Below are 61,679 nucleotides of genomic sequence, written 5' to 3'. Positions count from 1 at the left end.
GTTGCCCAGGCTGGTCTCCAACTCCTGAGCTCAGGCAATCTGCCCGCCTCGGCCTCCCAAAGTGTTGGGATTACAGGAGTGAGCCACTGCGCCCGGCCACGCCCCCTGCTCTTAGTTCTCACTTCCAACCTTTTCACCTATCAAAGGTTACACTGGGACCCGGCGTCTGTGAGGTGGGGAGATATCTGAAGCTGGACTGGGGATCCCCTCCCAAACGGGATCCTGGGGACTGGCAGACAGCTCAGCTGCCCCCCACTCTCCATCATCCCCAGGGCTCCACCGCAGCCCTGCTCCTCTGTCCTGTGTCCAGCCACCCTCAAAGAGATGGGGGTGGAGTGCAAGGGACTTCAGTGCAGGGAGGGACTGCAGGGAGGAGGAGGCGAGGTGGGTTTGAGGCCAGAAGATGGAGGGAGATGGGGAAGAAGAGGGGCACCCAGAGCAGCCGACAGCAAACCTAGTGAGCAGTGACAATCAAAACAGGGGCGGTTCACTGAAACTTCTGTGTGTCTGCTGGCTTCACACACTTTATCTGGCTTAATCTTCACTAGTATTATTCTTAAATTTTAGTTTTGTAAATGTTTGTATTTTATTTTGTTTATTAGCTGGAATTGCTGATGCATTTACACATTTGAATATTTAAGAGGTGTGTGCAATACTGAGTCTCCATCTTCCCCGGCTCATTCCCCAGGGACCAGGCTCCCTCCCTGGAGGCAGCCAGCTTCGCCAGCGACTTCCCTCCTCTTCCAGGCTGTCTGCGCAGACAAGCAAACATATGCATAGAAAAGCAAATATATACACATACATTTCCCACTTTTTAACCCATTAAAGGCTGGCATTCCATCACCCGAGTCTTCTGACTTCTTTTTCCACTTGCCTACTTACTAAGGCTCGGAGAGGTTAAGACAATTGTCTAGAGTCACACAGCGGGGGTGGAAAGATGGGCGGCGACCTCAGTCAACCGGTGGAGTGGGATGCAGGGGACAGGATCAGTTTCCGGTAAGAGAAGCGGGAGGAGGCGAGGAGAGCGCGGGGAGCGGGGAGGAGGACGGAGGTGCGGGGCCGGCCGTGGGGGATGGGTGGCCAGCCTGGCGCAGAGACAGGAGTCCGGCGGGAGAGGAGAGCCGACGAGGTGCGGAGGCGGGCAGGTTCCTGCTCCTGCTGCCACCGCCCTGGCGGTTGCCGGTGGGACCTGCGACCACCGGAGCCCATGGCCCTTCTTTACGCCCCCTATCGTATACTACCCTATCCAAGGCTGGGGTGGGGGCTTCTTCCTGGATGCCCCGCTCCGCCCACGCCCAAGTTCTCCGGCAGAGCCTACAGGTCCTCACTCCCTGCCCATCCTCGTTTCCAGCTTCTCAATCAGGCCTGCCAACGGGCGATGGCGATGCGGTTCTGGGCCTGCCCTAACCCTCTGAGCTAGGACCTGCCATCTGTGAAATGGGTGCATAGTGTGTGGGGGTGGGGCGGGGGTGACTCGGCCTTGGCCGTTCGAGGTTTGGGGATAGCTCGGTGACACCGGCCCCCTCCACTCCGATTTGATGCTCCCCCCCATACCTGGGTGCACTCGCCCCCCTTCCCCCCTACTCCTTGGCTTGGGGGAGGGGGTGGGTGACAGTCCCTGAGCATAGGCGGTCCTACCGATCCCCGCCCGCGCCCCCTTTCCAGATGTTCCTGGGCCGACGCCGCAGGTCCGGGCCAGCCCGGAGCGCCCAGGCGGGGCCGCCGCGGGCAGCCGCCGCGGGCAGCCTCCGCGTCGCTGAGCTTTAATGAAGGCCCCCGCGGCGCCCGGCTAATGAGCTCTGGGCCCGGGGTGCGCGCCGTTCCGCCGGGTCTTCGGTGCACCGCCGGGTCCTAAAACGCGGCCGCTACTGACTGACCGTGGGTTCGATTCCCAGCCGAGACGTTTGTGCTCCATTCCGGCGGGAGCTACCTTCCCGAGCCGCGCTTTGCTCACCTGTAGGAGAGCTAGAGGGAAATAAGACAGCCCTTCTTAGGATGGTGGAGTGGCTAGAAAGAAGCAATCCACGCCAAAGGCTTAGCTCAGTTCCTAGACTTAGTAAATGCTCAATAAATGTCTGCCATTGTTATTATTATTTATTATGCTTCCAGCTGGCCTGGAAGGAGGGTTCTGGAGCCAGAAGGGACCTTGGAGAGACCTCGGTTAAATCTCTAGCGCCATCTTTATTTTTAGGATGGAGTAACTTGCTCAGGACCTACATCTAATTGTGGAGGGGATGCGGTTTTTAAGTAGGAATTCTTCACTAGACCTCTCAGCAACCCTTCCTCTCCGTGACAGTGGGCGCTACACCCCTGTTCCCCTTCACTCTGTGTGTTTGTTCACCTGCTTTTCTGAAATGTCCAAACTGGAAGGGTTGTTAGCTATCTTCTGGCTAACATCTCTCACTTGCTGTGTGATTCTGGGCTAGAGGCTCACCCTTTCTGAGCCCATATTCACACCTGTCAACAGAGAAGGCTGCACTAGCCTGGCAGTTCCCAAACCCCAGCTACATATTGGAATCATTTGGAGAGGCTTTTTATCATTTTACTTTTTATTTACTTATTTATTTTTATTTTTTAAGAGACAGAATCTCACTATGCTGCTCAGGCTGGTCTTCAACTCCTGGTCTCGGGGGATCGTCCCCCCTTAGCCTTCTGAGTAGCTGGGATTACAGGCATGAGCCACTATGCCCAGCTTGGAAAGCCTTTCAAAAATGCCAGTTTGGCTAGGCACAGCTCACGACGGCAATCCCAGCACTTTGGTAGGCCGAGGAGGGCAGATTGCTTGAGGTCAGGAGTTTGAGACCAGCCTGGCCAACATGGTGAAACCCTGTTTCTACTAAAAATACAAAAATTAGCTGGGCGTGGTGGCAGGTGCCTGTAATCTCAGCTACTCAGGAAGCTGAGGCAGGAGAATTGCTTGAACCCGGGAGGTGAAGGTTACAGTGAGCCAAGGTCGGCCACTGCACTCCAGCCTGGGCCACAGAGCAAGACTCCGTCAAAAAAAAAAAAAAAAAAAAAAAAAAAGTCAATTTCTGGTCCCTCCTCAGAACCCCCAGGAGAATCTGCAGCCAGCCGGATCCTGGCCCTGGGCCTGTGCCTGGGAAGCACATACCTTCCAGCTACGACTGTGAGCCCCTCCCCAGCCCCTTTCTGGGACAGATGGGGACACTGAGAGCCAGAGAGGGGAGATGTGTAGCAGAGTTGGAACTAAGGGCCAGGTGTCCATCCCGCCAGTCTCTGCTCCCACTGGGATTCCTGCCCAGCCTCTGTCCACTCCGAAGGCTGGGATGAGCATCTAATGACCGTGTACAGGGAGAGGGTCGGGGGCAGGTGAGGAGCAGGCAGCCTGGACCCTGCCTCTAGTGGACAGTCCCCATCTCCTTGTCTGACCCCAGGGTTGGGGGGGCCTGCCTCACTTTTCTGAGCTGACAATTGTAGGGTCTCTTGGATGCTCCCACACACTTCAAGTGCCCACAGCTCCCCCACGGGGTACCTGGGCAGGAGAGAAGCGGTGGTTGCGGGGGAGAGGGACGGCAGGAGTACAGGAGAGAGGCTTAGCTGTCTATGGCCTTGGGGGGCTTATGTTCTTGTCCTGGCTCCTGAGAAGGAACGGTTTGGGAGAGGAACTGATTGAAATGTACTTTGCATGGAAATGGAAATACTCAATTTGAGAGCATAGCGGCAATTAGTGTTTAATCACGGGAGGATAGAGCATGGGTGGCTGTGCCTGAGCTGGGGAGGACGGGTGGGCTGATTACCCGTCCTGCTTCCTGCTGTGGGGGCTGAGTCCCATTCCTCCCCTTCCCTAGGACAGATTAAAGGTGTAATTTGATGAATCAATTTGTTTTCTGGAGGAGAGAAGGGGGAAGCAGAAATCTGATAATAGCTGGAAGCAAGTTGCTCCATCCTGTCCTACAGGAGTCTTCATCGAGGAGCCAGGGGTGGTAGGGAGGCAGACCCAGTAGAGGAGGCCTCAGTGGTGTCTTCCTTTGAAGTCATGCACACCTGAGTTCAAATCCTGGTTCTGCCATGTACCAGCTGCTCGACCTTGAGAAATCCACTTAACCCTCCATTTCCTCATTTCTAAGAGGGACAGCCCAGCAGGGTAGCTGGGCTAATATTTAATATTAGTCAATGTGCCTTCTGCAGTGTCTGGCACTTAATGGGTGATCTATAAAGGAGAGAGGATACTGGGGGTAGGGAGGGGTGGGGCTGAGACAATTGACCCCTGCTGGGCTGGACTTGAGGTACACGCCACATGGTTCCCTGTGCAGCGCCCCGTGGGTACCAGCAGACACAGCACCATAATGGGAGACTTCTAGGCCGAGAGGGCAAAAGCTTCAAACAGCAGGCGGCAGCACCAGCTGTGTGGTGGCCGGGAGCTCGTCTGGCCTCCGCCTTCCTTCCAGAAGTCTCCCCAGCATCCTCAACCAGGTCAGATCCCCCAGCATGACTCAACATCCCTTCGACTTCCCTTCTGCAGCCCTGTGAGTGCTGGGGGTGCTGTATGTGGTGGTGGGCACCTGGCATGCCAAGTTCATAGCAGGTACCCTGTCAGTGCAGAGCTGGGCACTAGTGGCCCAGGGTGACAGGCTTTGTCTGGCTGGAGCAGGGCTGGGTCAGGGTCAGGAGAGGCTGGGCTGCAGCAGAGACAGCTGAGGTCTGAGTCAGACAGACCTGGGTTCAAATCCTACCCATCCCTCCCAGTGTCGGGGTAGGGGGGCAAGTTGCTGCCCTTCTCTAAATCTCATTTGTAATTTGCTTTCCTGGGCTGGTTATTAAGAATAGTAGAATTTGTCTTCTACCTTCTCCTGGCAGGTGGATGCCTTAGCTCAGCTCCAAGGGACAGTTTTGGGTACTGAGAGGGAACAGAGATGGGGAAGGTGGCCTCCCTTTTACTGAGTCCACACCAGGCCCTGTGTTAAGCTCTTTATACACTCTGAGTCCTCATCACTCCCTTGTAAGGCAGGAGTAATTCTTTCCATTTTCCAAACAGAGAAACTGAGGCTCAGAGAGGTTTCCTGGCTTGCTTAGGCTCAGCAGTGAGGAGCCAATTGTTGAACGTGGGGTTGTGTGACTCAGAGCCTGGGCTCTGTCCAATCCCAGCTGGCAGTGGGGGAAGGAGGGGCCTGGGCGGGAGGCTGCAGCTGGGCGTGGGTGGGCAGGTGGGTGCAGAGGCCCATAGATGCTGGCTAATGGGCCCTGGTGGGCCCGGCGCTAATGGGCCCTGGAAGTGCCAGGCGTAGATTTAGTGGGAAGGCAGGTGCTGGCTGCAGTGGGCCAGGAACTCTTCTGCCCCTCCTTTCCCTGCCCCATTCCTCAGGCCAGGGAGGAGGGGGAAGGAGATGGGGGCTCAGGGAGGGGGCATGCACCTAGCTTTGCCACTGACCCTACAGCTAGGTCTCAGCTTTCCCTTCTGCCCAATGGGTGAATCATTCCCTCCCCTCAGGTTTTGTTCTGAGTACCAAGGGCCATACTCTATAGGAATGAATGCTGTAAAAATCAGGGGGCCACTGAAGTAGTGACCCCCACCCCAAGAAAATGCTCTCTCTTTGGAGACTCTCAGGGCTTTAGGGATACAAGCAGGTGTGCCCCAATTATGCCAGTTTCCCTTTTCTCCTCCCCGCCCCCAACCCCTGGCAGTCCTAGGTGAGGGACGGCACAGCCAGGCCTGAGTGGGTGAGTAGGTGGCGCTGGCACAGCCAAGAAGTGCCTGCTTCTGATTGGAAGGCTGGTTTCCATGGCGACCGATTGATTGCCCGAGCTGCAGACTCAAGGGGAATGAGCAATGGGGCCTTTCTCCCAAGCTTCGCTGCTCAGGCTTGGGCCTGGAGGCCAAGGCAGGGGTGACATCTATGTGTCCTTTCAGGGACAAGGGGCCCACTAGGGAACAGAAGGGCACCTCAGCCCAGAAGCCACCATTGGGCACCTGCTGTGTGCACATTCTGAGCTAGCAATGGAACAGGAGGAGGGGACCTAGCATTTATGAAGCAACTACTATGTGAAAACGAAGCTGCTGGGACTAGAACCCAGCCCAGTGGAGTCCCAAGCCTGTGAGCTTAACCACCAGGCTGTGATGCTCGTCCATGCTGCTTGTGAGGACTAAGCACATTTATGGGACACCAGCAAGCATCCTTGGACCACCAGACTGTAACCCCGCTCACACCAAGCTCTGAGGGTGAGGGTGAGACAGTCATTGCTGAGGGAGATCAGGGCTGGGGTGAAGGTTGGAGGAATTAGGGAGGAGGATTAAATGTTTGGGGTGAGGGTAGGGAAATAAAGGCACCCCAGGCAGGGCACTGGCTTGGGCAAAGGCAGTGAGGTGGGATGAGCTGACGTGTGGCAAGAGTCGGTCCCTCCACCTGTGATGTGGACTTGAAAAGGAGGGGCGGCCGTCTCTCTGACTGTTAGCTATGCAGGCCTGTGCCAACCACACCCTACCTCCCCTTTTACCCCTTTCCCATGCCCGTCTTCCCACCTATTCTGTCCATTCTGCCTCCCCCTCACTGGGGCCTCGGTGAGTCCCTGGCCGTCTGGCCACAGGGGTCCCGCCAGCCAAAGGAGAAGGCTGGCACCAGTGGGGCTGCCTCCAGGACTCCAGCAGGGGATGGTTTCTCCCCGTCCCCTCCACGGTCTCTTCTCAGATTCCTTCTTTCTTCTTTCTCTCCCTCTTCCTTCCTCCCTGCACGCACCACCCCCTCCAACAATATTCTCACTGTCTCTTTTCCTGCCCCGGGGGTGATTTCGTCCGATTGATTGCCCAAGCAATCTGAATTGCTCTGAATCAGAAATCTGACTGGTCCCTGTTCCAGCCCCATCTCCATCGTGAACCCCATCCCCTGGTCCCACCCTGCCCCTGCCCTGCTCCCTGGCTCCTGCCCTGCCTGGCTCTGTCCCTCTTCATCCCAAACTCTCACTTGGCCCTTGGTACTCAGGACAAGACCTGAGAGGAGGGAATGATTCACCCATTGGGCAGAAGGGAAAGCTGAGACCCAGCTGTACAGTCAGTGGCAGATCACTGCCCTGCTCCTATCCCTGCTCTGCCCTGCCTGCCTGCCCCGTCCCTGCCCACCCCCTCCCAAGCCCTGGCTTCATCTGAGCCTCTGCCACAGTCTTAGGTTCCCAGATGGGCTCGCTTAGGTCCTGGCCTCATTGTCATTCTGTCCACGCCAGCATCAGTCGGTGGCTGCAGGCACTGTCGGGGGTGAGGGGGAGAGAGAGAGAGGGAGAGACAGAGAGAGAGAGGGAGAGAGAGAGAAAGAGGGAGAGAGAGAGAGGGAGAGAGAGAGAGAGGGAGAGAGAGAGAAAGGGGGAGAGAGAGAGGGAGAGAGAGAGAGAGAGAGGGAGAGAGAGAGAGAGAGGGAGAGAGAGAGAAAGAGGGGGAGAGAGAGAGGGAGAGAGAGAGAAAGAGGGGGAGAGAGAGAGAGAGGGAGAGAGAGAGAAAGAGAGGGAGAGAGAGAAAGGGGGAGAGAGAGAGGGAGAGAGAGAGAAAGAGGGAGAGAGAGAGAGAGGTTGGGGCTGCAGGTTGTGGGGAGCTGTAGGTCTGCTCTCTGAGCCTCCTCTCAGAAGGGCAGAAGGGTTGTGTACAGGCTGGAAATAGCTGTCCATTGAGTACCTACCGTGCACTAGAGAGGTTACAGTATCTCTAACCCCACAGCAGCCCCAGGAGACAAGTAAAGTGGACTCTTCCTCTTTACTCCAAGAGCCGAATTGACATCTCCATAGTAAACACTGGCGGGATTCATTTGGGACCCAGGTCCCCCTGGTCAAAGCCCCGGCTCGCTGCCTTCTGCTGTGGGATTTGGGAAATGTGGGGGTAGCTGGTCCCTACTGCAGGTGCCCCTGGATTGCTGAAGCCCTGTAAGATCTCCAAGGATGGCCAGGGCCCCCACAGGCACAAATGTGGGTAGGCTAAGGAGGATAAACAGGGAGGGGGAACTGCATGAATGGAGGCTTGGAGGCCAGGACTGCTTTGGGAAGACTGTATGGGAGATGCAGCTGGAGACAAGGTTGGCGGGTGAACCAGAGCCACTTCATCTAGGGCTTCGAGACTTGAAGACCAGGCTGGGCCTTGACAGAGAGAACCTGGGAAGCGTCTGAAAGTTGTTGAGCCAGGGAGGGAGATGATCCCAGCTATATTAATTCCTTCCTTCCTCCATTGACTCATTTATTAAAAATTTATTGTCTTCTCCGTGGCATGCCTTTGCTGGGACTGATGATTCAGAAATACTAGTCATAGGCCGGATGCGGTGGCTCACACCTGTAATCCTAGAACTTTGGGAGGCCGAGGTGAGTAGATCACTTGAGGTCAGGATTCAAGACCAGCCCGGCCAGTATGGTGAAACCCCATCTCTACTAAAAATACAAAAATTGGCCAGGTGTGGTGGCGGGCGCCTGTAATCCCAGCTACTTGGGAGGCTGAGGCAGAAGAATCGCTTGAGGTGGAGGTTGCAGTGAGCCATGATTGTGCCACTGCACTCCAGCATGGGCAACAGAGTGAGACTCTGTCTCAAAAAAAAAAAAAAAAAAAAAAGAAAAAAGAAAAAAGAAAAGAAATACTAGTCACAGTTCTGGCCCTCAAGAGGCTCACAGGCTCATCAGGAGAAACTCATGCATATTCATAAAGGTACCAAAGTCCCACTGGTACCGAGATAGCTTTGTATACTGGGGCAGTGGGAGAAGGGGGAGAGACCTGGAATGGCTCCACAGACTTTGGTCCTGAACTAAGTCTTGGGGGTCAAGTAGAGGATGCAAAGCCCATTGGACTGGGAATAAAGAAGGTTCCAGGCAGAGGAAACTGAATGGGCAAACATCTGGAGGCTTGATACAACCTGCTGGGCTCAGGGAAGTGCTAGCAGTTTGGGTGTTTGGTGGAGGGGGGTGGCTCAGCACCTGTGCTGCACTGGGGAGCCAGGGAGGAGGCAGGTGACCCTGGCTACAGAGTCGGGGATGAAATGAAGAGGGAGAGCAGGGAGACCTGGAAGGAGATGATGGAGGCTAGAGTTGAAGGAATGGAGAAAGACTGCAAAATATCCACCCATCCATCCATCCATCTAGAAAGTGTTTGCTGAGGCCGGGTGCGGTGGCTCACACCTGTAATCCCAGCACTTTGGGAGGCCGAGGTGGGCAGATCACCTGAGGTTAGGAGTTCGAGACCAGCCTGACCAACATGGTGAAAACCTATCTTTACTAAAAATACAAAATTAGCCAGGCATGGTGGCGCATGCCTGTAATCCCAGCTACTTGGGAGGCTGAGGTAGGAGAATTGCTTGAATCCAGGAGGCAGAGGTTGCAGTAAGCTGAGATTGCGCCATTGCACCCCAGCCTGGGCAACAAGAGTGAAACTCCGTCTCAAAAAAAGAGAAAGAAAATGTTTGCTAAGAACCAGTGTGGGGCAGGGATTGTGCTGGGTGCTGGAGGTGGAACCGGTCAGGCTGGGTCACTGACGGGGGAGGGTGGCTGGAGGCCAGGTTGATAAGCTTGGAGTGACGACAAGCAGGATGAATGGGGGCAGGGGATGAATATCTTGAGTTCAAAGTGCATCCACCCAGGTAGCTGTGATTCGGGATGGGGAGGCAGCAAGCAGCAGGGGCTTGGCAAAAGTCAAAGGCATTTCTTTTTCTTTTTTTTTCTTTCTTTTTTTTTTAGACGGAGTCTCGCTCTGTCACCCAGGCTGGAGTGCAGTGGCACAATCTCAGCTCACTGCAACTTCCGCCTCCTGGGTTAAAGCGATTCTCCTGCCTCAGCCTCCCGAATAGCTGGGATTACAGGCATGCGCCACCACTCCTGGCTAATTTTGTATTTTTAGTAGAGATGGGGTTTCTCCATGTTGCTCAGGCTGGTTTTGGACTCCTGATCTCAGGGGATCCATCTGCCTCGGCCTCCCAGAGTGCTGGGATTACAGGCGTGAGCCACTGCACCGGGCCGGTCAAAGGCATTTCTAAGATGGGTGCTGCCAACTGTGCTCAGGGCTTTCCCAGCCTTCACTTCATCCTCACTTAATAGCATTCCCATCTGTCCAGGTGAGAAAACCGAGGCGTAGAGGCTCCATCGTTGCCCCATTATTGCAGGGATGGGCAAAGCTTTTCTGGAAAAGGCTATGTAGTAAATATTTTTGACTTTATGAGCCATGCTTCTTGGTCAAAATTATTCAGTGGTGCCACCGTAGAGGGAAAGCAGCCACAGACAGTACCAGAAATAAGTGGGTGTGGCTGCATTTTAATTAAAAAAGTGGATGAACATGGAAATTCAAATTTCATATAATTTTCACATGTCAGGAATATTTTTTTATCTTCAGAAATAGAAAAAACCTAGCTGGGTGCAGTGGCTCATGTCTGTAATCCCAGCACTTTGGGAGGCCGAGGAGGGTGGATCACCTGAGGTCAGGAGGTTGAGACCAGCCTGGCCAATATGGTGAAACCCCATCTGTACTGAAAATACAAAAAAATTAGCCGGGTGTGGTGGCAGGTGCCTGTAGTCCCAGCTGCTTGGGAGGCTGAGACAGGAAACTTGTTTGAACCCAGGAGGGAGGGGCTGCAGTGAGCCGAGATCGCACCACTGCACTCCAGCCTGGGCAATAAGAGCGAAAACTCCATCTCAAAAAAAAAAAAAAAAAAAAAAAGAAAGAAAGAAAAAGAAAAAGAGAAAGAGAAAAAAAAGAAAAAAAAGAAAACATGCTTGGTTTCTGGTTGTACCAAAACAGTTTGACAGGATTTGGCCTAGGGGCTGTAGTTTGCCCACCCCTTGGGGGATGTTTGGGAGGTGGCAGAGCTGGGGTTCAAACTAGGTTGTGCGAGCCCACGGGCTTCTGGACCAGATCAGCTCCAAGTATGTGCCGGACCTCAGCCCCCTGGTCTTTCCCTTTCGGGTTGGTTCTCCCATCTTGGGATGCACAGAGCATCCTGCTTCTACGCTGCCCATTTTGGGCAGGAGGCAGTGTGCCGGGCAGGCCACGGGATCTGAATCCCCCAACTCGGAAAAGGGTCCCCGCCCAGCCACTTGCCAGCTTGGAAGACTGGAAACCTCTCTAGGCCTCAGTTTCCCCACCTGTAAAGTGGGGCATAGCAGATAACTCACCCGCAGGGTCGCCGTGAGGCTGCAGTGAGAATATACCTTGAAACGTCTCCCCACCCCGCGGTTGCCTCAGTTTCCCTCCTCCCCTCCTTGTCTCTGAGCCTGGTCTACACCTGCGACGCGGCCTCTCCCACCTCCCCCACAGCCGTCCGCCTCCTTAATGCGGAGAACGACATCCTGGGTGTCTCCCAGCTGCCTCCTGCGCACGGACGGTTTCTCGAAAGCTTTTAAAAACGAGGCTCCCTCCCGGCGGCGGCAGGGAGGGTGGGAAGGGGGGCGCCCACCCTCGGGAGCTTCCCCGGTGGGCGGCGGCGGCCGCTCCCAGCCTTTTCGGGAGATCTCTGGCTGATTATTATGGAAATCAGGCCCCAGCAGCGCGCCCGGGTGGCGCGGGAGCGGGAGGCGCTTGGTGCGGCTGAGACGCGCTGAGGACCCGCTCTGCCAGCCAAAGGAGCGGTGCGGGGGAGGGGGCATGGGAGCCTCCCGCGCTCCTGGGACACGCGTGGCCTGTTCTGGCCCGGGTGCCCGGGTGACACTGTTCCCGCGCAGGGCCGATGGGCTGAGCTGCAGCCGGAGGGGCTGGGGTCGCTCACGGAAACCTGGGCGCCCAAGTCTGGGAGTTCATTTCCGCCGGGACCTGGGCCCTTGATATCAGCGGTGCTGGATATTTTCAGTGCAATTAAAGGCAAAGGCAGTGGGGTTCACGCCACCACCCCAGGAGCAGAACTGGGGCGTGTAATGAGCTCAAGCCCTGTGTACTGGGCGCGTGTACTCGGCGTCCAGCACCGACCTCAGGGCGCTGATCTATTTAAATCCTTCCGTTGACTTGGGCATGGTCAGGCCCATTTTATGGATGAGACAACAGAGACCCAGTGAGGCAAAGCTCACACGGCCAAAGCAGTCGAGGAGAGACCTGAGCTGGGAGTTGTCCAACTCCTCTGGCCAGTTCTTACACCTTCGGTCATCCTGTCTCCAACCTGAGGATGATGCCTTTGACCTTGCAGCCGCGCATCCAGCTCTGGCCTGCCCTGTGCCTCTCTGCGGGGGGACTCTGCAGATGGGGAGAGAGACAGCGTGGCTAATGCCGAAGAGAGCTGAGGGTGGTGGGTTGTCCTGGTGCTGAGGGGCACTTGGTTTCCGACTATGCCTTCTATCACCACCACAGGGTTTGAGGTGAGCCAGGATCCCCCACCCCCACCACCCCTCAAGGTGCAGGAAATCTCATCATTCAAAATCCATTTCCTTTATATTGTCACATTCTGGAGAAGGGCTCCAATCTAAGCTTCAAAGTGACAGAGAAAATAAAAATGGGAAAGTCAGATGGATTCGGCCACTTTGTAAGCCAGAAAAATGGCCCCAGCAGACAGGTGAGCAACAGCTTTGGAAAAATCTCTAGCAATCAAGAACGGCCATGGGGGTTTATCTTTGCTCTGTAATGAGCCCAGGCAGACGGAGAGGAAAGGCAGAGAAACCTGCAGGTGAATGGGCAAAGGGCAGGAGTGATGATTCACACTAGAAAGGAAACACAAATGCTTAACCCTCACAGGGAGAAAGTCCATTCCCACTCAGATATGAAAGGAATACAAATGTTAATCAATGCAGTTCCATTCAAACTCACAAATATTTTAAAACATAAAGTTATTTAATCTACTGCTGAATACCTGTAACTATCTTTAACTGAACTCTTGGTTACTCTGACAGTCCATCCTCCCAGCGGCTTCAATTCACAGATAGGAACCTAGGCTAAGAGAGGCTAATTGCATAATTTGCTCCAGGTTAGACCTCTGGTGAGTAGCTGAGCAGGGTCACCTGTTTGGTGGCAAAGTGGTGGCATCTGGCCGGGCGCCGTGGCTCACGGCATCTGGTTGGGCGTGGTGGCTCATGCCTGTAATCCCAGCACTTTGGGAGGCTGAGGCAGGTGGATCACCTGAGGTCAGGAGTTCGAGACCAGCCTGACCTACATGGAGAAACCCGGTCTCTACTAAAAACACAAAATTAGCCAGGCGTGGTGGCACACGCCTGTAATCCCAGCTATGCAGGAGGCTGAGGCAGGAGAATGGCATGAACCTGGGAGGCGGAGCTTGCAGTGAGCCGAGATTGCACCACTGCACTCCAGCCTGGGCAACAGAGCGAGACTCCATCAAAACAAACAAACAAACAAACAAACAACCAACCAAAAAACCCACAAACAAACCACACACACAAAAACGCAAAGGTTAGGCTTCATCCCAGCCCCGGTGGATCAGAAACTCTGGCTCTAGGGACCAGCAATCTGTTTTAAGGAGCTCTCCAGGTGAGCTGGAGGCTACAATTAGAGAACGACTGCTCTGGGCTCCAGGAGAAGGTAAGGAAAGCAGGTATGTGCTTCTGCTGCAGAAGGCAAGTTGTATTGTTTCAACCTTTTTGAATTACCTATGGATAACAGGTATTGTGAGCCTGTAAACGGCCACCAGTGGCACCTTTGAGAAGCCACGTAGACATGGTTTTATCCATGGAGGTATTTAAGACAATGTATTTATAAACATGGAATACTGGAAACAGTCTGAGTCTCCAGCAAATAGGGGACTGGGGAGAGAAACGTTGGTTCATCTAAAAGATGGCTGCTGTGCAGTTTTGAAAAGTGAGTGTGTAAAGACCGCACAACGTGGTACAATAGGAGCAGACAAGTCCTCCTGGGTTGCCCAGGACTTTCCCAATTTTAGCACAAGGAGGCCAGCATTTTGGAAAACTCCTTGGTCCTGAGAAAATGGGGACAATTGGTCACCCTGGCTATAATCGGCACTAGTGCCGCACCCCAAGTATTACTGTCCTCCCATGTTGCATGGCCGGTGGTAGGATGGTATTTCGTCTGGCCTTGCAGTGAGGTAGCTATGTGACATGTTTTGGCCAATGCAATGTGAGCAGAAGTGGCATGTCACATCCAGACAGCGCTCCTGGCAATTCATGCCAGGATGGCACCTCCTCAGACTAGGTCCCTGAGTGACTATGATAAGCAGAGACTCCATGCCGACCCCTCCCCTGCAATCCCAGGGCATGGGGTGTGAGCAAGACATAACCTCTTGTGGTGTGTGAAGCCACTGAGATTTGGGGATATTTGTTGCCACGGTGTAACCTAACCTGTCCTGGCTGGTATACACGTGGACATCTGGATTTCATAGTCTTAAGACTTAAGTGTTAGGCCGGGCACGGTGGCTCACGCCTGTAATCTCAGTACTTTGGGAAGGCCGAGGCGTGCAGATCACTTGAGGTCAGGAGTTCGAGACCAGCCTGGGCAACATGGTGAAACCCCGCCTCTACTAAAAATACAAAAATTAGCCGGGTGTGGTGGCGCATGCCTGTAATCCCAGCTACTCGGGAGGCTGAGGCAGGAGAATCGCTTGAACCTGGGAGGAGGAGGTTGCAGTGAGCTGAGATCGTGCCACTGCACTCTAGCCTCGGGGACAGAGCGAGAATCTGTCTCCAGAAAAAAAAAAAAAATTGGCTTAAGGTTACAAAACTGCATTTGCAGTATCATTGCAGAGACATAACAGGTGTGTTGGAAATATTCTGAAATGTTTACAAAAATATCAGGTAGAGGAATTCTTGGTCTAGGTTTTTTTTTAACTTTTAGGTTTGGGATACATGTGCAGGTTTGTTATATAGATAAACTGCCATATGAGTTTGGTATACGGATAATTTTGTCACCCAGGTAATAAGCATAATACCCACCAGGTATTTTTTTCTAATCCTCTCCCTCCTCCCACTGTCCACCCTCCAGAAGGCCCCAGTGTCTGTTGTCCCTCTCCTAGTATTCGTGTGTCCTCATTATTTAGCTTCCACTTATACGTGAGAACATGCGGTATTTGGTTTTCTGCTCCTGTCTATGTTCGTTTGCTTAGGATAATGGCCTCCAGCTCTAGCCGTGTTGCAACAGAGGACATGATCTCATTTGTTTTTTGGTCTAAGCTTTGCTTCCTCTTCATTGCGCTTTCCAATTTTCTGCAATGAGCATGTTTTATTAATTTTTAAATGGGGGACATTTTCTTAAAAAATCATTTCTTTGGATCAAAGGTTGGTCCCCTCTGGGCTCTTATTTATGAACTGAAAATCCCTTGGGGGAGGGAGAAAGAGAAGAGTTAAGCTTTAGCCTCAAAGGATCAAAGGGACTGGAAAGGTCACAGAATTAATCCTGCCCTTCTGCTGGAGCCTTCTGGCTGGTGGGTCCTCCTGGCCTTAACAATTGGATCAGATGCCTGTTCCTGGTTGTGTGACTCTGGGCAAGTCACAAGCTCTCTGAGCCTCCATGTCCTCATCTGTTAAATGGGAATAATCCTGTTTACCTTGTGGGCTCCTGGGAGGATCAGATGACATGAAGTATGTTCTACAAATGCCGGTGCCTTCTGCCTCGGTCTTCTTTATGGAGCCTCCGTGCTGGGTGACTTAGGGCGTGTGCCTGAATGTCTGTGACCTTTGATTTCGTTATGGAAGAACAGGAAGGGTGCTTTTTTAGGCCAGGGCATTTCTGGATGGGGCTGGAGGCCCCCGTACAGAAGCTGAGAGGGATGGAAAAGGAGAGGGCTTTTAGGCCTTGGTGTTCAGCAGCCGAACAAAAACTTTGAGCCTGGCAACCCCAGACCACGAAGCCAGCCCACCAAAAGCCAAATGGTGAAACCTCTGGAGTCTTAAAGTAGCCCTGGGGACAGGGGTGGTCAGGGAGGGCTTCCTGCAGGAGGAGAGCTGGCAGGATGGCATGGACAGCCCCCATTACCTTCCATGGTTCTGTCCTGTTCAGAGTCCTCGAACTCAGCCCTCTCGAGGGAGACTCCATCAAGAATATAACGGTGACAGCTGATATCTGCTGAGGGCGTACAGTAGACCAGGTTTGCCCAATCCAGTGTCAGTCCACACGGTGCCACTTTGGGGTAGGACTTGGGGAGACTCACCGTGGAGAAAAGTTCGCTGGGTGAATTGGTGGCTGAACCCGATCTGCTCCGGAGGAAACAGCTGTCCTTTCCTTCTCCAGGATAAAGCAGCCACGGGGCACAACTCTTCCAGTCCACAGGGCCACCCAGAGTGACCCCAGTTCCTTGCTGCACCTTGTGGATATGTCTGATCTCTAGGGTGACCCTATGTCTTGGGGTGCCTGGAGCAGTCCTGGTTTCTGCCTGTTGTCCTGGCGTCCCCTGGAATCCAGATTCCAGCACTCATAGGAAGGGCTATTATGGATGATGAGTTTGTGGTCGCCCTGACACAGGTTTCAAATCAGATGGCGCTGGTTCCATGCCAGCTCAGGTCCTTCTTGGCTGGGCCAGAGTGCGCCTGAGGGCCCTTCTCTGTAAAATGGGGATAGTCACGCCTGCTTAGGGAGTGCTGGAAGGTTGGAAGACAGCATGTAGTGGGAGGCGCTGGCCTTAGCGAGTGCTCCATGGTTGGCGGCTTTGGCCATGACATACTGATGCTGGGCATGGTGGGGGTGGGCTGGGGTGTCCAGGGCAAACCTGGGTCTTTGTGGGTTACTTTTGAGGGTCACGTGCTGTTAAGAACCCACACACTGGGATTGGAACCCAGGCCTGCAGGTGGACCCCAGGACCCAGGTGCCTGCCAGTACACACCACTGAACCAAGACTAAATGGCCAAGAAAGGGGAGGGGGCGGAATCTGGCAGACGGGGAGGGAGGGGCAAGTGGGAGAGGTGGGAGTGGGGAGAGGAGGAGGAGATAAGAGGGTGAGAGGGTGCGGAAGAGGAGGTGGGAAGGGCTTTCTGCCGAGCCCGGGACCCTTGTCTAACTCGCAGCTGAAGGTGTCCACGGGGAGGTCCTGCTGCCCCTCTGACGCAGTGTGACCTGTTCACCTCCCCTCTGCCCGACTCCTTCCCCACAACTGCCCTTTGCTGGGCTGTTTCGGGGAATGCCGTCACCTCCCACAACTCTTAGCCCCAGAGGCCCATCAAGCCTCTTTCCTCCTGTCCAGCGACCGCTCTGTTCCTCCCTCACCTCCTCCAGCCCCCTGTGGCCCACCTAGCCTCCTTAATCCATCCCTTGAGTGGTTGATCCTAGGGGCTATCCCCAGACGGCCTCCAGCAGAGTCTCTCTCCTACTTTGAACCCTTTCCTGGCTCCCTGTCACCGTCCTGGTAAAGTCACCCACGCAGGCTGGCCAGTGTGTCTCCGCTTCTGTTGCATTCCAAGTCCAGCTGTTCTAGGCAGGCCTCCTCCAGGCCCACCAAAGAATTCACCGCTTCTCAAATGTGCCAAAGTCCTGTGTGGGGGCTCCGTGCTCCAGTCTCCCCAGGCCCCACAGCCCGCCTTCCCTCATCCTTACTGTCGCTCCCAACGCTGTCCCCATAGCGAGGTCACTTCTTCGTCCTCCGCCGGCCCTGCCTGCAGACCAGATTCGCCCACGTTTCTCCAGAGCCCAGCGCCCGGCCTGGAACTGCCACGGGAAGAGCGTGTTCTCCCCAACGAGGCCCTGTGGAGTCTGGCTTTTCTCCTGGAGGGTGGTTGTTGGATCTTGGGCAGAGGAGGCTGTGCTGTCAGGAAGAAGCCAAAAGGGATGGGACAACATTGCCAGACAGGGAGGGAGGTGGGGCTGGCTCGCGGGGACGGTCCAGAGAGGGTCCCCACTGGGCCAGGATCACATGGCAGTTTGGGGCAAGGCCAGGATTTTGAACCCAGATGTGTGTCACTCTCCGGCTTCATTCTTCAGCCATTCTGGGTGCAGACTGGAGAGTTGGGAGGCCTGCGGGAGTGAGTGGCTGGGTCTCTGGTGCCCCTCATAGGCCAGGCTCTCAGGACACTTGGGGTAGGAGGTGGGCCTCCCGTTGAAGGGAAGGAGGGTCTGGAGCCTGCACTGTCCTGGTGGGAGCAGGCCTGTCTTTGATGCTCACACTTGCAGACCCCTGGGGAAGGCCTGAGACATCACTGAGCCGGCAAACATATTTAGCTCCTTTTATGTCCCTAATAAATCAATTTCTCCAGGTCTTTCACACCTGCCACTCGACTCGGGCTGCCTGCCCCCATCTCCTGTCCCCTGGCAGCTCTGTGTGCCAGGCTTCAAGATGGAGGGGCTCCTCCTTTCCAGGTACCTGGCAGAGGCCCACTCTGCCTTCTCCAAGCCCCACTGCCCTGGCCTATTCCAACCCAGAGCCTTCTGTGCCAAGCTAGTCCTCCCTCAGGCTAGGATGTCTCCATTCAGCAGCCACATTACTGAATGCCCCCTCAGAGCTTCATGTGGCCAAAGCTGCAGCCCCAGAGCTGCAAGGATCCTGCACTGTGCATGCAGCTCAGTCCCAGCCAGCACCCAGCCTCCCTCAACCTTGCATTCTTTTGACCCACTGGGGCTTGTGTTTGGGGCCCAGGGGAGTTCCAGAAATACCTTGCCTCGACCTGCATCCTTGTCCTGTCTCCTACTGGCCCCACTGGCTGGAAGGCTCAGACCTCCACTTGGCTTATCTTTCCTGAGCACACCTCTTCCAAGAAGTCTTCCTAGATCTCCCCCACTACCCCACTGCCCACATGAATCTTTCCCCCTCAATGGCCCCAATTCCATGTTTTTGTAGCTCCATGAATGCATGCCCACAATCTGCCTTGTGATCATAATAATAGTAGCACGTAACATCCCAGGAGCTGCCTAACGCTGTTGTTAGCACTTTACGTATATTTAATTATTTCCATTTTATAGATGGGAAACCTGAGGCTCAGAGAGCTTAGGAAACCTGCTTAAGACACAGGGTAGAGGTGAGCCTTCACCATGGCCCTCTGGGTGGCTCTGACGGCTGCGTCACCCCCCCGCCCCGTGCCCTGTCACAGTAATGGCTTTCGTGGTACCTGCTCATCTTCCTCCCCCGCCATCCCTTCCAGGGCAGGAGCTATGTTGCAGCGCTGCCTGTTGCATGTGGAAGTCTCCCTTCAAGGTTTGCATCATGGAACTCACCTGGCCCAACCTCTCAGGGAGGAAAATTCCAACCAGAGAGGGTAAACAACTCGTTCGGGGCCCCACAGCCAGAAAGCAAGAGTGCGCGAATCTCCCAGTGCCAGGCCCAATGCCAGCCCCAGCAGGGGTGACTGTGCCCAGCATGAGTGGCGGGGAGGCCCATGCTTGTTTGTGTCCATGGGTGTCTACTGGGCTGCTCGAGCCCTTGGGCCCTGATAGACCAGATGCCTCCCCCTTTAGGATGTCCAGACCAGGGCTCTACTCTGGACAGAGACCCCGTTCCTGCAAGGGACAGCCAGTCAGCCCCGTCCAGCCCCGTCCAGCCCCGTCCAGCCCGGTCCAGCCCCGTCCAGCCCCGTCCAGCCCCGTCCAGCCCCGCCCAGCCCTGTGCAGCCGGTCCAGCCATTCTGACTGCAGCGTTGAAACCTCTTATCCACGTGTGGTGGGAGCCCCCTGCTGACCAGAGTGAGGAGTGGCAGAATGGCAGGAAGGTGAGCAGACATGCCCTGGAGAGACTCAGGGGGCCAGTGAGTCAGAGCCCAGCTCTCCATGCTCCTGGCTTGTGATGTGGCCTCTCCAGGTACTCCTGCATCTCCTGGAGGCACCAACGTTCTCATAGCTCTCTAGGCCTCTGGACATTTGCACCTGCTGATGCTGAGACCCAGAGGGCCTTTTATCAGTTAACTTCAGGTGAACTAGCAGTTATTGTGCACCTATTGTGTGCTGGGCACTGAGTATGTGCATGGTCTGGCCCACAAGGAGCTCACAGTTCAGTGTGGGGCAGACATGAAGTGAGCTCACTGCATTATCAGGTGCGTGTCCTGTCCCTGGCCTGGCTGCCAATACTTGAGCACCCTCCTCAGAGAAGCCTCCCCGGATTGCCCTCTGCCCAGCCCAGCCCTCCACTGCCCACTCTGCGTCCTCTGGAACGGCGTGTGTTCAGTACTGCAGGGATGTGAGCCCCATGCAGGCAGGGATTCTGCCTTGTTGTACCAGTGTCTGGGACAGTGCCTGGCACACCGTAGGTGCTCCATAAACATTTGTGGGATGTACAAATAAATGAAGGTTATTGAATTCAAGCTCCTCCGTTACCCACCAAGTGATCCTTGGAGCAGCAGTGCTTGCACTTCTCCAGCAACGGGGAACATACTACTCACCTCCCATGGCAGCAGGCTCTTTCTCTCTCTTTCTGTCTGTCTGTCTGTCTGTCTCTCTCTCTCCCTCCCCCCTCCTTCCTTCCTTCCTTTCTTTTTTTTTTTTTGAGACAGAGTCTCACTCTGTTGCCCAGGCTAGAGTGCAGTGGCATGATCTCGGCTCACTGCAACCTCTGCCTCCCAGATTCAAGCAATTTTCCTGCGTCAGCCTCCCAAGTAGCTGGGATTACAGGCATGCACCACCACGCCTGGCTAATTTTTTGTATTTTTAGATGGGGGTCTCACCAGGTTGGCCAGCCTGGTCTCGAACTCCTAACTTCAGGTGATCTGCCCGCCTCAGCCTCCCAAAGTGCTGGGATTACAGGTGTGAGCCACCACGCCTGGCTCTTTTTTTCTTTTGAGATGGAGTCTTGCTCTGTCACCCAGGCTGGAGTGCAGTGGCACCATCTGAGCTCAATGACACCTCCGCCTCCCAGGTTCAAGCAATTCTCCTGCCTCAGCCTCCTGAGTAGCTGGGACTACAGGCACCCACCACCATGCCAGCTAATTTTTATATTTTTAATAGAGACGGGATTTCACCATGTTGGCCAGGCTGGTCTCGAACTCCTGACCTCAAGTGATCCTCCCACGTCGGCCTCCCAGAGTGTTGGGATTACAGGCGTGAGCCACCACACCTGACCGGCAGCGGCTCTTTCTATCGTTAGACAGCATTGCCTGCTGGAAAGTCCTTTTGCCTTTCCCTGGGCTTGTCAGAACCAGCTTGCCTGCACCTGCTCTGTGGAAGCCCCATTGGCTGTCCAGCCCCTGGGGATGGCTCCTGTGCCAATGTTCCGGGGATGGGGTTGTAGGGCCCTCTGAGTGACCAGCCTCCCTGCCTGGCCCTCCTGCCCTCCACTGGGACAGGGACGGAGGTGGAGGGCCTGGTGGGGTCAAGGTGGCAGCCGCAGTCACAGAAAGGACAGAGCCCACTCACGAGTTGGATCAAGAGTTTTATTCTCTCTTTGGAATGACTCCCAGAACAGCCACTTATGCCCAGAAAATCCATGATCCCATTTCCTCCATGATGGAGGAAGCTGAGGACCAGAGAGGGGAAGGGAGTAGACTAAGGGAGTAGCCAGTGCATCCCAGGAGCAGGACAGAATCTCTGACCCCTGACCCCTAGCCCAGTGCTCCTTCCACCACCCCTGGCTGCTCCTTCATGGACCAATGAGGTGACAGAGGCAGGGCCTAGTTCACAGGCTGACAAGAATCTGCGGATGTCCTCAGATGTCCCACAAGGTCTCCTCCTGCAGACGCCCAACCCAGACCTTGTCTGCTGCAATATCACTACCAGTGCTTGCAGACCTCCAGAGACAGGAGTCTCACCACCTTGCAAGGCAGCTACTCCATCCTCACCCTGTGGAAGGTGTGCAAATGTGGGGGTGGGTGGGGACGAGGAGAGGTGCCTCGCGAGCTGCGGTTCCTTCTGGGGGATCCACCTGCTTCCTTGCCCAGTCAGGCTGGCAGTGGGGCAGGGGCGACCACATTTCCTGTTCCCCTGCCAAGGAATTTCCCTCCAGGGGCTCCCCTGGGCCTGTGTGAGGGGGTGAGAAGTGTTTCCTGTTAGTGGACTCCTCCTCCAGGCCAGGCCTCCCTGGAGACAGAGCTGGCTGCCCGGGTACTGGAAGTCAGCTCTACTCTGATAATACTGCTGCAGAGGGTCTCGAGATGCTGGGACCCGCCGGGCTGCCCTTTATCACCATGGGACTGCTCGTCAGTGGTCTCGCAGGAAAGCCATGGCCAAGACTCTATCTCTCCAAGCATGAGTTCTGTGTTACTTTCTGGCTCAGCCACTGCCTCCAGGCAGCCCTCCTGGTAACCACAGTGCACGAAACTCTCTCTTCTTGGCTTCTTGGATATAGCACCCATCCTGCTTGAGTCCCATCTGTCTGGGATGTTCTCTGTCATTTTCTTGAGGGTCCCACCTGCTCCTCTCCCCGAAATGGACATCCTGGAAGGTGGAGTCTATACTGCTCTTCTCTCCCCAGCAACGTTGAATCTGGAGTCAGCCTGGGCTCCGCAAACAAGGGCTGCCATCTCCAGCTGGAAGCTGGAGCACAGGGCTAGCAGGGGCCAAGACGTTTCTAGTCCAAATACTGCAGTTTTGCAAGAACTAGAGAATGGGCATGACTTGGCAGAGGGCACACAGCGAGTCAGAGGCAGAGCTGGGACTGAGCTCGTGGGGTCCGGGCTCCTAGGGCAGTGCTCCCGGGGTTCTGTCCCGGGGTCCTGTCCGTGGGTCTGAGCTGTGTGTGTGCTGAGCTCTCTCAGGCAGAGAGGGCCAAGCCCAACCCGAGGACAGGGGAGGGGTTGGCAGAGATATCCCTGAAAAGGAAGAGCCTTGCCAGGGAGAAGAATCACTTAGGGACCCCACGGCCCCTCCTACGTTGAGGGCTGACAGCATCTAAGTGCAGAGAGCGCCTTCAGAGCCGAGGACACCGAAGTCCAGAGAGAAGAGAAGTTGCAGCATTCTGGGGCTGGTTTTCCTCTGGCTGCTCTCCTCACCCCTTCCTGTAGTGCACATAGGGCAGGGGCCTGCAGCTGGGTGCCCACGCCAGGGGGCCTCATTGCTGGACTCTGAGCCCACTGCAGCTCCCACCCACCCTCTTGAGCTCTGCCTTCCCCTCTAGAGTCAGCTCGAGGTAACGGGGAACAGCAATGATGTCTGTGGCCCAAAAGAGTGCACTGGGGTGGGAGGTGGGTCTCCAGGCGCTGCAGGCGATGGGACTCTCAGGGTGACCAGCCCCCAGTGCCACCTCCAGTGCCACCTCCAGGAATCTCACTGCTTGCTGGCAATCTTCTTCTTCCGAGTAGAGACCAGGTCGTAGAAGGGGACACGGGTGATGCTGGCTCTAGAATGAGAGTGGGAGGAGAGATTTCAGGGCTGGAATGGCCGTCAAGGGGGTCTGCTCTCACAGGGCTTGTATCAGGGGCATGGGATTCCCAGGGAGGTGTCAGCCTGCTCTGCCACGGGGGAAAGGCCAGATGGCCCCAACAAAGTCTGTGCCAGGGTAAGTCCAGACTTGTAAGCCTAACCCAGTGTCCCATGGGCAGGGCCAGAGTGGGTGAGGCCTCTGATCAGGAGCTGAGAGCCTTGGGAATTCTACTCCCAAATGTCTCTGGGCCCCTCTCCAGGCTCCCACTGGCAACCTTCGGAAGGTGACGGGAAGAGCTTGGGGTGGAGCTGGCAGACCTGCCTGTTGGACCCTGCTCTGTCCCTGGTTCTGTGGCCTGGGCAGGTCCCTCCCATCTCTGGGCCTCAGTTTCCTCATGTGTAAGATGGAGGTGAGAATGGGTCTGCCTGGCAGCCTCACAGGATGCTCCGCTGCAAGGCCCAGGGGAAAAGACCCTGCAAGTCCCTGGGACACGGCCCCTGCCCAGCAACCACTTCTGCCTTCCTCCGGCCACCAGGCCTCACCCTTGCCAATATCTTGGGCTGGCTCAGAGTCAAGCCTTGAGCAGGTTTGCCATCTTGCCCTTTACCAGGTGCATCTTCCTCATGTCTCTCCTGTTGGTGGCACCACAGAACCAGTCCCTACACTTTGGCCTTCCTCACCCAGCCACCCCTCCCTATTTATGAGTCTATGGCTCCCCAGTGCCCCAGGAGAAACCGAAGCTCTTCACCACGGTGGCTGTGGCTTTGTCATGCTCAGCAGTTTCAGCTCCCACACTGCTTAGCCTCACTCGGACTCCAGGATGCTGTGCAGGTAGGCCGCCTGCTGGTTGCCCACACAGGTCCGGGTCCTTTTACCTGGAAGTTTATCTGGAAAGCCCTTCCCTCCACCTCCACCAGGTCCTTCCCAGGCCACTTTGGATAGTGATGCCAACAAGAGCACTCACCACGTGCCAGGCAAGGGCGGGGCAAGAACTTTATGTGCAACTCTTTGCTCTATTCTCCCACCAACCCCATGCAGGTGGTCTCTCCTTTCCCTGTGTCCTGGGGCCTGGCCTGGTGCCAGGCACACAGAAAGTACCCATGGAATACGGGTGGAAGGGGTTTGCCAGCCAGAAACAGGAGGGAGAGACTGGAGTTAGCTCCCTTTACAGATAAGGAAGCAAGACCCAAAAGAAGCAGGACCTTCTGGAAGGTGACGGGAAGCCATCCCCAGACCTGGGCACCCCTTACCGGATGGACTCGATCCACTGGTCACGTTCCTCGGCACTGGTGGCTGAGATGCGGTACGATTCGTGCTTGCCCTCCACCACCCTGCCGTCGCCATCGGTCTTGCAGGCCTTGATTTTCTGGCCTCGGCAGCTAGGGTTGTAGAGCTCCAGGCAGAACTGTGGGGAGGTGGCCAGGCAAGGGTGGGAAGAGAGGGAGGCTGGGTGGGCCCTCCAGGAGGCTCAGAGAAGCCCAGACGCTAGTGTCCCTGATCAGCGTGACAGCCCTACGACAGGCGAAGGGGCAGGAGCTGCTGCTCCCACACTGAGCACTCTCTCTGTGCCAGGCTCCTGAATCCACCATCCTCCCTAAAGTCCCCACGTGACATGTGGGCTCACTGAGGTTCTGAATGGAGCGGAGCTTACTCGGGGCCATCCAGCCAGTCGGGCTGTGTGGGACAACAGGGGACAACCACGTCCTTGGACCCACATTGACCTTTTCCCACTGTCCATGGCCCCAGGAGGGAGAGAAGGCAGCCCTGAGCCACAGGGAAGGTGTAAGGGGCACAGCCTGGCCTCCTGGAGAGCCCAGCCTCAGGCCCTCTCCCCACATTCTGTTTAGGAAATTTCCCAGTGGCTCCAGCCTCGGGGCCCCACAACCTGAACACCTACTGGCTTCTTGGGGTCGTCCACCTTCTGCACCGAGAGGTTCTCAAGAGGTATAATTCCCCGTGGCTCCTTGTCCTACAGGGAAAGGGGAAGGAAGGTCAGGGTCAGGAAGCGGAACCCTGAGGCCCAAGGCAGGGTGTGAACGTGTGGGGTTCCCCAAACTCAAAGAGGAGCGTGCTCATCTTCCGAGACTGTCCAGTCATAGGGGGACGGAAGTTAGAAGCAGCATGTGAAGACCTCTGGCTGGGAGTTAGGAGGCCCAGCTTTAAGCCTGGGCTCTGCCTAGGACCTTGGCCCGGCCCTCCTCTGTGTACCCGTTTTCCCCATCTGTAAAATGGGCATGGAGGGGAACTGAATGATCTCAAAGGATCCAAAGCTGTGTGAGTCGACTGCTCAGTGGGAGTTGGGAAGTGGGTTGTGCGGGGAGAGGCGGGGGCAGGGGAAGGCCCAGGAGACCCCTGCTCACAGTGGTGAACTCGAAGTAGTAGAGGCAGTTGTCGGTCAGGATGAACCAGCGCCGTTTCCACGTCTTCACGCGGCCCCCTGCGCAAGGCCAATGTAGCAAGCTGGTCAGTCCTCCTCCTGGGCCACTGACACCTCCTCCAGGGAAGGGCAGGGCCTCGGATGCTTTCCCCTGGACCCCCAGCTGAGTGCCCTAAACTTCGTCCGCCACACCTCCCCCCAACATCTATCCCTTTCTCAAACAAGAACCTTAGTGGCTCCTGTAATCCCCAGGCTTCCCTGGAGCTGCTTGAGCTGGCGTTTGGGTGGCCTCCGTGATCAGGTCCTAGGAATGGTCCTAGGAATGGCCAGTTCCTGCTCTTCCTGGCTACCGCCATCCATTGCTTCATTCCTTAGCTTGGTCCCTGCCTGGCACTATGCTAAGCATTTCATCCTTCATTTGCCAGGCACTGCTCTAGAGGTTTCAAAAAATATTACTTATTAATCCTCATAACCACGGATGAAGAGGAGACCATTGTTAACCCCATTTTACAGACGAGGAAACAGTCATGGAAAGGTAAAATCGCCTGCCCACGGTTCAGCAGCAGAGCTGGGATTCGAACCCCAATGTCCTAGTCCCAGAGCCCAACTCTTGGCCATTTTGCCGCACATTGAACCCTCCCAGAGATCATTCTCCCCATCTTACAGCTACAGAAACTGAGGCTGAAGAACCTGACCATCAGTACTTGGGTGGAGGAGCTGGGGTTTGGGCCCAGGGCTATGTGACTCTGAGGCTCCCTCTCCCATCTGAGTTAAGATTTATGACATAGAGCTTCTCGGAGGCGGACAGCACGTGGCTGGGGCAGGACAGGCGGCCGAGTGCTATGGAGGAGGATGGACTGGGGTGTGGTGTGGAGAGTCAGAGGGCTCGGGGGCTCCTGGGGGTTCTGGGCAGGACTGGCACGGGGCTTGGTAGACAGGAGGTGCTGGAGGCTCAATGTTCCTGGAGGTGAGCCAGGTTGAGACCCCTGCTTCAACATGAGGCATCTGTCCTCACCTGCCCTGGAGGCGCTGTCCCCGGCTTGGCTGTCCCTGCTGGAGAGGCTTCTGAAGTGTGTGTGGGAGGCAGGGGCAGACGGCCGGGCACTGGGGTTGCCCTGCTGGACTCTACAGCCACTATTACTGCAGCTTCCACCCCAGCTGCTCTCTGCAGGGTGCAGGCCCTCCCTGCCCCCAGTCAGCTTGAAGGGAGCCTCCCCCTAAGCCACATCCTGTCATCCTTCCTCCCCTCCTTTAGGGACATCTAACCCTCTGCGCCCTCAAATCTGCCCCTGGCTGGCTGTGTGGCCTCAGGCAGATCCCTGACTTTACTGTTCTGCTGTAGGGTGAACCAGCACCTTGCCTGAGCTCCGTAGGTTCTGAACAAATGGTACTTCCTGCTTTGACTTCCCTCCCCATTCCTCTGGGGAGAGAGAAACAGAATCGCAGCTGAAGCGTTTGTCAGTGGGTCTGTCTGCCTCTCACCTGGCTTACAGCTCAGCCCCCACCACTGGCTCCCTTCCTTCTCAGGACAGATGGATGGATGGGGCAGGCAGACGGCTGCACTGGGGGCCAGGAGACCTGGGGCTGTCCAACTCCATCCCCCAGGATGCATGTGAGCCTCGTGTCAGCTGGGGGCCTGTGCGTCCAGGAGTGTGCATGCAACGATGTGTGCCCGCTCGTACATGAGTGTGTGCGCGACGACGTGTGTCTGTCGGTCTCTCACCTAGCTTGAGCAGCCAGCCCTCCCGGTCTGGGTTGAAGAAGGTGTGAGTGAGGTCATTGCCGTCATCCTCAGGGATGGAGAATGGCTCACTCTTGATGCTGTCGAAGAGGTTCTGCCCCAAGACAAGGGAGAGAAAGACCTGGCTGTGAGTCCACCCGAGTCCAAGGCCTAGGCCTGGCCTGGCCTGTGTGGCCTTGAGCAGGTCACTCACCTGCAGGCATGCTCTTTCCTCACCTGTTTATCGTGGTCCCTGGGCTTTTCTTGGTGAGCCCCTCCCTGGTTCCCTCCATTCAGCCTGGGCCTGGTCTTGCCACCCTGCCACCCCGGTCATGCTTACCTCTGTGCTACTGCAGGGCAGAGCAAGCAGGGGTCAGCCCCTCAAACACACATATATACAAACATACATGCTTACATACACATACGTGCACACACACACATGCACATGTATGCACGTTCACACACATGCACGCACACTTATATAAATGCATGCTCACACATACATGCACACACACATGCATGTTCACACACACTTATATGCATGCATGCTCACACATACATGCACACATGTGCATGCATACTCACACACATACGTGCACACTCACACACATGCATGCTCACACATACATGCATACTTACACATGCAAGCACACCCACATATATGCACACATATACATGCATACTCACACATATACATGCATGCTTATGCACACATACATGCACACTCACACATATACATGCTCACACATACATGAATACACATGCACACTTACACACGTACACACACAGACACATACACACGCTCACACATACATGTACACACATGCACACTTACATATATGCACACTTATATACATGCACACTCACACATGCACGCTTGCGTGCATATACATGCACTCTTACACATACATGCATGCACACTGACAATATACATGCACACATATATACATGCATGCCCACACACACATGCATGCTTACACACACAGACACAGACACACACAAACACACGTATTCTCTTTCTGTCTCTCTGTCTCTGGGGCACAGCAACCTTGGCAAAAGCCATGGGAGGAGGGTCCTCTCCTGCTTAGGTGCAGCAGCAGAGAGGTCCCTGAGTTGAGGGGCCACTGAGGAGCCACCAGGGAGGAGGATAGGCCACTTCCTGTTGAGAGGCCTAGCTGAGGGAGAGCCCAGGGTGGGATGCTGGCTGTGGCTCTCAAAAGCCCCTCTCCTAAGCAGACCTATGCTGGATGGGCCGGGGTGGGGCCTGGGGAGTTCCCAGAAAGCAGACTGCCGTTCTCCACGGAAGCCTTTCTGGCAGTCAGAGCTGGTGACGTGGGAGAGCAGCCCTGTAGGATAATGAGCTCTTTGTCACTGGAGGTAAGTAAGCCAGGTCTCCGAGTTCCCTGTGGGCAAGGTGTGGCCGCTGGTGCCAGATCACTCCTGTGTGCTTTGAATCTCCTGCCATGAGATATTGCGTTCTATGAGCAACCTGCCTAGATTGCCAAGTGTTTGGAGAACCATTCTAAACTGTCCATTTCTGCTTATTCAAAGCAAGCGCGGTGTTATCTCAGAGGATGAAATCATTTCCTTTCGCTGTGTTTGTGTGTGCTGTTGCTCAGATGTTTCTGTTCAGACGCTTTCTTCGAGATTTTAAATGAAAATTCTCACAAGTATCATTTGACTCTCTCAAAGTTTTAGAAATGGAGCTTGCTGGTTCTTTAAGGTCCTTTCTGACCTCAGAGCTCAGGGGTCCAGAGTCAGGGGTGGGCTGGGAGTGGCTTCCCTGGGCTCAATCTGGCTGTGGGGCTATGGGGGTGGGGAAGAGCAGGCACCAGTTTCTCTCTGGGAAGCCCCTACGTGCATCCCCGGGAATTCCCAGGTGGCACTGGCTGGTTGAACAAGCGCCTGAAACAGGAAGGCCCCATCAACAAAGCTGTCAGCACAGACAAATATTTGGAAGCCCAAGGAGCTGTGCAGGGGGGCAGACGGGGGTCTTGACTGCCACAAAACCCACAGGGGGACCCAGCAGCTTCTGCGGTCACTGTATCAGCCTGTACATTCTGCCCCCGCAAAGAAAACGGCTGAGTTCACCCACATTTCCTGTCCCCTGTAAACACCAGCCTCTCCTGCAAGAAAACGCCTTGCACGCACTGCCGCAACCCCTGGGCCTAGCTGTCTCCTCCTGGCTGGGTGGATGTGCAGAAATGCAAGGGCCTCCTTCCGGTGGCCCTGCTGGCTCTGTGTCCCTCCACCCCCACCTCCTCAGTTTCCCTCTGGGGAATTTCTGCTCCTCTGTGTTCTGTCCAGGTCACTTGGCAGGGTTGACACCCACAGGTCCCCAGCCCCAGGCTCCAGGAGGGGGTGAATGACTCACATCTGGCTGATTAGAGCATTTCATCCTGCTAGCCTCAGTTCAGGGAGTTCAGTTCAGGCCCAAGCCAGCCAATAAGCATTAATCCTGGGACTTTAGCTGAAACAGCTGAGGAGGAGGACTGTGAGGGCACGGGAAGGCCGGGCCATCTCTGCCACACGGCCATCTCTGCCACACCTGGGAAGAGCTAGTTTAAGAGATAAATTAACACAGAGGAGGCGGTTGCTGAGAGATGGGGCAACTGGATCAGGCTGTGATGTCACTGGGCACCTGGATCTAGCTGAACCTGAAGCCAGCATTTCTGAAGGCAGATCAATGTCTGATCTTTTCAGTGACATGAATTGAGATTCCCCTAGCTAGGAAGTAACTGGTAGCTGGAAAGCACAGCCAAGTCCTCCATCCCCAAATCTTGGCTTCTGGCCTCTGCAGAGGGATAGGCGCTGAAGTCAGTCTTGGGTTTGAATCAGGACTCCTCATAAACTATGAGACCTCTGGCCAGCTACCTCTCATGGAGCTCAGTGTCCTCTGCTGTAAACTGGGGATGGGATGACTTAATAACGTAAAGTACTTAGTACTGTGTCCAATCCACAGTCCATTCTGACTGAGAGGCCTGGGCAAGGACCCAGGAGGTGCAGGGCTGCCTATGGCAGAAGATGCCTGGAACTGGGAGACTGTTACTCTGCCTGGGCCTCAGTTTCTCCAACTGTAACACCGGAGAGTGGAGTTCTTTGTCCTCTTATCTCCTGTGCCTCCTCCACCCTAGCTCCCCCTCCCACAGCCCTCAGGGTGGGTGGTTCCTCTCCTAGCTTTTCTCAAGGCCTGCCAAGTGCCAGGCGCCTGACAGCTTCTCAGAAAACAATATGAAGCCAGCATCATCAGCCCACTTTGCAGATGAGGAAACTGAGGCTCGTGTCCAAGGTCACACAGACATAAGAGCAGAGCTGGGATGGGACCTCCCATCCCTGTGAGTCTGAACTCACTGTGCCTTCACCCTGAGCTTCTTGGGGACTCTGCCCCTGCCCCATCTGGATGGCCAGAGCAAGGTTGGCTCAACCGTCCTGTCCCCTGACTACCACTGTGCACCTCTCCACAGCCTTTCCCAGCTGCGCATCCTCATGGTCTGTGTACCCTTGAGGTGGCCTCTCTTCGGGTCACACCTGTGTAGACTGAATTTTGCAAATTGGGCCACTTAAAAGCATTCCATGTCCTCCTCCACTTAACGGGCCCAAACTGGAGAATCCTTCTGCAAAGTGGTGACCTTTGACTATCTGAAGGTGCTTAAAGCTGAATCCTTGCTTTACATATGGGGAAAATGAGGCTCAGACAGAAGGCAAGAGGATCCCCAAATCCACGCAGCTGCCTGTGTGTTTCTTTTTGACCTGGGAAGCTCCAGGATTGATTAGCCACTCCAACTACACCAGGCACTTGGCTGAATACCTTACACTTCTGCACTAATCCTATGAACTGGGGCTCAGAGAGGTCAAGCCACTTTCCTAAAGTCACACAACCAGAAAGTGGGGTAGCCGGGACTGGAGGCGGTTCTGAGTCCAGCGCTCTGTTCTTTCCCTTAGTCTATGTCTGCCTCTCTGGGTTGCCAAAGAGGATAATAAGGGCTTCCTAAACCTCCCGGGCAGATTTTGAAGCTAAATTGAGATAATAGACCCCAAAGCCTGGTGAGAAGAAACTTACAAGTTCCATACAAATGCGGTGCATTGTTATTAACAAAAGGCTCGAATTGGGAAAAACAGCTAAGGAGGGAGATGCTGAAGAGGGCTCACTGGGAGCTAGAGGCAATAATGTGGCACCTGGGAGAGCGGCAGGACCAGTGCTGGGAGGTAATTAACCCATTCCCTGCCAGACAAGGTGTGCCCGCATAGCACCACGAGGACCCCAAATGAAATGAGTCACCAATGCTCAAATGCTGTTTAAAATGTTTCAGGCATTTTACTAAATGCTGGGGCTTTTTTCATTATTAATTATTTTTAATAGTGACTTAGGCCACAGGCCCTACTTTAGCTGGGGAGCCATGCAGGAGGCAGGTATTATATACCTGGCACAGGCTCTGCCCGTAACATTTAAAACAGTTACTCCCTGTGGCAAGTATTATTATCTCCACTCTCCTGGTAGAGGGGATAGTGGCTTCAACTCCAGTGAGTCATTGCCCAAGGTCACCTAGCAGGCAAACGGGGAAGACGGGAGTAGACCTGAGCTCCAACCAGCTCTCAAGCTCTCATGCTATGGAGTGGCTCCTCTCTGATGTACTTTCTCCTCTTGGGACCAGGCAAGAGGTGGGTTAAGGGTGAGGCAGTTCTCAAACACCGAGGGGCACCAGAATCATTCCAGATCCAGGCTCCGCCCCAGCCTTGGAGGCAGGAGGTATACTCGGTGCTGAGCTGGGACTGTGGTGTTCGTGCCCCCTCCGCCCCTCCCTGCTGGGCTCTGACCATGGAGGGGATTGAAGCTCAGGGGGCTCTGGGGCATCTCCAGTCCTTGAAGTGAACTTGTCCATTCATTTTTCCTAAGCCAGGCTCTGAATCTCTCCTTCCTGTTCTTACGAATACCCCCTGGCTCCCTGTGGCCCATAGGAAACAGGCAAACTCCTGAGGCTGTCATTGGAAGCCCCGGACCCTCTGGCCCCACCCTGTCACCCACTACTGTGCATATATACCACACCTCGGCCACACTGGACACCTCTCCTTTCCCAACCAGGACACGCCTCCGTTCTGGCCACTTCTTCTTTTTGAAATGTCCTTTCCCGGCTTCTCCTCTGGGAGCACTCCCATGTAACCTTCAAGGCCCAGTTCAGAAGTCACCTCCTCTGTGGAGACTTCCAGGATGGCACCCTTCCCTGCCCCCAGAGCAATGACAGCCGCAGTGACAGCAGATCTGCGTCTCCAGAGCTCCATCCCCACAGCCAGCACCGCATGAATCATGCAGTCTTGTAATTCACATGTGTACAGTCCTCCCACCAGATCCTGAACTTGGTCAGGGCAGCATATGTGGTTGATTCATCCCTGGGGCCCCCGTGCTGGGCGCAGAGCCTGGCATGGTGTGGCAGGGGTGCAGGCTATTTGAGGAAGCGACTGGAGGTTGGTAGGGCCCAGCTCAAGTAGGGCCTTGTGGAAGACCTCAGTTTCCTCCTCTCTAAAGGACAGAGGGCTTAGAGCAGAGTCTGAGGGTTTTCAGGCCTGACACGCTGAGCGTCTAAGAATCTCTATTCTAAGAAATAGACCTGGGCTGTGTGAGGTACCCTTTTTGGAAGATGTGAAAGATGGCTGCCTAGAGTCCCCCAAAGGCTTAAATCTGGGTGGACCTCCTGGGTGGTCTATCTCGGACATCCTTCTCAAGATGGGGGCCTCTTTTGGGCAGGTGGGTTTCAGGACCAATGCGCTTTGTGATGGTGCCTCTCGAGACAGTCACAGCCTGGGTGGGCCATATCAGCAGAGTCCCCACTGGGGGCTGTCTATCTCAGAGGAGCCCCTCCCGGGCCATCCATCTAAGGACAGGTCCCTCCTGGATTCCCCGGGGCCGGGCTGGGTGGGCTGCACCTCTCTCACCCGCAGCTGGTCCTCGGGCAGGTCGCTACCATTGTTGATGCCGCGGTTCATGGACACAAAGCGCTCGAAAGGCGGCCTGTCCCGGACGTTGGGATTGTGGAGGCTGGTGTTGAGCATGATGATGGAGAAGGACAACACGTAGCAGGTGTCTGTGGAGGGGACAGCGGTCACAGTTCTGGCCCTGGCCACTCTCCCTGCCTCTGTCCCGGCCCCTTCCAGGGCCCAGAACTGCTATTGCAAGGCCCCGAAGGTCCACCTTGTCCTCCTGGCTTGGGCTTTGAGGCCCAGCCTCCTCTCCCTTCCCACTCTTGCTGGTCCCCACCCCCTCTTAAACTAACCTCAGCCTCTTTTTCTGAGCCCCTTCCTACCTCCGCGCTTACGCTCCTGCTGGATCCCCTGCCAGGCCTGCCCTTCCTTCCCTCCTCTCTGCTTCAATCCTCCTTCTCGCTCAGCCACGGCTCAGGACCTCCTCCCCGCAGAGCCCTTCCAGCCCCCTGCCCACTCTGTTCTCTGCCTCTCGGAACTCGGAGAAGAACACTCATTGTTAGCGGCGCTGTTCAGGGCTGAGCCACTGCTGCTCTGTAATCTTGCTGGCGTTCCTCCTGAGCCCCAGCGCCTCTCCCATTATTCAGACTTTCAAGCGCTCAGGAGGGAGGGCTGGACTGATGGCTGGGGAGGGAAGTAATTGCTACTCTGGCGAGGTCTTTTGTCGAGTATTTGGGCCCTGGATCCAGAGCCAGGGAAGTTCAGCTGCGTCTTCAACTCTCTGGTTGACCTTGGGAAGTACTTGACCTCTCTGACCTTCAGCTTCCCCATCCTTGACATTCAGAGGTTAATCTTTGAAGTAACTGCCTGTTCTGGAACATCAATGTTTCCATCTCTGATAGCAGTGGCACCGAGCGTTGTTGGTGCTTGCCCTGTGCTAAGCTCTCACATCCCCATGCCCATCCTTTGAGGCAGGTCTTGCTATCACTCCCATTTTACAGATGAGGAAACCGAGGCACAGGAAGTTAAGCTATATGCCCAACATTACAAAATTAAGAAGTAATTGGACCGTGATTCAAATCTGGTGCTTTAAGATGCCTTCTTTCCTACCTACAACTATTTATTGAGTACATACTCTGTGCTGTGGGCCTGGGAGTCATTGATGATGGGTCTGACAGGGTCCCTGCCCTTGCAGGACGTTTAGACTTGTAACAGATAATAAACAAGCAAACAAACACTAAATTAAGATCTAACCACAAAGTAGGGCAAATGTTCTGGGAGGTTTGTCCATGGACACAGCCGGGAGGTGGCGTGCTCGCAGACAAGTCATTTTATCTCTCTGAAGCTATATTCCATGCGTGAGGGAGGGATAAGAAGACTACTGACCTCAAACGGTTGATGTATGGATTGAGTAACTTTGGCTTGGCATGGTGGCTCACGCCTGTAATCTCAGCACTGTGGGAGGCCAAGGTGGGCAGATCACCTGAGGTCAGGAGTTCGAGACCAGCCTGTCTAACATGGTGAAACCCCGTCTCTACTAAAAATACAAAAAATTAGCCAGGCATGGTGGTGGGAGCCTGTAATCCCAGCTACTTGGGAGGCTGAGGCAGGAGAATTGCATGAACCCGGGAGGCGGAGGTTGCAGTGAGCTGAGATCACGCCATTGCACTCCAGCCTGCGTGACAGAGACAGACTCTCTCTCTCTCAAAAAAAAAAAAAAAAAAAAGAAGGATTGAGTGACTTTGCCTGTGTAAAGCACTCAGCGCATAGGGATAGGGATTACTCAATATACAGGGTTGGTTATTGTTGTTATGACAACTAGATCCAGAGAAGAGGCCAGGATGGTCCCTCGCCCACCCTGTCCTCTGGATGTCTTCACATGGGCATTGGGTTAGCCCTGGGAGAGAGGGCTATGGAGGACTGACCTTTATGTATCTCCTTCTATGCCCCTTTTGCCCCCTACACCCTGCCCAGGCTGCTTCATGCTTCTGGGCCTTTGTTCCAACTGAAACTCCTGCCAAAAAGGCCCTTTCTCCCCTTAACCTCCTGGAAAACTCCTATTCATCCTTCAAAACCCCATTCAGACCTCACCGCCTCTGAGAAGCCATCTTGGACATGCTGATTCCCTTACTCCTGCCCTCAGAAAGGGGTGCTGCTGCCTTAGCCTTAGCATCCTGTGCCATCGTCTCCTGCCTGCTCTCCTAAGAACTGTGTCTCAAGGCAGCTCTGTCAGACAAGCACCCAGCAGCAATGAAGTCAGTGCTCAGTGAGGGCTCGTGAAAGGGTCTGGGCTGCCAGGGTCTGGGTACCTGGGGGAAACCTGAGGGGGTCTGTGAAATCTATGCCTGGCAATGCTGAAGGGGTCCTAGAGCCCTGGGTCCCAACCCCCTCCTGGCACCTGTGGACTGGAAGACGCCTGGGTTGCAGAGGCAGTATCGAGTGGCAAAGGCCTCCATCATCCGGTCTATCTTCTGGGCCTCGCCCGGCAGCCGGAAGCTCCACAGGAACTGCCTGGGGGAGAAACGGGGCCACGGGCAGTGGAGTGGGTGGGCTCCCGTGGGCTCCAGACAAGCTGCCCTGCCTCTCCCAGGTTTAGTCTCTGTATCCTGTAAATGGGGGAATCTGCAACTGTCATCTGGGCTCACGGGGAAGTGGGATGGGCAGCAGGGAGCCCCAAGCACGCGGGAGGTAGCCAAGAAATGCCTTTTCTTGCAGAATACGGAACTAAGCACACGCCCGGCTCTGCAGGTCTGAATCCCAGCACTGACTACAGCCCAGTCTACCTCAGCTGGAAAGGGGGACGGCCTCTGCCTGCCCCGGGGTCTGTGGCTCCCCGCACCTGGCCTTTGGGCCCTGAGATCTGGCTGTGGGACCTAGTTGGGGAAGGGGTGGGGCAGGGGTTTCGCCTTGCTAGGGCTCCCTTTCTTGGATCCTCGACTTCCCTCTAGCTCTGGAAGTTGGTGGTTTCGACAGCTTCAAGCTAAGTTCTCTGAAGGTGAGAACTGGGCCTGTATCTCTCACTTCTCCTCCTGGGCTTCACACAGTCCTGGGCACCTAGTAATGGCTCAGTAAATAAGTGAATGAATGAATGAAAGAATGAATATGGGAGACTCCCAAGTCACCTACCCCTCTCCCTTAAAGAGCTGGGAGTTAGAGAACACTGGATGGTGGTGGCTTCTTCCTTCTCTGTACTGTGAACTCCTACTCACCCTCCCAAGCCCAGATCAGATGCTCCTTCTCGGAATCTGAGTTTTCAAGCAGCATCAAGACTTACTAAGCACTCACTGTGGACCAGTTTTAAACACTTTCCCATTTAGTCTTCACAACCCTGTGAAGTTGGTACGATTATTATCCCCATTCTACGGATGAGGAAACTGGGGCACAGGAAGGTTTATTTATTTTTTTGTGAGACAGAGCCTCACTCTGTTGCCCAGGCTGGAGTGCAGTGGTGTGATCTTGTCTCACTACAACCTCCACCTCCCAGGTTCAGGTGATTCTCCTGCCTCAGCCTCCCGAGTAGCTGGGATTACAGGCGCCCGCCACCACACCCGGCTAATTTTTGTATTTGGTGCATGTGTATGGCTTGCTTAAGGTCACACGGGGGTGAGCAGCAGACCTGGGATTTGAACTGTATAGTCTGGCTCCAGAGTTTGTGCTTCAAACTGATAATTGTACTGCCTCTGTAGTTGTAAAAATGAGTATCAAAAACAGTACCCTAATTAGAAGCTAATAAGTCATAATAATTGGAATACATGCTAAGCAGTCTTATAAAATAAATAAAACATGCACTAATCCAAAAAGTAGGAGAATGACCATAATAAAGTAATAATGATTAGAATGATTAAATATGGGCGTGATAGAATTCTAACTAAGAAGGCAGTATTTGCTATTTGCAAGGAACTAGGCCCTTTCCCAGGCGGTCCAGCTCAGCTCTGTGAGGCAGTACTATCATGAAGTCATTCTTGTTCCTTGCCTCCTCTTCTTTGCTCCCAACCCTTTGTTTGTGCTGTCAGCTATGTGGATCGCGACACCCCCAGCCACTGGGGCTGTGCCACCCTTGAGGGCCGGGACCCTGCCCCAGGACTACTCACCTGAGGGCCTGGACGAGGTTGAGGTTGGCGAACTCGTGGCAGTCCACGAAGGCCTGGAGGACCTGCAGGTTGATGGGATCCCTGGGGGAGGGGGCGGAAGGGAGGGTGGGACACACTTGGATACTTGCTGGTACCCACCTCCTGGAGGGGGTTGAGGTGGGGGAGGGAGAGGACAGAGACATCTGTCCTTCTGGGGTCCAGCTGCCATCTGGTGTGTTCACATCTGTCCCACCCATATAACACCCCGAGGGCACACCCTTGTCCTCCCATGCAGGAACACACACCTTCACGGCTCACCAGCGCTGGTCTGGCCTGGGAGGGGAGCCCTGGCTTTGGAGCGGCCTGCCCTCAGTCCAGGCCTTCCTCATTTCCTGTAACTTCCCACCTGGTGACCTCGCGGAAGCCACTTGACCTTCCCAGCCCCAGCTTCCTCATCTGTACAAGGGAGAGAAGCTGACCTCCCCCATCTCCTCCCTCTCCCCAGCTCCTGAAGCAGGAAGGTGCCCTTCTCACCATCTGCATCCCCTGCTCACCGCGGGAGGGAGGGGTGTCCTTGGGAGCTGGGGAGAGGGCTGTTGACTCTCTGGTCCAGCTTCACCCCTACCCACTCACCCACCCCTCAGACCAGTCCTTTGCCCAGAGCGCTCCCACAGATCCCCACCTCCTCGCCCACTACATCCTTCCTCTCTCCTCCCATCCAGTCTAGATTCTTGAGCCTGTTTCTGACCCCAGGGCCTTTTTACTTGCTACTCCTGGACCGCTCCTCCCCCAGATGTCTGTACTGCTTATGCCCTCACCTCTTTTACGTTTTGGTCAAATGTCACCTTCTCCATGAGACCCTTCCTGTCCATGCTATTCTAAATCACAGCCCCCAACCTATGGTCCCCAGCATGTCTTTCTTTCTTTCTTTTCTTTTTTTTTTTTTTTTTTGAGACGGAGTCTCATTCTCAATCTGTTGCCCAGGCTGGAGTGCAATGGCGTGATCTTGGCTCACTGCAACCTCCGACTCCCAGGCTCAAGCGATTCCCCTGCTTCAGCCTCCTGAGTAACTGGGACTACAGGCACCCGCCACCACATCCGGCTAATTTTTGTATTTTTAGTAGAGACGGGGTTTCACCATGTTGGCTAGGCTGATCTCGAACTCCTGACCTCGTGATCTGCCCGCCTCGGCCTCCCAAAGTGCTGGGATTACAGGCATGAGCCCCGAGCCTGGCTGGTCCCCGGCATTTCTGACTTCCCTTCCCTGCTTGATTTGTATTCCACAGAGCTTATCATTCTCTAACATATTTTACATCTATCGAGACCTGTCTCTCCCACTAGCGTGGACTTCCTGAGGACAAGAGTTTTGTCTGTCTTATTCATTGGTGTACACCCAGGGCTTAGGATGGTGCCTGGAACACAGTAGACCCTGAGCAACATTTATTTGTTGAATAAATGACTAAATGAATGAAGGCAGTCAGGCTTTGACTCAGAATCTGGAGAGGATGATCCGTGAGCCCCTCAAGCACTAGGAGTGATGACTTTGCTAACATAATTCATCCTCTCACCTGCACATCCACACACCTGTACACACCTGCACACCTTCATTTCCTGCCTCGCTAAGGCTCCACTCATTCTTACCTCTCCCCCAGGTAGGTACCAATGGCTGTCTTGTTGAGGCCCTCGCCTTTATACAGGAACCGTGCAATGTCCTGGATGTCAGGGGTCAGCAGCTTGTGCTCAATGAAATACTGGATACCCTGGAGGGGGTACATAGAAGCGGTGAGCAGCTGCTGCATGGAAGCAGGCCTGGGAGGGGGAAGGGAGGAAGGAGCTTCCATGGCCAGAATCCTGGAGCCTGGCATTCTGGTGTTGGCACAGTCTGTTCTGGGAAGTTTTGGCCCCTCTTTCATAGGAGCTGCCTTTGGGATGTGGTGAGTTCCCCATCACTGGAGGCATGCAAAGAAAGTCAGCTTTCCTGCCATGAACCAGGTTCATGCCAGGTACTCCCCAGGGTCCCCCTCAGTCTGACATTCTTTGATTATATGCTTCAGTGATTCTAGGAATTTTTGATTCTGATATTCAATGATTCAGCCATTTCTTTTGTTCCCCTAAAACTCATATTATTTAAAAATAGCGTTTCATTCTTTCACACAAGTAATCTATGTCTATTGTATAAAAGTTAGAAAAAACCAGCTCAATCCAAAGGGGAGGAAATTGCCCGGGCCCTACCACTCGGAGGCAGACAGCTTCCGTCGTGGTGACCTTCCTTCCCTTTCTATGTGAAAATGGGCTCAGACCATGCCTGTCACATTTAAATCTGTTTTTCGGATTTGACAATATCACAAGCATCTCTCTTCACCACCAAGGCACTCAGAGTTTGTCATCCTAGTTTTAGGAGTTGGAGGGGTTGGTCTCTGGCTCTCCATGAAGATTCCTCTGTGTTCCACTGCTGGAAATTGGGCGCAGGCCACGAGGGCCCAGTGACAGGCAGAGGATGCAGAGGACACCCCTGGGTGCTGGGTGGGGTGACAGTGTGAGCCTGCGGGGGTCTCTGTGGGTAGGAGCAGGAGTCCAAGGGTCTGTAGCCATGAGAGGTGAATGGTTATAACACTTTGGGCCTGTGATGGGGACAGGGAGCCTTCTAAGCCAGAGCAGTAAATTTCCAGGGACCCCAGCTTGGTGCTCTCTGCTGGCCACCTGACCCCACCTCGGTGTGTCTGCCTGCGGTTTCCTTCTGTCTCCGTCCTTTCAGGATGGAAGCCCAGCTGCCACCTGGTGGGGTGAGGCCAGGGGCTTGGGAGTGGTGTGGGGGATTGAGGTAACCCAGCCCTGAGCTGCTGCTCCTACTAGCAGAGGGGTGGGCGGTGGGACCGCAGGACTGGCCCTCCCTGAGCCCAGGGCTGGAAGATGCTTCTGGAGCCTATGCCCCAGATCCAAGAGCTCCACTGTCCCAAGCCACATTCATGGAGAAGGAAATGGAGGCCCAGAGTGGGGAAGGGACTAGGCCAAGTGCATGGACACCGTGGCCTCCTCCATGCTCCTGGCTCCTCCTGCCCCAGGGCATGTATGCCTGGGAGTAGACAGGGTGCCCAGCCACAGCTGGCCATGGGGCACTGGACAAAATGCTCAGTTCTGCTGGGCCCAGCTTCCTCCTCTGGAAAGGGGTCGTGTCAGCCAAGGGGAGCGAGGGGACACCGGGCAGGTGCTCCCATGCAGCCCCCACACCCTGTGGCCCGGGCCCTCCACAGCCACCTACCTTGGCGGGGTCCATGTTGAACTTCTTGCGCCCAATACACAGCTCCTTCTCCTTCTGGGCCATCCGGCTGTGGACATGAGGACGTCAGCTTAGGCTGCCCCAGGACCCTGAATTACCCTCTCCACTCCCCAAGGACCCTTGCCTCAGCAGGAGCCCATACCCCTCTAGGGCCCTCCAAGTGTGGCCTCCAGGTCCTGCATGGGAACCACCTGGGCGGGAGAGAGCGGTGCAAGGCCTGGCTCCTCCCAGAGCTCTGCAGCTGACTTCTCTGATGGACCCAGCACGGGCATTTAGCAGCTTGCAGGACCCCGGAGCTGCCGTGTGGGAGAAGGTGGAGGGGCCTTGTGCAAGAAACTGGGGGAGGGGGCGAGGGCTGAGCACGCAGGTGCTGGAGCCAGGCTCCTGGATGCGAATCTGAGCCGGGCTGCTTTGGGCGAGTCACTTCCTCTCTCTGGGCCTCAGGTTCCTCATCTATAAAATGGAGGTGACACCACCACCTGCCTCCCAGCATTGTTGAGAGGTTAAAGCACCTAAAACAGTGAGGCGTAGGTGTGTTATGTTGTCATTGTTGTGGCTGGAACAGGGGAGCTGGAGAAACGGCCACTCGTGTGTGTGTGCATGCTTGTGTGTGTGTGTGTGCATGCTTGTGTGTGTGTGTGCATGCTTGTGTGTGTGTGTGCATGCTTGTGTGTGTGTGCATGCATGTGTCTGTGTGCATGTGTGTGGTGGGGGAGGGGAGGAGGCTGGACAGGTGGAGACCTAAGGAGTAGCGGGCGCAGGTTGGGAAATTCCCAGGACATCGTGTGTCAGAGTCAGTGCCCTGGGGCCCTAGGAGACTGTGTAGCAACCAACCTTCTTGTTGCACAGATGGGGAAACTGAGACCCAGAGAGGGACAGGATCTGTCCCAGATCACAAAATAGTGGGAGTTTTCCACAGAGGCAGTGGGCGTGGCCGGCCCCGGGTTAGTGGTGAGTGGGGTGGGGTAGGGCCAGGCTCCTGTCCTCCTGGGGTCCTCGGCTTCCTTGTCCTTGCCCTTGGGGCTGAGCTTCCCTTCTCCCCGCCCATCCCAGGGTGGATGTGGCCAGTGATCGGTCAGGGCTGGACCACAGTGGGTCAGGAGAGACTTTGGGTTGGGGGAGGGGAGGACGCAGTGTCTCTCAAGAGAGGGTCAGCCTGGGAGCAGGGACCAGACCTGGGATGGGGCCGGGGCCACCCTGTTCCGGTCTCGTTGCTGCCTCCTTCTCCCTGGCCAATCCCTGATTTCACCAGGCCCAGGGGGCTGGGAGTGGCCCCTGCTCATTCAAGGTGTATGACATCCTTGGGAAGCAACCATGGCAGCTTCTGGGGGTCCCCACCCAAGCCCCTCACCTCTCCTCCGCACTCTCGAAGCAGTCGATTTGGGCAAACACATCTGCGATCTCATCCTTCAGCTTCTGTGGGGTGGCAGGGGCAGGACAGGGAGAGTCAGGGGTGGAGGCCAGAACCCCGGGGGTTTAAGACTACAATGACCACTCCTACCCCTGGGCACAACTCTCAAACCTGGCCCCTCTCCCTGACCTCTGTCCTGAGTCCCCAGTCTGAGGGACCCTCCATGGACAGGTCCCCTCCCTGGATGTCTCATAATTTCTAAGTTGCATGCTAAACTATCACCTCTGTCTGCACCCATGCCTCCACTTGTCTTGGGGAGTGGGATTCCCCAAGCCCCCACCCCTTGCCCATCCTATTTCCAACCTTCCCATCTCTCCCCTCTGCAGCCATGAAGTCTCCTGCACTCTAGCCGAGCCTACCCGACAAGCCGGCCTCCCCACTGCCCGCCTCCCCCCGCCCACCTCCCCCAGCCCGCCTCCACCCTGCCCGCCCCCACCCTGCCCACCTCTACCCTACCCGCACCCCCCCCGCCTGCCTCCACCCTGCCCACCTCCCCCACCCCACCTCCACCCTGCCCGCCTCCACCCTGCCTGCCTCTCCCGGCTGGTGTCTTTCTGGAGCACTGCATGGAGACTGCCCTTCCCCTGCTCAAACCCCTCCCATGGCTCCCTACTGCTTCCTCAGCTTCTCTCTGGCTTTCCTCCATTTACTATGTTGCTCACCCTTGACTAAGTATCCACTATGTGCCTGCCAGGTACTACGGGGACACCACGCACAGGCAGCCTAGGCCCTCTTTCCAGGGACTTTGCAATTCCCCTGGACTTTACAGAAGAGGACACTGAGGCGTAGAGAGATGACACGACACGCCCACAGTCTGACTCCAAACCTGTGCTTCCCCCAACTCGACCCCAAGCCCATTTCATCTTGACCCTGCAGGAGGCACCCAGTGGCAGAGGGGACCCCCTAACACCTCCCCCTGCCAACCACCAGCACCCCCTGCAGGACAGCAGCATGAGCCTCTGGCCGGCACCCCCAATAGGCACCCAGCCCCTTTCTCCCCGGGATCTGCAGGGTGCTGGTGAGGGGCTGGTTCCAGGGACTTGTCCTGAGACTCAGGGCCAGCATGGGACTTGGGAGCCTGTGTCTGAGCCCTGTCAGCTCCTGTTCATGCCATCTTGGCAGAGCCACTGAGTGGTTGCCCCACAAATACAATGGAGATTCATTCGCAAGTATTAACTGAGCACCTATTAATGCTGCACCCAGCGGGCTGGGGATGCGGTGATGGGCAAGACAGACTTCGGCTCTGTGTTCATGAGGGCACAGTCTGGTGGGGCTGGGATCATGGGTGGTCATAGGGTAATTGGAATGACTATGCAGAACACCGTCAGAGCAAGGTAGAGAAAGCCTGGCGTACAGTAGGTACTCAATGAAACAGCAGCTGAGTGAATAATTTTGTGCCTTCATTTCCTCACTGAAATCCTAAGTTTATGTGCATGGGAGTGGGGGTGGGCACAGACACTGCAGCCCAGGCAGAGGGGACTGCGAGTGCAAAGGCCCAGGGGCAGTGCTGAGCAAGGCACATTCCAGGAACAGAACCCAGCCTGTCTCAGAAGCTGCTGACCCAGATGAGCTGACATCTGAGTCTGATTGGTGAAGTGGTAAGTGCAGGGCACATACTGGGAGTTATCTTGACCAGGTGGTCTACACTCTGTAGGAGTGAGACCTGGCTGAAACTTCACCACAGGGGTCAGAGCCTGCCCTGTGACAAAGCAAGTAAAGGCCAGGATGGGGCTCGGCACACGGTGGGTGCCTAATTGGATCGCTGCCTCCCTCCCCGGCTCTCCCAGTTCTCCCTGGGTCTCGGGGTGTCTGCAGTCTTGTTGTTCTCCCTGCTCCTGGGGCTGGGGCCAAGGCTGATATGGGCCAGAGTTGGCCACACTGTCTGTTGACCAGGCTGGGTCAGGAGCTGGTGGGGTGCGTACAAGCGTGCGTACAAGGAGTGTCTGCTTATGGGCGCCTGCAGCGTGGTGTGTGTGGGCATGGACACGTGTGTGGACACGAGTGTGCACTCACCTGGATGTCCTCTAGGAGCTGCTTTCGGTGCCACTTGATCCTCTGTAACTCTTCCGTCTCCCCACTGCTCAGCTCCGCGGGCTCTACAGAGAGACAACCGGCCTTCCCCATCACTTGGCTCCAGCCACACCCACTTGCCCTCACTTCTGCAGGGCCCCCTTCCCTCCGGAAACTCAGGACTTGCCCTATTCACAGAGGCCCACCTCCTCCAGGAAGCCTCCCCTGACTGCCCTGTCTAAAGCAGCCCCTGCTCCCTCCCCTCCTGCCCTGCTTCCTGTTTCTCCCACCCCCCTGGATAGACACCCCCAAAAGGATCTTGTTTCCTTGCATCTTTTCTGTCCCTCCCGCTAGACTCTCAGCTCCGTGAGAATTCAGTTGTTCTACTCTTTTGCTCACTACTGTGTCCCCAGCACCTAGAAAGAGTCTGACATGTCATAAGCACTCAGTTAAACACTCGCTGAAGGCATGCATTCCTTCCCCGGAACTTGAATCTCCTCCTCCACTGGCTCATGGGCTCATTATTTATTCACTTATTTATTTGAACAACCAAGAAGTGGTATACCATTTTCCTCACATCCCATTGGCCAGAATGTAGTCACGTGGCCACACCTAGCTGCAAGAGAGGCTGGGAAATGAGCCTGTAGCAGGGTGGTCCTGATGTCCTTACTATGTAAAATGGGGAGGCTGGATTTGGGGGATATTTTATAGTCCCTGCCCCTGGATACTGGGGCTCAGAGAGGTGAGGTGACTCAACCCACAGGGAAAAGGTCGCTGAGCCAGGATGGGACCTTGAATTGGGCTGACTCCAAAGCCTGTGCTCTTTCATCTCCACTTGGAAATGAATTAAATGAAATAAGATTTGTGTGTGCTGGCATTCTATGCAAGGTGCTGTGATGATGCCAACAACTAGGTCAGCTGTCCTATCTTCATGCTTCATGGTGGCTTCTGTTTCATCCACAACACTCTCCTTCTCTGAGTAATATGGCCTCCCTATTACTCAGAGAGAAAGTCTTCATCCTGGGCCTGGGGCCTCCACAACCTCTCCAGCCTTGGCAGCCAGACTTATTCCCTGCCATTCCCAAAAAGAGCCTGCCAGTCCAGCCTGCCAGCTCCTCCCTGCTCCAGAGCCATCCAGGACTCAGTCCCACTTCCCCATGTTTGCCCAGGCCACTCCTGTACTCTGGGACGCCTTCTCCTGTCTGCCTGCCCAAATCCTTGCTGACCTTCAAGTTCCAGCGTCGGGAAGTGCCTGGCCGCATTTCTTAAAGGTTTTACAAGGATAGACATCATTTCCCCCCAAAAACACAGAGGGAATGTTGAGCGCTCCCTTTCCCTACTTCTCCTTCTCATGATTAAGCAGGCATTGTGGATGTTGAGATTAAAGCCCCATGCGGAGATGGCGGGGCACCAGGCTAGATGGAGCCCAGGTCCCCAGGCAGTGGTGTGGAGAAGACTCATCACGTTCACCTGGCCCACCTATCCATTTGGACTTTTCAATGAGAAATAAATCAGTTTTGAGAATGTTTCGGTTGCTGTTATTCTGAGTCTCTTTAAGCAGCTAAATCTGAGATATACCTAATACAGCATCCTCATCTGTGAAATGTGAACCATAACCCTTGCCTCACGGGGCAGCTGTCAGGAAGGAAAGAGCCACACTTTGTCAAACACCCAGCAAGAATCCAACATATGCTGAGTCCCACATGTGTACAACGGGTGCTGTGTGCATCTGGCTCTTCTCTTCAGGACCAAGCCACCATCCCCCCAGCTGCTGGGAGGAAAGCCTGCTGATGGCTCACAGCTGAATCCCTCCCCAGACACTAGCCTCAGCCAAAGGGAGGTGCCACACCCAGGAGTTCCCCTGACCAAGGGCAGCCACTGCAATAAAAAGCCAAGTCCCGGTCAGGCGCGGTGGCTCACGCCTCTAATCCCAGCACTTTGGGAGGCCGAGGCGGGCGGGTCACGAGGTCAGGAGATCGAGACCGTCCTGGATAACACAGTGAAACCCCATCTCTACTAAAAATACAAAAAATTAGCCGGGCATGGTGGTGGGCACCTGTAGTCCCAGGTACACCGGAGGAGGCTGAGGCAGGAGAATGGCGTGAACCTGGGAGGCGGAGCTTGCAGGGAGCCCAGATCATGCCACTGCACTCCAGCCTGGGCAACAGAGTGAGACTCTGTCTCCAAAACAAAACAAAGCAAACAAAAAAACCCAAGACCCCTTGCCTGGTTTCAGGACCTGCCCCAGTTTTCAGATCCAGAACCTCGGGACTGAAGGAGAGGCTGTGTTCCAAGGGAAGAGTCCTGCAACATTGTGGCAAGTATATATGGCAATGACTCCCTGGCTCCACATTAAAACACCTGTGGCCATTCACTCCAGCAACTGTACACTGGGGAAAGAGGAATATCCAAACATTGGACACAGGATCCAAGTTGACATCAGCGCTCGAGACTGAAGTGTCTTCAAGGCCACATTTGAGTGGGGGTACATAGAGACCAGGTGGTAAATGAAGTCCTTCCAGGTCCAGCTCACTAGGGGTCTGCCTGATTCATGGCCACTTTCCTGGCCTACAGATGTAGAATTGGAATGGACATCGCTGGTACTTGAGCCCATATTGGTACCTTGGCCCATGGGGTCAGGATCATTGTAGTGGGAATAGCTATTTGGAAATTTATGAAGCTGACCCATCATCCCCACAGCGAAGAGACTAAATAAAAAACTATATCCTGAGGGGAATGGCAGGTGTGGGTGCCACTCTTGAGACCTAACGGATGCAGGAGCAATGGCCCTCGTCACATACCCAAGCACTTCCCCAGTCCGGAGGATGGCCTGCTTCTTCCAGCTGCTTCCTTCTAGCAGAGAATTATATACTATGCAGAAAACAGTTCCTGGAATGGCACCGGGTCCTGGTAGAGATAGAGTGCCAGCCCGCGGAACATCATGTAACTAAGTAGCCCAGATGGCTCCATCTGTCCCACTAAGTCAGAAGGTCAAGCGAGCCCAATAGTAACCCTTTGTGAGTGGTATGTCCAGGAGCAGGTGTAAGCAGAGCCAGAGGGCTCCAGTAGGCTCCAGGGATAGGTGGCCCAGATCCTCATGTCACCGCTGCTGGTGGACCAGGGTCTATCCCTCTGCTTACACCGTGACCACATGGGTGGGTCCCTTATGACTTTCTAACAACAGAGGAAAATGCCCAAGGCTGGTTGCAGAATGAGTTGGCTCAGAGTTTGGGCGCAAGTGAAAACCAGGCAGCTACTGAACTACAGTCCTGCTCAAAAGTGTCCTGGAAAGACAGTGATGAGGGCAAGTCCTCCCAGGGGGCAGGGCTTCGGGCAGGGCACCTGGCCATCCACTTCCCGTGGAAAGAGAAGTGACTTCTTGAAGTCAGAATATCCATGCATCATGGGCAGTGGTGAATGGCTTGACTTCTTGGTCAGAGGCAAGAAAGAAGGAAGATGGGAAGATCAGAAACACAGATGTCAGGAGAAGAGGCAGGTGGATGACCCCGTGGGAGCGGAATGTCCACTCTGCCAGCAACAGGGACGCATGCTGAGCCCATCTTTTCTCCAGAAGACCAGGGGGCAAACTGATTCCATGAAACCCCTTCTATTCTGCAAAAGTCAACAATCTATCTTGTCTGGAGTCAACATGTGTTGGAAATGTATTTGCCTTTCCTGCCCACAGAGCCTCAGCCAGCACCACTATCCAGAGGCTTAGGGTGTTTGACCCACCAACACAGCACACCACATAACATCACAGAAGACCAAGGGATGCTCTCTACAGCAAAGGTGGTCTGAAGTGAGCACGTGGCCATGAGATCCACCGATCCTCTCTAGCATTTCATCGGAAGGTGCTGGCCGAATGGAATGGAGCCATGGGGCGGTCTTGAGAAGGTACAGCTGAGGTGTCAGCCTGGAGGTGATATCCACTTGGATGCGGCGCCATCCTCCAGGAGGTACCATATGCCCTAAATCTACCACCACTGTGTGGTGCTCTGTCTCCAGCAGGTGGACCACAAGGGTCTAGGAACTGAGGGGTAGGAGTGGGAGTGGCCCCACCTGCCATTCTCCTAGTGACCCACTCTGGAGTTTCCTTTTTTTTTTTTGAGACAGTCTTGCTCTGTCACCCAGGTTGGAGTGCAGTGACATGATCTTGGCTCACTGCAACCTCTGCCTCCCAGGTTCAAGCGATTCTCCTGCCTCAGCCTCCCCAGTAGCTGGGATCACAGGCATGCACCACCATGCCCGGCTAATTTTTTATTTATGTATTTATTTTTTTGAGACAGAGTCTCACTCTGTCACCAGGCTGGAGTGCAGTGGCACGACCTTTGCTCACTGCAACCTCTGCCTCCCGGGCTCAAGGGATTCTCCTGTCTCAGCCTCCTGAGCAGCTGGGACCACAGACATGAGCCACCATGCGCAGCCAATCTCTGTATTTTTAGTAGAGATGGGTTTCACCATGTTGGCCAGGATGGTCTTGATCTCTTGACCTCACAATCTGCCCATTTTGGCCTCCCAAAGTGCTGAGATTACAGGTGTGAACCACCGCACCGGGCCAATTTTTGTATTTTTAATAGAGACGGGTGTTTCACTATGTTGGCCAGGCTGGTCTCGAACTCCTGACCTCAGGTGATCCACCTGCCTTGGCCTCCCAAAGTGCTGGGATTACAGGTGTGAGCCACTGTGCCCAGCCCACTCTGGAGTTTCTTTCTGTCTCTGTAGGTCTAGAGGTACTGTTTCCAGGAGGGAGTTGGCGGGGACACTTATACCAGGGAACAAAGCAAGAGTCTCGTGACACGTTAAGCGCACAAACACCTACTCCATGCCAGTCTCTGTATAAGTGCTGTCATTTAACCCTCTTTGAAGTAGGTATTTTCCAGTTTGAGACACTGAGGCTTATAAGGGAAGGCGAAGTGACTCGCCCCAGGTCTCATGCACAGGAAGTGGCAGTGCTGGGAGCTGCACGCTTGTTTGCTGACCCCCACGCCTCTGCCCCAGGAGAGGTGGATTCCCAAACTGCTTGGGACATGCAGGGATGGAAGGTGTAAGGGGCCACCTGTGTGGAGATGCAGAGCAGGGACAGCCGGGGAGGCAGTGCTGGAAGCTGGTTCCGGAACTCTTCCGGCAGGAGCTGGTGGGGAGGCTGTCGGTCTCATCCATGGGAAAAAACCAATCACCTTGGGTTGCCTCGGAGGTGAACAATCCGATTCTGTTTTGTTTTGTTTGTTGGCTTTATACAGTTTTCCTGTTGGCTTGGGGTTGTGTTTCTGCCCAGGGTGCACCTGCTGGAGGAGGCTGAGTGGATTCCAGACTGGCTGCTTGTCTGAGAGAAGCCAGGGTGGGCTCCAGCATTCCTACGTTTGCTCCAAGGTGTGGATGGCCAGAAGTGAGTGACGGGGCTCCTGAAGCTCCTCCTAGGCCGACCTTCCTGGTCCCCACGGGGCTTCATCGGCTCCTGGCTCCCACCTGCCTTCAGGGTCCAGGGAATCATTCACACATCCTCTGTTCCAGCCCCTCCTCTGAGCTTCAGATCCAACCATCCCCTACGTATTGGTCACCACCGCTCTTGTCATTGTGCCCAAAATTGAACTTCTAGAATGCCCCCTCCTCCCCGTCCTCTTCCTGAATTCCTGAGCTCTGGAAATGGTCCACATTTCCCCAGGAGGCACTCTGACTCCCACCTGGCTGTCACCCCTTGGGTCTCCTCCATCAGCAAGTCCTGTCTATTTCTTTCCCCTTCCATGGCTCCACTGTCATCCCAGCCGCTATCACTTTGCTCGGGGGGACTTCAGGGCTTTCGGATGCCTCCCTGCCTCTTCTACCCATTCTGGTCCAGTTTCCCACGGCATCCCATTGTCCTGGGGACAAAGACCCCAAATCTCACCAGTCCTGCTGGTGTATCCCCTCCACGCTCCTCTCACACTGTGCCCCTCCCCGTCCCAGCTCCATGCTCTGCCTCCCTGGCTGCCCTTCATTCACTCCCCTGAGCTCTAGCCTCCCGAAAGCCTTTGCACCACCATTCCTTGCACCCAGAACGCTCTTCCTTCTCCTCTCTGCCAGCAGCCCCTCCTTATCTCCTACTTCAGATCCCCTTTCAGGGGTCCTCCTGGGTTCCATCTAGGAGCCATCCCTGCCCCCACCCCTTCCCATTCCCCACAGCGTTTCTGGGATCTGCATGGCTCAATAACCAAGCCACGCCGTTGGTTAAGGAAGGCATGGTGGCTGAGCACCTATGGTGCGCCAGGCCCTGTGTGATCCAGGCTCTTCCCATCCACTCTCATTGAATCCCACAACCACTCCGAAAGGAAAGGTACTTCTAAGCTCATCCTACAGGTGAGGCCCCTGAGACTCAGAGACGTGAAGTGTCCTGCCAAAGGTGACACAGCTGGAGGGTGGCAGAGCTGGGATTCACATCTGGGTCCATCTGGGGCTCGGAGGCTTACAGCCCTGATGTTGATCTTCCAAAGGCTGATCTCTCCATACGAATCATCAAACACCCGTCGGACGCTAAATCTGGGTTTCTGACAGGGTTACATGTTTCAGAATAAAGGCAAGATGCAGAATGATGCCTGCAGTTGCCCCCACCCAACCCCTGCAAAGCCAACTTTGCAGAGCTGGGGAAACTGAGGCACGGTTCCCAGGGGAGTGGGATTGCATGGGAATAGTGAGCAGGTTGCTTGTATTTTTACTGCATACAGCTCCTTTCATACTCCCTTGTGGTTGACAAGTGTGTTCGTGAATCCTCAGTCCCCTGTCCCCTTCTGACGGGGGTCCTGTCCCCAATAGGTGGCAACTGGTCAAAGCATCTGAACCCACGTGAGGGTGATGATGGCCCTGGGCTTGCTGTGTCTTACATGGTGCACACGGAGCCTACTGACCCTTCCTCTATTTGTTAAAAAGAGGAGATTCCTCCCCATTTCAGAGTTTCAGGCACTGGTGTAGGCTCATGGGATGTTTTTTTGTTTTTTGTTTGTTTGTTTGTTTGTTTGAGACGATGTCTCTGTCTGTTACCCAGGCTGGAGTGCAGTGGCCTGATCTTGGCTCACTGCAACCTCCACCTCCCAGGTTCAAGTGATTCTCCTGCCTCAGCCTCCCAAGTAGCTGGGATTACAGGCGCCCACCACCAGGCCCGGCTAATTTTTTTTTGTATTTTTAGTAGAGACGGGGGTTTCACCATGTTGGCCAGGTTGGTCTTGATCTCCTGACCTCTGGTGATCCACCCGCCTTGGCCTCCCAAAGTGCTGGGATTATAGATGTGAGCCACCATGCCTGGCCGGGAGATGAATTTTTAAATACTACTAATAATACACACAAATAATAAAATTACCACCACCACCACCACCACCACCACCACACACCCCGTTTCCTTCTCACTTATCTCTATGCTTCTCACAACCTCACAAGGTGTGACATGAACCCCCACCCCAAGCCCACAGGCTGGTGCTGCCCTTGCGCCCAGGCTGGTGAATGTGCCCATCTCCCCGGCTCCTCCCCACTTCCTCTTTGTCCTTCCTCTTTCCCATCGTATTTTTAGAAATCTTTGAGCTTGCAGCCCTGCTTCCAGGACAGCTGGCCTCACTTCCCCTTTCCAGGGCAGGAGGAAGATGCCATCTCAGGGCCCTAAATAAAGAGGCCCCTCAAAGTCTCAGTAGGAGGGACCCTGGGGCAGAGGGGGTGTGGGTGGAGCTGCTCCCCGCCCCAGCCCCACAAGCCCCACAGGCTCTGCGGAGTGCGGCTTCCTCCCCACCAGCCGAGCTGGCTCTATTTTTAACTGCGCTGCCTGTCTTCTCTGCACCAGCGCAGTGCTTGTCTTTGGTCACACTGGGGCTTTGCTGTCTGGCCCTCTCACCTTCCCGGCAGGCCCTGGGGGAGGGCGCCTTACCTGCTTCCTGACACAGGCCCACCTCAGGAGAGGAGGGGAGGCAACCCTGGGGGCCCCTGAGTCACCAGCCTGTCCATAATAAAGGTGAGAAAACTGAGGCCCATAGAAGGAAGAGACCATGACCACTGGCAGGGTGGTGCAGAGCTGGAACCTGAGCGAGGTCCGGCTAACTCCCAATCCCCGCTTCCCCAGGCCAGGCCAGGATGATGGCACCCACGTAGAGATGACAAATCGGAACTCAGAGAGGGGAAGTCACCGTGCTATGAAGAAGCCCCAATTAAGACCCAGTCTGGGCAACAGGGAAATGACCTTTCCTCCCTCCCTCTGGCCTCCTCCTCAAGGAGGTCTTCCCAGATCTCCTCTGCCCCAGTGGGAAAAGTTGCTTCCTCCCGTCTGTAGGTCTGTGTCCATTTGCACAGCTGGGTCAGGGTCCTGCAGGATGTGGCTCCTGCCTCTCCACCCCACCCCCAACATTCCAGACCAACACCTGTCCCCCAGGGTCAGGCCCACGGCTGGGTCACTGCTGTCCCCAGCACTGCATAGCACACTGGAAGGTCGTTTGTAGAGTGAATGAATGAAAAGACCAATTACTCGATGGAGAACCCATTGACCCCATTTAATCCATTTCCTCCCTAGTACCGGCTGAAGCAAAGCAGAGACTCCCCTCCCCTGCCCTCTCCATAGCCCCGGCCAACCTGGGGCTCTCTCCCGCAGGTTCTCGTCCCTGCTCTGCTGCTGACTGGCCGTGTGACCTCAAGCAAGTCAGTCCCCGTCTCTAGTTCACCTCTGGGAGCCTCAGTTTCCTTATCTGCAACATGGAGACAGCCATCCCTGTAACCTCAGTATGTTAGGACCCGAAAGGACAAAGCGCCCTGCTGGACACACAGGCAGGGGGGTTGCATCTCGGTGGGTGCCCTCCCCGCCTCATCCCACCCTCATGTCTGCTGAGAGGCCTGAGCCAGGTGCTGCCCCTCGCTGGGTCTCCCTGTGCCGACCAGGTGCCGCCAAGCTGTGCTCACTGAGCTGTGATTTTGGGAGCCCCCAAAGCCCATGGGAGAGGCAGGGGTCAGAGAGTGAGCCCTGGACAGGGATTCAGGGAACAGGATTTGGTCCTGCTCCTGCCTTAGAGAGGCTGTTTTCCTCCCTTGGCCTCTTTTCTCCCTTCTGCCACTGGGGGCGCTGTTGAAATGGATCAGTGGTTCTCTGGGTTCCCTGGGGCCCGAGGCTTCCATCTGGGGGTGGGGAGGAAGGGGGATGCCCAGTGGGCGGGGCCAGGCTGCTCCACATTAGGTGCGTTTGAAGCAAGGGTGCTCCTGGACAAGGTTGAGGTCATCTGGACCTGGGGAGCAGACGGCTCCCACCAGCCCTTAGGTTCTGGAATTCCAGCAGCCGTGTTCACCAGAACTGTTGCAGCTCTGGAGCATGCTGACATCCAGGGTGCAGAAACTTGGTCCCTCTTCCGGGCCTTCAATTTGCCTCCCAAAACACGACCCTGATGTTCTTTTCCTCACCATCTTTGCAGCCTCCTTTCTCCTCTTTCTCCCCAGACACATTGTCTTAGTAGCTGGGGAGGGTTTCAACAAGAGCCTCTGTTGCTCACTCCTGGCCCTCCCCTGGCTCTAGGCAGTGTCCTCAGCCTCCCCAAAGACCACCCCAACCCCCGGGGGCCAAAAAGGGACCTCAAGGCCCTTGTATCACCCAGACAAGCATCACCATCACCAACATCCCATCATCATCTTAATCGCAAGTCACTTTTCTGAGTCCACCTCTGAGCCTTTGGACTGGCTGTTCCTTCTGGCTGGAATGTTTGTTCCTTAGAAAGCCCCTTAGCTGACATCTTCCTCAGGTCCCTCATTAGACAGCATCTCCTCTTGGGGCCTTTTCCACCATGCATTCCTGTCTTCCTTACCCTGCTTTACTGTTCTTCATCCTACCTGCCATCAACTGACATATGGAATCACATTAGAGTCACTGCCGGTCTCCTCATCTAGAGCACAAGCCCATGAAGGGGGAAACAGCGTCTGCTTTGCTACTGCTGTGTGTCCAGCCCCTAGAACACAACTGGACACACAGGCTGAGCCCACAAATGTTTGCTTCTTGCAGCTACATTTCCCACCTGCGCTGTATTCCTTTATCTAGGACCCTGTGAGGCAGGGGCTGCTGTCCCATTCTAAAAGAGAGCACCCTGAGGCCCAGAGAGGTTGACGGCAGTTGCTTACCTGGGTGGCACAGGTCCATTCCGACGCCTGTGGGGAAAAGATGACCCGTGCTCCTGTCGCTTGCCGACCCAGCTGCTGCTCGGGCTGGCCCGGCAAGGATGCGTCACCTTGACTGTAACAGGCTCCTTCCTGCTTGCCCCGCCCAGCCCCGTGTGGGGAGGAAGTCAGTCCTGGCCCACTGGGGTCTCGTGTGCAGGCTTTTGACAAAACAGCACTTCCTAAAAACTGACAGAGTGTTGAGCAGCAGGGACCTTTGCCAGGGAGGGACAGAGGTGGAAACAAACAAACAAACAAACAAACAAACGGATGAAGTGAGGGGAGGGCCAGATAAAAAAGAGAAAGACAGTGAGACAGAAAGAAACACACAGACACATATGCACATACACACGTACACATGCACAGACACCGAGGGCGATGTTCACTGAGGACGAACATTTTCCAGGGGACCATGGGCATTCACCTGGCAGCCTCCTCACATATATGCCATAGGAGCACCCAACTTGGACAGTCCTAGCAGGGCCCCCTGTGTTCCACCCCACAAGCTCTCTTCCAACTCCCACTTGAGAAGAGACAAATGAATTCAGTGCTAGGAAGGGCTTTGCTTCCCTTCAAAGAAATATCTGGCTTTTTCTTGTCTAGTGAACAATCGGGTAATATGTTCCACTTTCCTTCTCCCCCAGGCTGCTGGGAAACTCATCGTCAAATCCAAAGCTCATTGACAGCTATTCTATGATGTCATGTGAACTTTGGGGCCTGACTCAGCTGTTTGACTCTCAGCTAGGGCTAGTCAGCCTCGCTTTGGTTATCTCTGAAAGGGGAATAACACTAACTCCGGGATATGGAAACCATGGAGTGAGAGGATGTGTCGGAGATGCTTGGGACATAGTAGGTGCTCAATAAACACTTTCTCCTTTGATTTTAATTATCTTCTTTGGTTAAAATGTATCATGTTATTCCTTGTGCCTTTTCTGGCAGGTTGGTTCAAATTCTTTCTGCAAAAAGCTTTGCTGTAAAGAAACAGGTATAAATTAAATGTGAATTCCCTATAACTTCAGGACACATGCAGAGTTATTCATCTGTTTCCCCATTACTCTCCAGGCCCCATGAGGGCAAGGTTACCTTTTGTGTTCTGGCGTGTGGTAAAATGCTGGGGACATAGAGGGTGTGCAAGTGTGGAATGAATGAACAAATGAATGAATGAATGAATGAAGGGAACATGGAGGAGATCACGGCGGATATGAAAGCTAGCTACAAGTTCACCTCCTTTTCACTATGCCGCCGCTTCTGCTGTCAAGGGGCGAAGTCCATTTCTCCTTCCTTGGAAGCTGAGCTGGCCTTGGGCATCTCTTTGACCAATAGCACGTGGCAGAAATGATGTGCCATGATGTTCGAGGCTGAGCTTTAAAAGGCCTTGCAGCTCCTGCTCTTGCTCTCAGCCCCCTGCCCGGCTACCATGAGAACAAGCCTGGGCTAGCCTGTTGGAAGACGGAGGACCACAAGGAGATAGGCTGGGCTGTCTTGGCTGTCCCCTGGTTGCTGCCTCATCAGTGAGGCCAGGGGACACCAGAAGAAGAACCATCAAGCGGAGTCCCACCCAAACTGCTGACCCATAGCACTATGGGAAATAATACATTTTTGTGGTTTAAGCCACCAACTTCTGGGATGCTTTGTTACACAGCCAAAGCTTGCTGATACAGAAGAAATCCAATGCTGTCATTTCCTCGGAGAGAAAACTGAGGCTTATTTCTGGGAAACACTTGACCAAGTTGGAACTTGAGTGAGTGCCAATTCAGGCCCAGAAGCCAGGCCTACTAAGTCCCTGTCTAGTGTGCTCAGGATTTTTGAACCCCACTGCTTCTCCCCTGCCCTGCCTCCACCTGGGTTCTTGTATAACTCATGATTCTTTTCTGGAAAACTTGTTACAATTATTTCCATGGTAAACTAGATTTTTCTCAACTGCTTTGGGCCTGAGGCACCACAAACCATGCCCTTGGCCATTTTAAAACTAGAAATGTGGGCTGGGCATAGTGGCTCATGCCTGTAATCCCAGCACTTTGGGAGGCCGAGGCGGGTGGATCACAAGGTCAGGAGATCAAGACCATCCTGGCCAACGTGGTGAAACCCTGTCTATACTAAAAATACAAAAATTAGCTGGGCATGGTGGCGGGTGCCTATAATCCCAGCTACTTGGGAGGCTGAAGCGGGAGAATCGCTTGAACCAGAGAGTCGGAGGTTGCAGTGAGCCGAGATCACGCCACTGCACTCCAGCCTGGCAACAGAGTGAGACTCCGTCTCAAAAAACAAAACAAAAGAAAAAACAAAACAAACAAAATAACCCCTAGAAATGTGGAGAAAGGTATATATAATTCCCTGTGCAGAAAGACTTCACACTGCAGGCCGGAGACTGCTATCTTTAGAAAGTCATGCTTGCAAAGTTGACCCTTGGCTGGCACCTGGGAGCTTGGATTTGGGGAGGGCTCCCACCACCCTAACTGATGAGAGTGGCTTACTGGGCCTAACCTATTTGCCTAGCATCCCTGGCAGCATCCCATCTCACAGGTGCTTTCACGACTTGTTGCTGGAGGAATTGAGCGTGTCCTGTGCGACTCTTTTGGGAGCAGACTCTTGGAAGCTGCACCTGGTTTCCTCTGGACTTCGCCATGGCGCCTTTGCGGATTCTGCTTTGAGTCCTTTCACTGCCATAGATCATAGCCGTAAGTATGACCATGTGCTGAGTCCTGGGAGTCCACCTAGTAAACCACTGAACCTGGGATGGCCTTGGGGAAGGCTGCCTAATCTTGCGGCTGATCCAGTAAATGCGTCTTGACCAGGCCACGGTTTGGCATCTGGCACTTCCCTTTTGTCTGATGGATGGTCATGGTTGTGTGGTTCAGCTATTGTTACTGTCTTATTCTCTAAGACATACCTCAAATACCGCCTCCTCTGTGAGGTCCGTTGTGATGACACCTCCCCTCCCTCTTTCCCACAACGCTGGTCATGTTTAACGGCTTATATGCAGACAGCCTGGGAGGGAGGGACTCTTTCACTGTGAGCAGCAAAGAGTTTAGCAGAACTGACTCCATCATTTTCTCCGTCACTCCTTGTCCAGGTTTGGCTGCAAGATTTGCTGGGAACCAATAGCACAGGCAATGAGGAGAGCAGGAAGCTGGACCCACGGGAGCCACAGAGAACTGGATTTGAATCCTGACTCAGCTCTTGTGAGCTGTGTGATCTTCTTCCTTCCCCTCCGACCCTCATTTTTAATCATTTAAAATCATCTACAAAATGGAGACAGTTCAGGTTAGGTTTGCCTACATGAAACAGAAAACCCAAATAATAATAATGGTTTAAAGAAAGTAGAGGTTTATTGATCTCTTACAAGAAAGAAACCTGAAGTGGGCAACACACGGCTGCCCTGTAGCAGCCTGGGCGTGGATCCAGGATCCTTCTAACTTTCGGCTGCTGTCCTCAAATTCTCTTCATGGTCCAAAGTGGCTGCTCGATCTCCAGCTATCATGTCTAAATTCCAGGTAGGAGGAAGGATGAAAACGGGAAGGAATCCCCTTAAAACTCTTTCTGGCCTGAGATCAGTCCTTCTGCACTACATCAGGCTCTGGTTCCTACCTGTGTACCAGGCAGGGGATCCGCAGTTGGTTCTGGGGCAACAAATGACAGTCTCCAAACACGAGATCTGGGAGGTCCTAAAAAAACCATCACTGCTATTTCTGGAGTGCCTGCTATGGAGTGCCAGACACTGTGCTAAGTGCTTGTCATCTCATTTAACCCTTTCCACCATTCAACAAATTACGTTATTACAACCCCTCTTTCATAGATGAGGGAACTGAGTTCAGAGAGGTTAAATCACTTGCCCAAGGTCACACAGCCAGGAGAAAGCAAAGTTCAGATTCAAGCCCTGAACTGTCTGACTTCAGATCCCCACACTCAGCTTGTACAAGCGTCACTTTAAACATTTCAGAAGTTCACCGACCTGCCCTCCCCACTCCCTGCACTTCCTTTGAGGGAGAGATAGGAAGGGTCTAGCATCTGAATCAAATAATAGCAAAACCATCTGGGTAACATTTTCTGTTTGTCCAAAAGCTCAGAATTCCTCACGTGATGCCAATGGCCCAAGGGCGAGAGAGATGGAAGAAGCTGAGAGGAGGTCTATTTCCATGGCCTCATCTTACAGATGGGAAACGGAGGCTGGGAGAGGGAAGGGACTTAACAGAGTGAGTTAGAAGCAGAATCTGCCCTTAAGCCCATTTTGGCTGCACAGTCAGAGTGCCCATCCATCCATCCATCCATCCATCCATTCATTTATTTATTCCTTTGATGTTTATTGAAGGCCTGCTATGAGCCGTGCACTGTTCCTGGCATTGGCACAGACAAACGTCCTGCCCTCATGGGGCACATGGTTGAGTCACTAGGCCAGATGGGAGGTGGCAGGTGGTGGGCAAGGTGTGTGTTGGGGGAGTGAATCCTCTCTGCAGTCCTTCCCCTTTCTCATTTTCTCTGATTTCTGATTTTTTCCTCAAGGACTCAGAACTGGAGACAGCGTCCTGGAGGCTCTCATAGTGGAGCATCCTGAGACTGCTGAAGGTCTGCCTGTGAACCTGAGCTGTGAGTAGGGTTTCCAGAGCACAGATCTCTCTAGATGTGCCTGATTTCCCCCCGACCTGTCACTCCTCGTCCAGTGACCAAGAGCACGGGCAATGGGAGAGAAGGAAGCTGGATCCAGGAAGGAGGGCCTGCGACCCAGTAAGCCATAGGCAGGGATGGGGGTCAAGGGCAGTGGGGCACATGCTGATGTTCAAGTTCTAGAACTTGCCCGTAACACAGAGGCTCCTCCTAGCACCACTGATAACCAGAGAATTTGGGGAAGAGCTCAAAGGCTCATCGGAGAGCGAATGGTTAAAAATATTGTACCGTGTCTGGATGATGGGTCAGTGCGAGTCATGAAAGAGAAGAATTACGATGTAGGATTCAAGCATCTACTTCCAGTTGTATGTAATGGTAACTCAGACGGGCTTAAATGGGAATTGAGCAGCTCAGTCTCTCAACAGTCTAAAACGGGGTTGGCCTTGGGGATAGAGATAGCAGAGACTCTTTTTTATTTTTTATTTTTTAAGATGGAGTCTCACTCTGTTGCCCAGGCTGGAGTGCAGTGGTGCGGTCTCGGCTCACTGCAATCTCCGCCTCCCGGGTTCAAGTCATTCTCCTGCCTCAGCCTCCCAAGTAGCTGGGATTACAAGCACCTGCAACCACGCCTGGCTAATTTTTTTTTTTTTTTTTTTGTATTTTTAGTAGAGATGGGCTTTCACCATGTTGGCCAGGCTGGAACTCCTGACCTCGTGATCTGCCCTCCTTGGCCTCCCAAAGTGCTGGGATTACAGGCGTGAACCACCGTACCCAGCCTACCCGAGACTCTTAAGTGTCCTTGTTAATTCTCTCCCTCCCTCTCTGTCTCTCAGTTCCAGGCTCACATCAAATCATCTTTGATTTCAGAGAGAGGGCTTACCAAAAAGAAATTTCCCAGGAAAAGACTGTGATTGGCTAGGCCTGGGTCATGTGCCCCACCCCTGGAACAATCATTGCAACAGCGTGGGAGAAACAGCATGATGGGTCAGGCCTCGGTTATGTGCCCAGCCATGTGGCCAGAAGGGAGGTGAGAGGGGATGGACAGGCCTACCAGAGCCACAAGGTGAGGGGCATTTCTCTAAAAAAAGGAAAGCTAGGCAGATAAAAACAACATTCACTCTTGCTATGTATTTATTTATTGAGACAGAGTCTTTCTCTGTCTCCCAGGCTGGAGTGCAGTGGCAGCTCACTGCAACTTCTGATTCCCAGGCTCAAATGATGCTCATGCCTCAGCCTCCCGAGTAGCTGGGACTACAGGCACGCACCACCACGCTCAGATAACTTTTTGTTTTTTTTTAGTAGAGACAGGGTTTCACCATGTTGGTCAGGCTGGTCTCGAACTCCTGGCCTCAAGTAATCAGCCCGCTTCAGCCTCCCAACGTGCTAGAATTACAAGCATGAGCCATCGCACCTGGCCCCCTCTTGCTATTTTTGATCCTAGGTTATATTGATAAACATGGAAAGTTATCCTCGACATAGAACTGTGAATTTGTGTGTTTTCATGTAGCCTGGGGATCGGGAGCCCAGACTCGGGAGCCAGACGGTCTGGGCTCAAATTCCAGCCTTGCCACTTTTTTACCATGGTCTTAGGTGATTGACTTCACCTCCCTGAGCCTCAGTTTCTTCATCTGTAAAATAGGCATAATAAGGGTGCTTGCCTCATATCATTGGTGACGGGATCTCTGAGTCAAGCTGTGTCAAGCGTGTTGGAGTGGTGCTCGGTCTGTAGTCAGTTTTTGATCGATGTTAGCGGTTGGAGAGGCCTAGAGCAGGGGTTGCCAGCTTGAATGCCCTGAAGGGTGAGACAATAAGCAAATGAGGGGAGTGGGCCCACTTAGGGACACAGTGGGGAACGGTGGGGACTGTAGCAAAATGGAGTGGCTTGTCCCATATGAAGTGGGCAGCTGGTCCTGGCCCTAGCTGACTGCCACCATGGAGAGACAAGAGTACAGGATGGCTGGTTTCTCTGTTTTCCAAGCATGGCTGCATTCATCTGCTTTCGTGTGAGATTCATCCTCAAGAAGTTTGACAAAATGGCAAAATGCTGAGCTGGAGAACATGGCGGAGGCCAATGCCATGGGCTGGATGTGGTTCGTGGCTCGCCCACTCACTGCCTCCCAGGTAAGCAGATGATGAAAGATCTTATCTGGAAAGGACAGTCACCAATGTGGTGACAGTCACTGTCCCTGTGTTGTAGGATTTATGGTGATTTGAATCTTCTTGGTATTTAGACATTTTATTCATCACCACCAACAACAAAAGAGAGGGTAGGAGCTGTGGGAAAGGGGGTTGGGAGGAGCGTGGGGAGAGAAGGTGGACAGGGTGGTGGCCACATTCAGGGTGCTTGCAGGAGCCCAGAATGTCAGTCTCCGCATGTTAACACACACCAGCCTTGACGCCTAGCAGAGGCTGAGCAGGGTGGGGGCCAAAGCTGCCTTCTCCATTTCTCCTTAATGGCGTCCCACGTAGGTGACCTCTCTCTTGCCTGAGAACCCCTGGACTTGGGTTCAAATCCCAACATTACCAGTGTGGGATTTGTGACTTTACCTCTGCGTCTGTGTCCCTGTCTGCAAAGCGAATGTAGTTGTGCCTCCTTTCCTGTGTAGATGAAGGGATTGCAAAAGCAAGCCAGGAAGGACATAGCCCAGCTTCGAGTGACAGGTGTGCCACACACGCGGATGTCTGAGCACCTGGTCCTGCCGTCTGGAGATGGTGTGCATCCTGCATCTCTGGGCACTTCAACCCAAGCGGGGGACTGAAGTGCTGGGATTTCAAATGGAGGGACAATTTTAGGTGAGATTATCTCATACCTCGTAACTCGTAGATGGCTACGAGTTCTGAGCACAGACTCTGAGCCAGGCTGACAGCTGGGTGCTGGGGACAGAAAATTAAACAGCCAGCACCCATGCTCTGCGATAAGCCCAGGGCACAGAGGGGCTCTTAACCCATTCAGTGAGCATGAATGCTCATCTGGAGTCTTGACTGTTTGGTCTGAGGATTGAAATCAGTAGTTTGACACTATTGAAGGTCAAACAGGACTTTTTGAGGGAGAAGGTGAGGAGACGGTGTCCCTGGCTGTAGGAACAGCCAAATGTAAGGGCTGGGTGGCTT

At 54.5% G+C, this 61,679-nt stretch overlaps 1 protein-coding gene across 1 annotated transcript; it reads right to left on the bottom strand.

Annotated features, from left to right (window-relative positions):
- Positions 1 to 21,112: 21,112 nt before the first annotated feature.
- Positions 21,113 to 54,586, bottom strand: CYTH4 (cytohesin 4). Its single transcript, XM_019018747.3, has 13 exons — positions 53,931 to 54,586; positions 43,833 to 43,915; positions 41,760 to 41,824; positions 40,391 to 40,457; positions 38,773 to 38,891; positions 37,153 to 37,233; positions 35,460 to 35,572; positions 33,077 to 33,225; positions 27,152 to 27,263; positions 25,412 to 25,488; positions 24,949 to 25,020; positions 24,302 to 24,456; positions 21,113 to 23,027 (listed from the first exon to the last, which is right to left on the bottom strand). Exons 1-13 carry the CDS (start codon positions 53,947 to 53,949, stop codon positions 22,955 to 22,957), a joined length of 1,185 nt encoding a protein of 394 aa, XP_018874292.1. The 5' UTR covers positions 53,950 to 54,586; the 3' UTR covers positions 21,113 to 22,954.
- Positions 54,587 to 61,679: the final 7,093 nt, after the last annotated feature.

This window comes from Gorilla gorilla, chromosome 23, assembly GCF_029281585.2.
Source record: "Gorilla gorilla gorilla isolate KB3781 chromosome 23, NHGRI_mGorGor1-v2.1_pri, whole genome shotgun sequence".
NCBI classification, from domain to species: domain Eukaryota; kingdom Metazoa; phylum Chordata; class Mammalia; order Primates; family Hominidae; genus Gorilla; species Gorilla gorilla.
This window is presented reverse-complemented; position numbering and strand designations above follow the sequence as displayed.

Excerpts from the sequence above, each read along its gene's own strand:
- CYTH4 (XM_019018747.3), bottom strand. Across the intron at positions 24,457-24,948 it reads TGGACGACCCCAAGAAGCCA|TTCTGCCTGGAGCTCTACAA; the intron begins GTAGGTGTTCAG and ends ACCTCCCCACAG. Across the intron at positions 23,028-24,301 it reads CAGTGGATCGAGTCCATCCG|AGCCAGCATCACCCGTGTCC; the intron begins GTAAGGGGTGCC and ends CTCTCATTCTAG.